Source organism: Ailuropoda melanoleuca, chromosome 9, assembly GCF_002007445.2.
Source record: "Ailuropoda melanoleuca isolate Jingjing chromosome 9, ASM200744v2, whole genome shotgun sequence".
NCBI classification, from domain to species: domain Eukaryota; kingdom Metazoa; phylum Chordata; class Mammalia; order Carnivora; family Ursidae; genus Ailuropoda; species Ailuropoda melanoleuca.
In genome coordinates, this window is record NC_048226.1 from 66,290,787 (window position 1) to 66,362,875 (window position 72,089).

Below are 72,089 nucleotides of genomic sequence, written 5' to 3' on the forward strand. Positions count from 1 at the left end.
TCCTGCTAAAGAATTCCTACTATCATTTTTGCTCACATCTTCTCTTATTACCTCAGGACAGATGTTATTTCAAGGAATGTCATTACCGAGTCAAAGAGTTTGTTCGGTTTTAAGGCTTTTTATTCAAGTTGACCTCCAGAAAAATCATATCTGTATACTCTCCTTTCAGCAATATGTGAGATTGCTTTTTCCCTCAACCCTTACTAGTACCAGGAATTATAATTTCTTTAAAAAGTTGCAGTTAGATACATGAAAAATTTGCATTTCTTTGATTATTGGTAAATTTGAACGTGCTTTCATGGCATTCTTAGTCCTTTGCATTTCTTCATCGTGACTTACCTGTCTATATGTGTTGTTCATTTTCCCGTTGGATATCCTTCATCTTTTTCTTGTAAGTTTCTAAAAGCACACAATAATCTTCTATCATATAAGTTCGATAGACAGGAAAGTACTGGTGGGAAACTCTGGGGATAAGAACCAGCATGTATTGATTACCTCCTGTGTGCCAGGCCTGTGCAGGGCATTTTGTGTACTGTCCCTGATTTAACCCTTACGACAATTTTTGAGGCAGGTATTTGCGAGAGTGGATTTTATATGTCAACTTGACTTGGCCATGAGATGCCCATGTATTTGGTTAAATATTATTTCTGGGTGTGTTTGTGAGGCTGCTTCTGGGGAAGAATAACACTTAAATCAGTAGACGGAGTGAAGCAGATCACCTTCCCCAGTGTGGATGGGCCTTATAGCATGCGTTGGAGGCCTCAATAAAATAAAAGGCTGAGCAGCAAAGAATTCTCTCTCTGCTAAATTGTCTTTGAGATGGGACCTCTCCTGCCTTCAGGCTTGGGCTCAGACTGACACTTAACACCATTGTCTTTCCTAGTTCTCAGGCCTTTGGATTTCTTTTTTTTTTTTTAAAGATTTATTTATTTATTAGAGAGAGAGTGTGTGTGCAAACATGAGTGAGCGAGGGGGAGAAGGGGCAGAAGGAGAGAGAGAATCCTGAAGCAGACTCCCCACTTAACTGGGAACCCAACATGGGGCTGATCCCAGGACCCTGAGATCATGACCTGAGCCGAAATCAAGAGTCGGCTACTCAACTGACTGAGCCGCCCAGGCGCCCCCTCAGACCTGTAAATTTTGATGGGACCTCTATACCATTGGCTCGCCTAGGTCTGGACTTCTCAGCCTCCATAATCACATAAGCCAATTCCTTATAATAAATCTCTTTACTTATATGCACATATATGTATATTTATATTGTGAAAATTTATATATATATAAAATTTATATATATGAAATATACACATAAATTATATTTACATAAATTTATATACATAATTATATACATAAATTACATATACATAAACTTACATAAATTATATTATGTATACATGTATAGATGTATATTTACATAAGTGAAATCTTTATATATAAAACATATATATAATTATATAACATGTATAATACACACCACCCCCAGCACACACACATATCCCGTGATTTCTGTTTTCTCTGGAGAACACTGACCCCCATTTTAAAGACGAGGATATGGAGTGTCCGTCACTTACCCTGAAGTCGCCCAGCTGGTAAACAGCAGAATGGAATCCTTGTCTGTTGGCAGCCATAGCCCACGCTTCCAGTGTTCCACATGGGTTCTGGGGACGATGTACTTCAGCAGGGCTGGGACCAGGAGAAGCGAACGAGGTGGGTCATGCAAGCGCAGAGTCAGATCTTGCCTCTACTTAGAGATTTGATTTTTTTTGCATTAATTTTTACTTAAAAATATATTGCATTAAAATATCATTAATCTTCAGTGTTACATTTTTTGCTCCTCCCCCTTCAAATTTGTGCCCAAGTGGGTACCTCACTGACCTCACCCTCAAGGGGAAGAGGGGGGGGATGGGGGGGATGGTGGTGAACTGAGGGCAGAATGGCGTCAGGAGGCCCGGGTTCGAACCCAGTTCCCACAGGGACTCTCTGTGTGGCTCTGAGCAGCGTGTTGGCCTCTCTGTGCCTCCTACCCTGTCAGTAGCAGATCTGCTTCTCCCTGCCTCAGAAATGGAGCTGGAAAATGAACAAGGTGCTCAGTACGCCCGTTGTACGTAAGAAAGATGTTCCGTATAAATGCACATGATTTCGACATTTGGTGATGAGCAGCATTCTAAATTATCACAGTCTACATGTTATTTGGGTTTAAAAGGCACACTTTCTTCCCAGCCCAGGCCCCCAGAAGGCAGGGGAGGTCAGGCAAAAACTTCCCAAGCGTGGATGGTGTGAGAAAAAGCCTCAGGGTTCAGGCTGCCTCTTCCAGCCTAGAAACAAGCCTTCCCAGGAAGGTCTGTGTTTCTGAGATGAGTGAGAGGGGAGTCTGGGTCGGACAACTGAGGGGAGGCTACTTTTCAGCTCTCTGACCTGAGAGACCTGCCCATGTGGCTCACTGAGATGGGGTCTGCCCAGATCCCCCAGTTCCCACATTCCCCATCCACATTCTAACCATTCTCCAATCCGAGACACATTCCCTCTCCCCCTGCCTGGAAGGCAGCCTGAGAGCTAATCACATTCCCTCCCACTTTGTCCACTCCAGCAGCCACATGACTGAGGGGAAATGGCAAGAAACAACTCCTGAAACTGGGCCCAACTGATAGGGCCCAGTTCCTGGAATCACAGCAGAGAGGCGGCCTGCTGGGGTGGGGGCCAGCCTTCCCAGGGCTTGGGCTCTGTCCTTTGTGGCGGGGTTTCAAAGTCCAGGCAGGCCCCAGCTGGGCGGCCTGCCTCCCACGGAAGACAAGGAAAGCCAGGCCCCAAAGCCTCCTCCTCACCCAGGAAGCCTTCCCCCTCCCACAGCCTGAGGGGCTCTGCCTGCTCCCAGCCTTCCATGCACTGACCCCTCCCCTCCTTAAGGTCACATTCTGCCTTTGATCACGGGGGCAGAATCCCGTCAGCAGGGAATTTGTCTCAGCCGTTTTTAATAGAGGTAGCTGCCACTTGCTAAGCAATTTCTGCATATGCACTATCTTACCTGCTCAAACCCTGGGAGGTCGGCATTATTATCATTACCACTCTGCGGAAGGGGACACTGAGACTTCAGGAAATAAAGTAACTTGCCCAAGGTCACTGGTCGGTGGCTGAGTCGAGAGTAGAGCCTATGTCTGTTTGTTACCGAAGCTAGTGGGTTGAAGCAACAAGCTGGGAGTTTCAGACAACAAGGATCATGGGAGTTAGACCAGAAGTCTCAATGAGAGATGAAGAACAGGTGGCCCTGCTGTGAGATGGGAGGGCCCTGCCTGTCTGAAGAGCAGGCACTCCACCCCTCTGGATGCTTCTGCCATGTGGAAAAGCAGGCCCACAGCAGTCAAATAGATCTTTCAAGAAAAGCTTGAGATTCACATTTTTAGGTAAAATATCTTGATTTTTATATTTTGGCAACTAGTTAAAAAATAAAAGCAAAACAAACAACAGCATTATGCAGGCTCAACGATAGAAGCCTCTGGGTCACATAGAGCTTGTGAGCTAGCAGTTTGCAACTTCTGTTCCGTGCAATTGCACTATATCGTGCTCTGTGCATGTGAGCTGCACAGCAAATGTTTGTTACATTAAATAGAAAGTAAACCAGCCCTACTTCTGGGGACAATTGTATCTGCAGGGGAAAAAAGGCACAATTTCATATATTCCTTAGGAGGCATAACTGTAAATGACACGGCTCTGGTGCTGCCTGCTGGGGCAGTGGAGGGACAGTCAGATGCACAAACAGACCGGACTGGTATGTTTATGAGACATTCTGAAATGAATCCTCCTCACAGGTGTCCAGGATGAGACCATGTCCTGGGACGAAAGGCATGTTTACATGATGCTTGGTCCTGCAAAGACTTCACCTCTCTGTGCTGCCCTCTTAGTGTGTCCCCCCCACCCCCCCCACCATTACTTGTGGAAGCAGCCCAAGACTCAGCCCTGGGACCTCAGCAACGTGCTCTCTCTCTCTCTCTCTCTCTCTCCCTCTGTCTCTTCCTCTAGAAAGCAGGGATCTCAACCCCTCTCCTGGATTTGACTATCACCTCTACATCTCACCCAAGCCTGGAGCCAAGTTCACTATCTTTCTCCCAGAATCAGTGTGCCCACCCTCCAGGTGGCCTCATTTCAGTCCCTGCACTATCACTCTTCGGCAGGGGCAGCTCCAAATCCCGCCTCATTCTTGAATCTTTCTCCTTCCCTCCTTCATCAATCAGCCCCAAAACTTCAGCCAATATCTCATTCCACCTCTCACCACGTCATACCTGGCCATTGCTATACGCTCTTAACTGATATCACTGGGATAATATTTGGAGATATTAACTCCCCCCTGCACTCCCCCCATTCCTTTTTTTCCCGTGTCCTTCTCCCATTCAAACTTGACTGTGAGGCATCCACCCATTGCTTCAAGAAAACATTGTCAGAGCTTAAAACTCAACAGTCAAAAGCCAGGGATCAGTCTTGAGGACCAGGGGCTCAGTCAGAGGCAGTTCCCTATGTGCCCTCTTCCCCAGGAGATAAATACTCCTCTGCTGGGCCTTGGGGAAGGTGTGGAAGGGGAGAAACTGCAGGGTTTCTGAGAAGAAACTCTGTGCCTTTATTCCACACCCAAGCTGAGCCCTGGATAGATTTCTGAGGAGACAAAATGGGGTCAGGAGGCTCAAGTTCAAACCCAGTTCCCACAGTGGCTCTCTGTGTGGCTGAGGACTAGAGGTGCTGAGGACTAGAAATGGCTACATGGGGTCTCTGGAAGACCTCAGTTGTCCTCCCAGTCTCCTTGAACCCTAAGATATGTGGGAGAACAGTCAGATTTCCTTAGGTTCCCAAAAGAGGAATGAAAGAGTTAAGTCACAATCAAAAGCCCTCTAGATGAAAGTGAAGGTCAGATACAAGCTGCAACCTCTTTGGCTCCGTGACTGGGGAGCTGCCTGGAGTGGGGGTGGTGGGGGGGACATCTCTGCAGGCGGTCAGTTGGGTAAATGATGACCAAGAATCTGACTCCCTTTCCCCCCAACACCCCTCCACCCCCGCCCCATTCCCAACTGTAACGCTGACCCAAGACCCTGGAATTCAGACATAATCTCAGTGGTTGAGGAATAGAAAAATCTGAATTGACAGAAATTATTAAATCAATGCTCCCACCCTTAAGAAGAGGGAATAAAATATGGGAATTGTAGAAAAATAAAGTTGTATTTCTTATGACTTGATCTTGTGTCCTGAAATTCATGAGTGCCCCTTGTCTCTGTTCTCTCCTTATTCTTAACTACTCTGTATTCTGCAGCTAGATTAATTTTCCTAAAATGCGACTTTATACTTTTATGGATTCAAAGAATAATTATTGAACAGCTGTAATGAGCCAGGAGCTGTGTTAGGGAATTAAAAACCTTAAATGGAGTGTAATAAAGAAAATGTAAAATACAATTAAGCCAAGATGCCATTTTTCATCAAAAATCCAAAAGTTTGACAATATACTGTTCGGGGGGCCGTGAAGAAGCAACCACTCAAACATTGCCATTAGAAATGCAAAATGGTACAACCCTATGGAAGGGAATTTGGCAGTTTCTAAGCAAAATTGCATATGCATTTGCCCTTTGAACAACCTAGCCCACTTGTAAGAATCTATACCAAAGAAACATTGGCAAAAGTAGGAAAGGATGTCTGCACAAGACTATTAATTGCAACACTATTTATATTAACAAAGAACTGGAAGCAACCCAAATGCCTATCAATAGGGGACTTCTTAAGTGAATTATGGAGTTTATCATTATTAAAAAACACAATAGATGACCAAGCAGCTATAAAAAAGAATGAGAGATATTTCAACATTCTATTGTGGCATGATCTCCAAAGTATATTATTAAATATTCTATTTTATTTGAGAAAGTGGAGATTATTTGATTATATATACTTATTCATTACATATTTTTAAAATACAAGATAACAAAAATTAATAATGATTTCTTATAGATGAGAGAGGAAATAAAATGGAGAAGACAGGACTAAAGCAAGGTTTCTCTGAATGTACCTTATTTTATAATTTTTTACCTTGGAACAATGGAAATGCTTTACTTAATCATAAAGCAAAATTAATCAAATAGAAAAATGCAATCCTTAAGAATTGAAAGTAAATAAAACAGTGAAGCCTGTCTATTAGTTTGGTGGCTTAACCACATAGGGAAGAATTTTTTCAAATGACTTTAATTTTATTTATTTATTTATTTATTTATTTATTTATTTATTTATTTACTTATTTTTGAGAGAGAGAGAGAGTGCATGTGAGCAGGGTGGGGAGGGGCAGAGGGAAGGGAGAGAGAATCTTAAACGGACTCCATCCTCAGCATGGATCCCAATGCAGGGCTCAGTCTCAGGATCCCGAGATCATGACATGAGCCAAAATCAAAAGTTGGACGTTCAACCAACTAAGCCACCCAGATGCCTCTCAAATGACTTTAAAACACAGTAATTAGATTAATAACTCTAGGGAGATATCGCCTACGGATTAAAAAACATCAAACTTTAAGTAGAAAGATTAAACTCTTTTTCAGTAATTATATTGTTAATAATATTCTGTTATTCTGAAATATACACAAAATAGGATAAAGAAAATAAACAATTTCACTTTAGGGTTCAAGATTTCCAAAATAAGAGAAAATAGATATAAATATAAAATTAAAATTAAGTAAAAAAAATGTGGTTTTAAATTTGAACTATAAATCTCACCATAAGTCCAGGATAAGTTTTCTCTTTAAAAACAAAAAACAAGAAAAACCTACTTCTTTCCGTTCTCGTCTGCTGAAAAGTCCTAGATACAATGACCTACCTAGGAATAATGAACACCCTAGGGCACAGATTGTTGTCTCTAAATACCATTTCCGACAAAAAGGGATTAGAGCTTTTTATGAAATGGCTGATTTCAGGTCTGGACCAGAAAATGTGTGAAAAGGACCCAGGAGCCAAATTGAAGGGGCTTCCACTGACAAAAGATGGGAATTTCTGAGCATCAAAATGAATAGTAATTACAATGGATTTAACACGTCAAAAATATTAAAATCCCTGAGTTCATAATAATAATAATAAACTAAGCAGTCACCTTTGGAGTATGCTAGGGAACTAACTCATTATTCTGTAAACTTATAAAATAAACATTTATTCAACCTTTTCAGGTTGTCAAATAGTTGATGTAGAAAAGGTCTTTATAGAAGAATTCTAGCCTATAACTGAAGAAGGAATTATAGCATCAGAATATCACCATTTTGCAGTCACCGATGTTACAATGGGACTAGGTAGTATCAATGGCTGCTATACAATATACCAGCTCTATCAATGGTTGCTAAAACCAGTAGGTGAAAAACTGTGGGGGACTTCATAATGAATGACTCAGGCTGACAATTCTTGTACCCAATGATCAATCTTAAGATGACAAAAAGAGAAATGACCAAACATTGCATGCCACCTGATGTGATGCATTTAGAAGCACACACTACCACTGATGGAATATTCCCCCCCAAAACAAACTGGATTCTAATCAAACCTCAAGGTCTAACCACAGTCCACAGTTTCCATATATAAAAGGGACAAAGGAACATATGAATTGAGATCAGTAGGATGAAGTTTGCCAAATCTAGAATGTTGCAAATAAGTTGCAAGGAAAAAAGTGGGAAGGGAAACTTTAAGTTTTTAAAAGAGACCTACAAGACCTATTCACTAAATTCAATTTGTGAACCTTGTTTGGATCTTAATTCAAACACATCAACAGATTTTGAAAAGACAATTGAGAAAATTTATTATTTAACAATATAGGAAATTGTTAAATATTAGCTGATGTCTTTTGCCATTATGAAAAAAATAACTCTGACCTGGTATTTAGTGCCTTACACTTGAATTAAAAGATTCGGTTTAAGTTCTAAATGTGCCACTTACTAGGCTATATATCCTTAAGGATGTCATTGGATGGCTCAGAACCACCTTACTAGATTCTTGTGAAAATATGAGATAATGAATGTGAGAGCACCTTATAAACCATATAAACCATCTTCCATAACTAACCCACGTGACTCCTTCAAGCATACCTGAGCCGTTGCCTTTGTTCATGTAATTTCCTCCTACCCAAAGTATTTTCCTCTATCTTGTGTGCTTATGGGTGTTTCACCTTTCCTTCTACCCCCAGCCCAAGTTCCACCAAGTTCCCATAAAACCTTTTCTAACCACTTCAGTCCATAATGGTTTTCCCCTTCTCATGGCCCATATATATTGTCTGTAATGCTCACTTGGCACTTTGAAATGGCATTTTGGGGTATAACTGTCTTCCCATCTAGACTGAAGGATTCTTGGCAATATGGACTCTGTCTCATTTATCCATTCTTCCCTCTACCACAGATCCTAGCACAATATTTACATAAAATGTATTTGTGATGATGACAGTTGCAGCTTCAAATAAACTTGTATTATTCAGAAATCATTTTGCAGTGACAGAAACCCAATTCAATATAGTTTGAGCAAAAACAAATTAACTGGCTTGTATAGTCAAATTACAGGGAGGTCATGGGAGGTGTGAGCCTGAAGGATGACTGTTACCACCGGCTGGATGTGCAGAACTCACTCTATCTCATTCTCTAATACCACACACAGTCTTTTCCATGTGACAGAGACACAGCTTCCTACCACACATCGCCCTGCCTAATTCTGATTCAAGAGTCCTGGGAAAGTACTCTGATGGGTCTGGCTTGGTCTATACCCACCCCCACAGCCAGGGAGTGAGATGGAATTCCTATTGGACCATTTGCTGGAGATGGGAAGAGGAACAGTTGCCCCGAAAATGGGCCAACTGCCACCAGAAGGAAGGAGAGGAGCTGAACATATAAACCACCAAGTGTACACTATATGAGTTAATAATAATATGTTCACTCTTGAAATAATGGTTATGCCATTTTGCTAAGAGATATTTAACTACCTACTCCTATGGATTGTAAACTTTTTTTTTTTAAAAGATTTTATTTATTTATTAGACAGAGATAGAGACAGCCAGCGAGAGAGGGAACACAAGCAGGGGGAGTGGGAGAGGAAGAAGCAGGCTCATAGCGGAGGAGCCTGATGTGGGGGCTCGATCCCATAACGTCGGGATCACGCCCTGAGCCGAAGGCAGACGCTTAACCGCTGTGCCACCCAGGCGCCCCGGATTGTAAACTTTTATTAAGTGAAAGAGAGCTGACATTCACCCTACCTACCATGTGCCAGGCACTGTGTAGTAAACAAAAAGACAAAAACCCCTGTCTTCATGAGCTGGGACATGAGAGACAATAAATAAACAAATAAGAAATTAGATAGTATGATAATATTGATAAGTGCTATAGAGAAAGACAAAATAAGAAATAAGGAAAGAGAGTGGCAGGGTAGATAGAGGAGTTTTTAGTTTTGAATAGAATAGTCAGGGAAATTCTCAATGAGAAGGTAACATTTGATCAAGCAAAGACCTAAAGGAGATGGGAAAGTCAGCCCCTTCCAGACATCTGAGGAAAAAGATCCAGACACAAGAGGCAACAAGTGCAAAGGCCCTGAGGTGGAAAAAGAGACAGTTTGTCTGCAGAGAAGCATGAGAAGGGTTAATAGTAGGAGAAGACATCAAAGAGGTAATAAGGGGCCGGGTCACATAGGGCCTGTGTGTTAGAGTCAGGACTGGCACTTATTTTGAGTGAGATGGGACACCACTGAACTGAGGAGTGACATGATTTGACATGATCTTATATTCTGCATGGCTCCCACTTTCCTCCACAACATCTATTTTTTAGAACTGCAGTTTAACACATGCCCTTGGAGTACCCTCAGCACTGATGTCAGAAATAGCCAAAAGCTCTGCATTTTCAATAAAACTGTTTCCAGCTATTTACCATTTCTGTTGCTCTCTCTTCACTCTTGATGTTCTGAGTTTCCATCTGGTATCATTTTTCATTTGTCTGGAGAACTTCCTTAGCAATTCTTTTTGAGCAAGTCCACTGGCAACAAATTCTTTTAGTTTTGCTTACTCTGAGAATGTCTTTATTTCACTTTCATTCCTGAAACATATTTTCACTAGAATTATGGGATAACACTTCTTGTCTTTCAGCACTTTGAAAATGTCATGCCACCTTCTGGCCTACAATATTTCTGATAAGAAGTCCCCAGTCGTTTGAATTGTAGTTCCACTGTAAGCATTGTGTTGTCTTTCTCTGAATTTAAGACTTTCTCTTATTTTTAGTTTTTAGTAGTTTGATTATGAAGTGGCTGAGCATAGATTTCTTTGGATTTATCTTAATTAGGAGTCACTCAGCTTCTTGAATCTATAAGTTTATATCTCTCACCAAATCTTGGAAGTTTTCAAACATATATTTTTTTTGAGTATTGTTTTCAGCACTGCACAATTTCTCCTCACCTTCTGGGACTCTGATGACATAAATGTTATACTTTTTGGTATTGTCTGACAGGTCCCTAATGTCTGTTCACTTTCCCAACATTTTTAAATTTCTGTCTTTCAGATTAAATAATTTCTATTAATCTATCTTTAAGTTCATTCACTTTTTCCTTTGACACCTTCATTCTGCTGTTGAGCCCAACAAGTGAGTTTTTATTTCAGTTAATATTATAATTTTCAGTTTTCAAATTTCCATTTGGTTCTCCTTCATATCTTCTATTTACTTGCTGAGACTTTCCAGTTTTCCATTCCTGTCAAGAGAACTTGCCCCTCTACTCTAAAAGCTTAACATAATGCCAGGTGACAAAAGAAAAAAATATTTATAGCCCATATCCATTACCAGAGAGCAGGAAAAAAGAGTGAATCTGGAGCAGAGAGGCAAGAAATTGATAATCAACAAAAGCTGATGCTTCTTTAGCAGATGCATCTTCTGCTTTCCTGTAGTCAGTGAACCACCACAGCCCCCATGTCAACAATGGTTTTGTGTAAATTATATTTTCACCATCAACTTTCTTGAGAAATGGGAAGTCAGTACTTGATTATTCATTAAACATGCACCTTCATTTTTTTTAGGCTAATGCTAGTAGTTTTATATTTAAAATTATGACTAAAATAATAAAGAAATAAAATTATGACTAAATATAAAATAACTAAAATATTAATATTGTAGCAAGACCAGAAGAGAAAGGGAGACAAAGGAGAGGGAGCAGGAGAGAGAGACAGAGACAGAGAGAGGGAGAGAGAATTTGTTCTTAATTTTGGATCACTTATATAATAGGTGCTCTAAAGTCTTTGTTAGATAATTCCAATATCTGTGTCATCTAAGCACTGGCATCTAGCATTTATCTTTCTCCATACAAATTGACGTTTGTCTGGTTCTTTATGTGTCAAGTAACTTTGAATCATATCCTGGACATTTTGATAATTATGTTATGAGACTTTGGGTCTTGTTTAAATCCTGTGAGGAATGTGATTTTTGTCACAGGAGGCAATGAACCTGGTTAAGTTCAAGTCTCAAGTTCCAACTTGTCTTATGTGGACTGAGATTCAAATGTCAGCTCAACTTTCAAATTCTTTGTCGTGCTATTTAGATCTGTCCATACATATGTATCCTCCACTAGCTAGTCTAGGACATAGGCAGTAGTCTATCTGTTAATTGTTTGGTCTGTTGTTTGGGATCAGATCCACACATATGCAGTTTAGCATGAGCCCTCCCGCTCACAAACACCTTTATGTGGTCACTTTCTCTGGTACTTTCCAACTCTCTGGGCTTCTCCTTTTCAGTTCCCTAGTCAGAATCTGGGGCTTTGCTTATCCCATACTGTTGTGTGCCCCCCACATCTGCACTCACCTTTAAGTCGAAGCTGCGAGGGGATCAGAAAGGAAAAGTGGTAAAGTCATTGCCAGTTCAATGGTACATCAGATTCTGGTTTTCTTTCCCAATTTGCCTACTACTATTTGCTTTTGAGTCCTCAAATAGTGTCCCATGAATTCTCTCCAGGTTTTATAACTACACTTCCCTGGGAGAGATAAGGTGGAGTGTGTTTACTCCATCTTACATGGAACCTGAACACAATACACTAATTTAGAAGATATTCTTCAATATGTTCCTTGAAGTGCTTTATATAAAGACTCATCTCAGAACTCAAGCTCAGAAAAAAGCTAGTGATAAATTTATATAGATTTTTTCCCCTCCATTCCTAATTCCTTTCTTTTACCCTGGTTACTGAAAAGCTCAGAAAAAAATAATTTGGCTCATGTAATTGAACTGCAGTGTCTGGCACACAGGAAGGGCTTAGCAAACATCAGTGATCTCTATATTTATCTGTCTATCCTGTTAGCCCTCAAGAGCTAAATTTTATGCTCATTTGAAGAAACATTTCTTGGTTTGGTTTTTGGATATAATTCTCCTCATTCTCATTCCTTTTATTACTTGGATTTTCTTGTGGTTCTGTGATAGTAGTTTGGGGACTTATTTTCACCACATTAATCTTGTGAGCTGCCTCAATTCTGTTTGAAAGTAGTCAAGTCCTAAATGAACAAATAAATGAAAAAAATATTGTATTTATGGAATGCTTCATAGTGTCAAAGCTGCTTTCACACCTGTTCCGTATTTCATCCTAAAACAAATCCCAGAGAGTGAAGGAGAAAAGGTAGCATGAGCCTCTTTACAGAAGAGGAAGCTGGTGCCCAGCCAAAACAGACTGACTTGAAGATTCTTTGAGTACCCCTCCTACTCAACAGTGATGAACTGTTTTGCATTTTTGTGTTCTGTTGAATGTTGCACCAAGGCTAAAAGCAGTTTGGAAACCACTCTAGAGAGTTCCGGGTATCCTCTGGGACCCCACACTCCAGGAACGCCAAGCCTAGCACTTTCCCCACCAAGCCCTCTTTTCTCAGACTGCTTCATGATTGGTTTCATTATTCCCTTGGGAACCAGGGACCCCTAGAGATGCTGAAGGTTTGGTGTCACTTGAGGGAGCATAATTAAAGTTTCTACCTCTTCCAATCTGACTTAGAATGGGGACTCAACCTTGAACAAGGTAGACCTGTCTACTCTGTGGGTTCTCCACTTCTATTCCTGTTCATGAACCCCTCCTGGGTTGGTACTGAGAGGTGGGACAAAGAAATTGACCTCTTGGCATATGTGAAGGATGATTGTCACAACTCATTCTTATTATTCATCTACATCCCAGGGCTTCCCTTTTTAGTTGAAAAGGAGGGGCAGAATATGGCCTTGATCATGGAAAGGCCAGCCTGAACCCAGCACCTGGATTAGCCTCTCGTCTTCCTTCTCTCCCTCCCTTCATCACACTCAGAGGGCACATATTGCAGACACCTTCTTTGAGAAGGTGTCTGCCCAAGAGTGACTTACTGCCTTTGGGGGTCCTAGGGAAGTGACACCAACCAGCAGGAGGCTAAAAAGAGAGAGCTACTCAAGGAACTTCTTGAACAGTCCCTTCCCCCAGCTTGGTGAGCTTTAGCAGCCATAGCCAGGTCACCCTCACATCACTTGGGTTGAGCTGAAACTTAGGTTGTGCCTACTGCCATGGTACTGGCATGTGTGAACATGGTCAAAGTCAAAAGACCACTAGTGGGAGCAAGGGTGATTCAGAATGAGTCTGGACCTATCATTCAGATATCCTCTAATCCAATCCCCTTGGACTTTCACCTCAATTCTAAGGGGAGGCTGTTAAGTGTTACCAATATGGCAATAGCTCTTTACTCTTCCCTGTATCCATACCCTCTGCAGTGTAACTTTGTGGCTCTTGCATCAAGAGGTGGAGTCTAGTTCCCATTTTCTCTATTCTGGGCTGATCCTATAACTTTCTTTGGCCAATAGAATCTAATATAAGAGACATTTTCCAGTTCCGAGCCTAGGCTTTAAGAGGTCTTACACACTTCTTCCCTTTCTCTTGGGACTCCTCCCCATCCATGTGAGCTAGCCCACTAGAGGATCAGAGGCCCTGTGAACCAGAGTTAGCCCAGTTATCCCAACTGAGGCCCCAGACATGTCCAGTCAAGATCAGCAAAGATGACCCACAGACACAAGAGGAAACCCATCTAAGACCGGAAGAGTTGCCCATTTAATTCCAGCCTAAAGTGTCAAGCTATAGAATCATAAGCCAAAGAAATGACTGTGCTTTTATAGGTCAGTGTGTTTGGGGGTAGTCTATTGCATAGCACTAGCTAACCAACACAGAGGCTGAGCCCTAAAAGAAGCTATTCCTTTACCATTTTTATGGTATTGGGAGGACAGTGGTACCAGTCAGCCAATAGACCAAGACAGGAAAGGATGGGTATAGTGGGTGATAGCAGCACAGATTGTGTCTTTGGGGATGTTGCTGTGGTTTCAGCAGTGATTGGAGTAGACAGAGCAGGAAGAAAACAGAATAAACAGGAGTCCACAGTATCAGCAGGAGAGGCACTCTTAAAACTATATCCAGGGACTCCCAGAAATAATTAGGAGAAATATGAAGGGGCTGGAGGACTTACAGAGTGGATGGAGTTAGAGCCAAGGAGACCACATAATTTGAATATTACATATGAGGATACACTTGTTGAACTTTTTCTTAACCTCAAATAAGAATTTTAACTTCCCAAAAGCCATTAGAAATAGGAAGTTTTCATAAGCTTATTATGCATGAATTCTGAAGTTACTATTCATGGTTATTTTATTCTTCCTCAAATGATTCTGTATTTTTCTCTATATTGTCAATTCTTTGGGGATAATTAAAAACAAAAAATGAGAAATGGGTGCAAAGCCTGGCAGCATGTATCACATATTCTTTGTAAAAATGAATACAATAAAGGGTACAAGAACAAATATTAGGATATTGTGGCACAGAAGTCTGATGCTCACTCCTATTTGGTTCTCTTCCCCTTCCAGGCAAGTGTGAGGATTTCACATCTCTGCTCCCCTGGCAGTCAGGAGAGGCCTCATGACCAGGCCTGGCCAATGTATAGTGAACAGCCTTGATCCTGTTCATTTCTGAACTGAAGCATTTGTTTGTTGGTCTCAGATCCTCCCCCAACCTCGCCTGACACACTGACTACAGAGGCCGCGTGTCCCAGGACACGCAGTAAAGCTGCAGGATGATGGCATCTCTGTCTGTCTGGATCACTGAGTCACCCTGTAGGAAGACACTTGCACTAGAAGGCCGCCCGGTCCTGCCGTGGGTATTGCACGAATGTGAAATCAACCTTGGTCTGTCAAGCTATGAAGTCTTGGCATTGCCTGTTCCCAAAGCCTTCCCTGACCTAGTCTGACTAAGAGTACTGAAAAGCTGAAATATTAAAAATCTGATTAAAAGAAAAAATTATCAATGCTACAAATAAATTACAAAAATGAGGAAAAAATGTTTGCGCTGTTGTCAAATGCAGATTATACATGGTTTAACTTTTGGCAAGCAAGGTCTAGTGTGCAGACGAGCATCCAAGAAACGTTATGAGCATGAACATGATAATGGGAATTTTATCCATTTGGCAGAAGTCAGAGCAAAATTTGATAATATTATGGCAGAGCATTTATGCATAATATAAATATTTACACCAAATAATACTGCACCTATTTAGGGGATGAAATATTAAACTAAATAATTCAGATTGTAGCAGATGCAATGAGTAAAATCAGTCTGAATAAGGTTAGAGGTGCTAAATATTACTCATTATTTTGGCTACAAACTTTGATGTTGTATTTGAGACACAACCCCTGATGAATGTAGGTAATATAGATAACAAATTTGGTTAGACCGTGGATTCCCAAAATGCAAATATTTCTATATGTAAACATGTTTGGGAATTTTTTCCAGTAGATGACACAACTGGAAAAGGATTATAAGCAGTGTTAGTAGAATAACTACAAAAACAATCAAGAATAAAATAATTTGAGGGGCCATGGCTATCACGATGCTGCAAATATTCATGGAAAACACGACAGATTGAAACAGATGATTCAAGAAATGCTTCTATGGCATTTTCTGTTCCTTGACTATGGATATTTTAATCTTGGCAGTGAATGGTGCGCAAAAATCTCTCTGACACCACTGAATTTTGTTTATGCCATCCACTATCTACACTCAATACACGCTGTTTCACTGAAGCCGAAAAGCAGTTGTATAGATTTGTGTATTAAAAACACATTTACCAAACATAAATTTGAAACATTGTCAAATGCAGGATGGGAAGGTTAAGTTTATGCCATTATGGCACTAAAAACTCGATTAGATACTCTGAGCAATTCTTTTTTAGAAAATAGTGTAATAATAAAGACAAAGATTGTGCAATTCAAGCCAAAGGTAGGCTTTCAAAAACATTCACTATTACATTTATTTGCTCAGGGCTAATTTGGCAAGATATTTTAGGTAAAATTAGTACAATATCAAAAATAATAGAGGAGCTGAAATTCGACACTTTCCCTAAGAAGCATCCAGAGAGGGATGTGTGTCTGCAGATGCGCATGGCATGGACTGGAAGCTGGGCTGAAAGCACGAGGGTTTCCTCCTGCTGGAGCCTGGAGCAAGGTGTTCAGGTCCGGAAGCTGCAGGAGAAGGCAGGTCACAGCCATCGACTGAGAGGAGCCAAGCCTGCCTGGCAGCGTGGGAGGCAGGAGATCGACCAGGAGAGATCACTCTGGAAGGGCCTTTGCCATCGACACCTCAGAATTTTCACGTCTGCTGGCTAGTGGTCAATGATCTTCTCTGCACGGACCTTCAGTACGATTTTGTCAAACTCCACAGCCTCAATTTAGGTCCACATTCCAATCAGGAAGTGCAGCGTGTCCACAGCAGCCCGGGAGGTGGTGGTGACCAGGCTGCAAGAGAGAGTGGGGGATGTGGTGAGAAGAGCTGGCAGAGGTGGTACGCCGCCATGGTTCCTAGTGCAGAACTTCCACAGGTGTGCGATTCTGATGACCACCGAGACAGCTTTGCACACTACCATACACAGTGATTGAATATGTTCGACTCAGCTGTCTCATTCCAGGTCCATAGATAATATTTTTTGAGTAATTACTGTGTTAGGCCCTATTCTAAATTCTTTGTATGTATTAATTAATTCCTCACAGCCACTGTATCAGTGTGCCCATTTTATAGATTAGAAAACTGAGGTCCAGAGAGGTTGTATTACTTACCCAAGGTCAAATTAAATGGCAGCCAGGACCTTAACCTCAGCAGTGTGGCTTGAGTCCACGCTGTTAATCAGGGTGCTGTAGAATTTGGGTGTTACCCTCACAACCAAAGCGTTCACCATAATGTTCAGAGTTTTTAGCCCTAAAAAGAAAAAAAAACCAAAAACACATATTCTTCCTCCAAGAGATAAATCCAAAACCTACTGCCAGGTTGAAGCTGCTTGAGACCAGCTGGGTTTTAGGCATGGGGACCTCCAACCTCAGAACCTGCGTCCGCAGCAGGGTCACCCCGTCTTCCCAATGACAGCGCTTCTGCTCATCTGCGTCCCCACACAGACTGTAGAGTTTTCTACCTTTTAGGGTAGACTTAGAAACTGTTGGTGCCCCACAACCAGCAGGAAAACCTGCCGCCATCTCTCAGCAGAGGGAAAAGGGCATTGAATACCTGGAAACTAGGCAGGACTCAGCTTTACGCTCTCATTCTTACAGCAGTGGGGGCAATGGGAAATCTGTCTTTCCAGAGCCCGAAGCCCTGCAGCAGCTGCTTCAGAAGGAAAGTTACCCTCCCATCCCAATCAAAGGTCTGTCTTGATCTTAAGACCTGACTTCTAAAGACAAAAGACATCAAAGTTAGGGTGATCAACTTGACCTGGTTTGTCCAGAACTTTCCTGGCTTCAGTACTGAAAATCCCACATCCTGGAAACCCCCTCAGTCCCCATCAAACCCAACTGTTGGGACCCTGATCAAAGGAGAAATCAAGGAAACTCTCGTCATTGTAGCCTCAAGCCTAGAATGTCCAAACCCCACATCCCTCCTGATCCATGGAAGCCAGGAGCTCCCCAAATTGTCACAATCAGGCTATAGACCGGTCTTCACTGCTCTCCATATGGGGGAACATGGCATCCCCTTGAAGCATGGAGAAAAAGGCATTAAGGACACGGGCCCCAAATTCCATCCACATATTCCCATCTCCCCAGAGGCTTAAAAAAATTGGACACTGGGAGATGGAGATGCTTGGTGGCTGGACTCACTCCTGGCCTTGGGCAAATTTTCCAGGCTTTTACATCTTTGGAAGAGATGTCAATATTCCCCCTTCACTCCAGATCCACATGGCTTGGGGTCAGAGACATGGGGAGCTGCCAAAATGCCTTTCTCTATGATAAAGAGACCACAGAGTTAAAAATCCTGTGAGTTAATGCACAGGTGACAAAACATTTGGCATGATGTGGCCAGGACTGACAAGAAGCCATGACCACTTCCAAGGCGTTCTCCGTCCCTAGTGGATTCTCCAGAGAGGTCTTGGTCCTCAGCATGGCTACAGATATTCACTGTATATAATCCAGACCCCATCTAATGATATAAGTAAATAAACTCTGGACATTCAGAGAAAACAAATCACCAGTCCATCAAAATCCTTGGGGTAAATTAGTTCAGCAGACTGGACTAGAGACATACTCCGTGACTCACGCTCACCCAGAGTAAATAAGGGAAGATTAAGCACAACTTGATTGAATCATGCTGAAGCTTGGCATAGCTCAACAAACAGATCAGCCTGAAATCTCACATTAGGAACACATAATCTCATAAAATTTATGACTGTTATTGCTCACCACATATGTTTCTGGGTTACTGTGTGCTGGGCCCAGCAAGTTGCATTGCTGGGGTCTTGAGGGGCCTGCCTGCTGATCCACGATGTATTTCAAGAAAGAAGACACGTTCCTGGTTGACACTCCTTGGCATGGTCTTCAGCGTTGCCTGGCCACTGCAAGGAAGGGCCTGGATGGGGATATTGGCAGTGGGGAAGGACGCTTGCACCATGCCCCAAGGGGGCCCCTTTGCAACCTCTGCTTGAGATGCTAGTGGGTAGACAGGCAGGAAAATCTTATTTTCCCTTCTTTCCCCTCTCTAGACCTCAGTCTCCTCACTTGTAAAAGAAGGGCAGAGAATTAGATGATCTCCAAGGCTTACCAAGGTCTATGCAGAAGATCAAAGGGACAACTTGTTTAAAGAGGAACCAGAACCAAAATGTCATCAACTGAGGTCAGCAGAAAATAGGGTACAGGAAGTGTGGGTATGGCCTAGGAAGGCAGGGATGGGTACAGGAGGTTATGGACTGCTAGCCCTGAAAATCTGGGAGGAGAGTTTAGACAGCCAACTGCTTTGAGAGCTATGTTGCTGCCCAATGCTAAAATAGTCAGGAGCTGTTTTCAGAACACCTTTCACTGCCAATTGAGGTACGCCCTCTTTCCCTTTGAGGGCAAAGGCAACCTCAGAGTCCTTCTCAACACCAAAGCCAATGGTCATCCATCAGATCTGAAGGTGAGAGAGAGCTGCTTTCCAAGACAAATGACCCTGGGGCTCCTACTGTGTCAGGATCAGATATTCCAGGTCTGATGATGGGGACTCAGAATGCAGAGTCAATGAGAAGCAGAGCGGGAGACTGGAAGTGATTTCCCTGCCGTGAAGGGCCTCCACTTGCAGGAGATGCTCACTGAGGTGGGAACCTGGGGACTACAACAATGAACAGAGGCCAAGCCCTATACACCCTTGACTCCCCTGCAGGAGATTCTGGGCCCCCGTGGTCTTGCCCCACCCAGGCAACCCCACCGAGGGGACCCATGTGCCTACTGTGCTCATTTTGGTGTCCCTCAACTCCCTCCTCCACGTACCCATCCCGGATCCATCCCGAACATTTCAACTCAGCAATCTCTCACGCTCAGCCATGAAATCCCTGTCAACAGCCAAGGTCTGACCCTTCCGACCCTCGGGCCCTCTTTCAGGATTTTCCTGTTCCATTTCCAGCACTGCTAGTTCCATCCAGAAAGAGTTTTGAACAAGAGAGTAACATTTTTCTTTCTGGCTCGTTCATTTTCATTATGATTTTCACAGCCAATTTCAGTAAATCTGCTACACTAAAAGTCCTTATTCATCATCCATGTTCTAAATAATCTTCGATTTGAGTTGAAGTCTACTCTGTTAATATTTTGCCTTTAAACAAAAGAAAAAAAGAAAGTAGTTTTGTTTTTTCCTGATTGTAACTCAGATATCAGCTGGGGACTGCCACGCTTCTCAAAATCTATCAAATGTCTTGTGGCAGATCGTATTTTCCCAAAATGGCCATGACAGTGTTTTCAATCCCACATGCCCATCCCAAAACCTTGTGATTCCTCCATCAAGAAATGGAGCCCAAGTCATCACCCCTGGAGTCTGGGTGGGCCTTTTGAATATTCTAGTAGAATATAGTAGAGACTCCCAAAGCTGGGTCAGAAAGGCAAAACAGCCTCCACCTTCTTCTCTCTCTCTCAGCACATATGCCTTCAGAGCCATGATGGGCTGTATCAGAAGTCCCAGCCCCCTGAAGATGCCCAGCTGGAGACGCCATGTGGAGAGACCACGTGGAGATGAGAGAAATCCTTGAGGAGCCCCAGCTGCGTGAGCGTCTCTAGCCCAGGCGCCATTCGCACGAGTGGGGAAGGCTTTGGCATGACTCCCTCGGCAGCGCCATCTGAACGCAACCACAGGAGGGACTCCAAACAAGAACCACCCTGCTGAGCCCACTCAACCCCGTGAACTATGAGAGCAGATAATAAATGATTGTTGTGGCTTTATACTACCAAGTGCGTGATGCTTTGTCACGCAGCAATAGCGAACCAGGACGACTGGCTGGAGCCTGAGCAACTCTGTGCCCCAGGGACCTTGAGAGTCTTCCCAAAAGTTCTCCTGATTCTGAAGGAACTGAATGGGTTGCTTACTGTGAGTCATGTGTCCCCAGATGCTGCCTCTGTCCTACCCCACATTAAATCTTTTATTGAAAAGATTTACCTTTTTATTTGAGAGAGAGAGAGAAAGCATGCAATTTGGGGGAAGGGCAGAGGGAGAGAATCTTCAAGCAGACTCCCCACTGAGCACGGAGACTTCATAGAAAATTTAGATACGTGCTGTGGACCACATGGGCTTCTGTTAACGAGCTGCCTCTTCCCCCTGCCCCCCAGCCTCTTCCCCTCTCGCCTGATCCTCAGGTTGCTCAGGGACCCCAAATCCTGCTCCTGCTATGAAGAGTACTTCAGCTTGCCCCACAACCCTAATCCAAAACTTTCATATTCAAGTACATCAAGAATCCAACCTTTACTGGAACCCATTGAGGTTATAGATGGGCAATCTTTTATGTGAACATGCATTGTAAAAATATTCAAGGAACACAGAGATAAATAAAGGAAAGTAAAAATTGCCCCTCAATCCCATTACCCAGAAACAATTATTATTAATCTTTCGATAAACCTATCAGTACAACACAACTTAACACAAACGGAATCACACTTTCCTTCTTGTTCTGCCTTCCCCAGACATCATTAGCATTAACAATAGCTTTACCATATATTCAGCACCTGGTATGTACTTCGCAGCTGCACGAATGTGGTGTTGTCCGATCTGTACCACAACCCCGACGTGCAGGCTCATTACCTTGGTGAGAGGCAGAGCTGAGGTGGGAGCCCAGGCCCACCTAACCCTGAAGCCTGTGCTCTTTCCACTGAATCAGAGGCTCCTGAATCCTATTTCCAAACCTGCCTACCCCTGGGGAGGGACTATGCCAGCTCTGCATAACTCAAGCCAGACCTAGCGCCCTGACCAACTCCTGTCCCCTCTTTCAGAAAGCCGAAGTATTCAGAACTCCCTGGGGTCTGGCACATCTGCCTAATGGGGCTGGGTCTCTGAGAAGAGGAAAAGGTCCACGCCGGGTGGGAGGGGCAGGGCAGAGCCAGATGGGAGCCCCCTCTGCCTCTCTGTCTGCTGGATCAAGAGGGCCCCGCTCTCCTGAGTCTGGGGGCGGCCTCCACTGAGCTCAGCATGTGTCCTCTCCGCACGGCCCCCCAACTCCAGCGCTGTGCGTCCTGAGTCGTGAAGGCTGCATCTGTGTACGGCCGCTGGGTGAAGAGGACATGCCCCGCGGGGAGTTTGTGCCTCCTCCTTCAGCCCTAGAAGAGATGCTGCCAGGTGGGATTTGCTCTTCCCAGGGAAGGAACACGCAGCATGTTCTCCATAAACCTTCCCTGATGAGCACATTTCCCAAGCAGAGCCCCAGGAGCCCAGCATCTGCTCTCTCCCATCCAGAGGGACCCTGGGTGGGAGGCTGCAGGAGGAGACCTCACGTGTGGCTGCGCGCACACTGCAGCCCCAGAAGAGGAGGAGAGCCTCCAGGGAGGTCGTGACCTTTCTTTGACAGTTTTCATGGCCTTGGGCTAATTGTGAAGGAGAACTCAAAACTGAGCTATCAGCCTGTCCCCCAGCTGTTCCCACAGCTGCTGACACTTGAGGGAAGCAGACCGCAGCCAAAGGCTTCCCCCTACACACACACAGTCCCCTACTTGAAGGTGGGCCCTGTCTTGCTGCAGTTCCCCCTTTGACGCCAGGGGCTGTCCGACACTCACGGTTCAAGGGAGGAGTTAAGAAGTCAGGCTTTAAATTCCTCAGCTCCAGATTTGAACCTGGGCGCCTACATATTAACTGGCAACACTGCACAATTTGCTTAACCTGATTGTGGGGTTCCCCATCACCATGGTTTGCTTTCCCCACCAAAACAGACCAGAAGAGAGTGACTAGTGCAAGTAGTTTAATTGGGAGGCAGCACCGGAAGGCATCAGCAGGCCAGAGCAGGGAAGGAAAGGGGCCAAAGAGAGATGCGATATTAAGCAAGTGGGCCAGATGGAAGCTTAATTCCACTGAGCGCGCTGGACATGGTACAGAACAGACGTCTTGGAATTACCCCCCACCACGCACTCACAGGGGCGAAGGAGCCGGGGTATTGATTTACCAGTTCCTTTCAGTTATTAATTGGTTGACAGCTGCCCCTGGGGAGAGGGTCAGGGCTGGTCAGGCATCCCTCTGGCCTGCTGCGAGCATAGGCGAGCGGGCTCCTGCCAGCTAAGCAGCCCTCCGTTGGACCCACAGCATAGGCCAGTGAGATGAAGGCGAAGTTTGTTAGCTTGTTAGCCGAGTCACATTCTCTTTCCTTCTTCCTCCCGGTGGATATGCAGACACAGGCAGGGAAGGGCAGCATTCCTCTTGAGACCCTCAGGTAACAGCCTGAGGAAAAGACCGAGACAATGGCTCAGAATAATGAATCATGAAACACTACATCAAAAACTAAGGCTGTACTGTATGGTGACTAACATAACATAATTAAAAATTATTATTAAAAAAAAAAAGCCAGCCCCAGTGAGCAGTGAACGAGGGCCTCCAGACAGCTGCCTGAAGGTTATTTGTGAAAAAAGCACCAGCTGGGTCTTCTGTTATTGCACCTGAATGCAATTCCTCCCTACAACAGAGGTGGGGGACCTCTGACTCCTGAGGAGGTCAATAAGACATGGTGTATATAGTTGTCCTGCCGTAAATGAACGAAAACACCTCTCTTGGTTAGCTTAAGTCCAGAATTCAGTGTGGAACTCCCTGTCTGAAAAAGAAGGGGGTTGGACCCATGATGGCAAAGGTCGGTTCCAGCCCTGGAGTCCAGCTTGGAAGAGGAGGCCATACCTGTGCATGTGTATGTGTGTGTGCACATGTGTGTGTGGTGTGACTGCTGGCCCCTTAGCCTCCAGGCTGGTTGTGAGGACAATTTTATGGCCTCCCATCTCAGCTCTGGTGCATGCAGGGCCTCCAAATGGTATCTGCAATCCCTTGGAGATTGAAGGAGAAAGGAGACAATGAAGCACTCACCTTATGTCAGGCGCTGTGCTGGCACCTGTGCGTACAACACCCACAGGGAGCCTGCAAGGCAAGGGTGATCAAAGCCCCCTGACGTACTTCGAGGACAGGGCCTGATGAGACCAGAACTCAGGACTGACTGAGCCACTCCCTCTGGGTGCTAGTCCTGCTTCCACAGTTTATAGCCTTGTGGCTGTGGGCAAGTCACCTAACCTTTAAGGACTTCAATTTACCATCTGGAAAAGAGGAGCAGTTTGGAGTTGGAGGTACATTTGAGAATTCCTACTGTGTTTAGTCCTCCGTGTTATAGTGAGGATGGAATTAAATAGTATTTGTGAATATTTTTTTAAATTGTCAAGTGCCATGACAATTAAAGGATTATAATTATTTTCCACCACAATAATAATAAGCTAAATTTGATTCTGGCATAAAAATGCAAATAGCTGAAATTCAATGATGTAGAACAGATCAATTTAGGGAAAATTATACTCCATCTGCATTTCACAAAGTTGGTGGAAATGCACAATGCCATAGCCATGGAAAGGACCAGAAGAGGAGAAAGGTCCATTAATTCAGTAAGTCTGCCTAATTCCTGTTAACTCAAAGGCACAACAATTTATTCATGAATAACTCTGCTGGGCTTAGGGGAAGATTCAATGATTAAAATATATTCTTAAAGACTTTAAGAGAGTTTAAGCAATCATTTGTATTCTAAATAGGTCTCACCGACACAGCCTCTTTCAAACGTTAGGACACACACACACACACACACACACACACACACACAAATCCCAAGCCAGGGGCTGGTAGGCAATGCTCCTTCTGATTTTATAGAGTTGACTGTGGGTCTCCTTTCTGCTGAGATACATACTCTGGATACATAAGTGCATGTAACCAGAGTGTAGGGAGGTAATCAAATGAAACTTCCAATCATGTTAATCTGATACTTCTTTGGCAGTTTTTCCAGACCAGTCCCAAATTTTGATCCTTTATTCTATTATCCAAATATGTCTCCTACTATCTGACCCAATTTTGAGTTTGGAAGAAAATGTCCCCTGTTCCATGGTCTACTTTTTTCTATAATGTGGCTAGCCTTCCGCAAGCTTCACAAACATCGACGACCTAGAATTCCTCTACCTGCCTTATTTTCTCGCTCAGGACCTCTCATTCCTAAATTGTCTACTAAGCCCCATGTGCTCATTCGCACAGCTGAAGCTTTCCGGGAATCCCCTGCTAATGGCGCCCGGGGGAGAATGCTATTTTGGGTGAGAGGGAGGCACCATCTCTTGGGGCACCTAGAGTTACCCTCCCACGAGATGCAAGAGCAGTGCTGGGCTCCACACTAGTGAGAAAAACAGTATCTCTCATGTTTTGTGGGTGAGCCCCAAAGCAGTTTGGCTTGCACTCAGACTGTCCTCAACTTCCTCATGAAAACAACCCTGTTGGTTTTCTTTTTAAGCCCCCTCTCTGCCTGGGGGTGGGGCATGACAACCAGGGGCCCATGACTGCCATTCGCTGCATCCTTCAGTCTCTCTCTCTTCCTTCCCAAGGCAACTGCCCCCCTTCCTGCCATGCTCTCCAGCCCACAGAGGCCCTGTGCATGTCACTTCATTTAAATACGTGCTCGGAGTTTGACATATGGACCATCAGGTCAACCAACAGCAAACATCCTAATCTTGCTTCGGACTCTGCTGTGTCACCCTACAATGTGAATTTTCTAATTCCAGATTTTCTGTCCTATTGTAACTCACGTGTCAAACCATGTGTTTCAATTTTAAGGCTTAAAAAATATGGTTAGCATGGCTCTGGGGCCTTGTACTGGCCTGAAGTCCCTTCTGACTCATCCGCAGCTGTCTTCAAGCTCAGGACAATGCCCCACACCTTCTCTGCCAAATGCCTTCTAGGCCGGGCTGGGTGATGGAGGGCAAGCCTGTGTCTCTCAAACTCCCTCATTGGTCCCTTTCTTGGCCAGAGAGAGCTTCACATCCAGAAGGAAAGAACTGACCCAAGTCAGAGGCCCAGCAATCAGATTTTGTTGGGATAGAAGGCCATCTCATTTTCTCTGCACTTGTGTTTCCTAAGTTTTTCCACATTATTTCTAATCTGGGCTGTTAGAAGAGGGGATAAATTAAAAACCACTGATCTAGAGAATAATGGAATATCTTGGTGGTTATTGCATTAAAAACCAGCTGGCTAAAATGGCTTTGGAAGATCTTAGAAGGCTCTCTCTGACTCAAACTCTGTACAAGTCAGAGCTGGGAGGGTGCACAGGCCAAGGAGTGGCTGAAACGCTGAGGATCTGCCTCCCTCTCTCGTGAAAACACATGTGGAGACACGTGAGCCTTGTCCTCTCATCTCCACGTTGCTCTACAAATAATGGGACGGAGAGATAGAGATTGCTTTTTGGATCAGGGATCCCCCAGGTGTCCCTAACATGTGGACCTCATTTACAATGTGGTCTTATTGCCCTTTACTCCTTTACTGGTCTATATTGCTCAGGAGCCTTACTTAGCAAGGGTTTGTCAAATAAATGAAGGAAAGACATCTGAGATAGGACACATTTTGGCTATTTCAAATGCTCTTCTTTTCTTTTCTTTCTTTTTTTTTTTTTGAGAATTAGATGTGCAGGTATGAATGAGTGGATATATAAATAAATAAACAATCGAATTGTTGCTCATTCAATGATATGGTTGATAGAAGCACCTGCACCATTTATATTAACCTCTCTCTCTGCTGACAATGCATAATTGAATTAATAATATTAAATGTGTCTATGATATGACCCTACTGTGTTCTTTTCTACCATTCCTCTTACATCTTACCTTACCTCCAAATAAGTTCCTTCTCTATGTATACGCCTATATTTACATGTTTACCAGGGCAAAGCCACACATAAATGGAATAGGCACGGGAGGAAGAAAAAGGGTGGAGAACAGATTCTAAATGGCTCTTCTCATGTTGTCGTTGACCCTCAGATCAATAAGAGTTTCGGTACATCTGAAGGTCCTACGATGGGTAGCAAACTTTCCAGCAATATAGTCTTTACGATGGCATTTCATTATTGCAATGAATTACATACTAACAAAGTATCCACCATCACCTTCCCAAAAAGTTTAGCCAATTGGTTTTACTACTTAGATGAAGCTTATTTTCATTCAGCCTCATCCAGGTTTACATGTAACCCACATAAATTTGAGTACCCGCATGGCCCTTTCTGGTCTTTCACAGTCAAAAGAAATAAAGATTCAACTCTTAAATCTTTGAGGAATAATGGAGACCTGGGGATGGATTTTCTAAACGAGGCAGCACAATGATTTTGTATTATTCTAGCTGCAATACTTATGAGAAGCCACCAGCTAATGCTCCACTCCCTCTGAAGGCAATGCAATAAAATCCTTCAGCTTTTCCAGAGACAACAAATCAACCACATAACTTCCTTTCAGAAGTATACAGTCACAGTCAAAATGTCATATGAACTCGTGACCAATATGTCCTCTCTCCACATTCAACTTATCTCCTCATTCAACCTACTTTCCCTGTTCTTCTCTTTCCCGACAGTTTGGAGACACAGGGATTTAAGGTGGTGGGCATGCCCCCTCTGCAGTATGGCCCTCTCACCACTTATTGCATCACTAACATCTGAGCCCACCCACCCAGCCTCTTCCACCAGACTCACCACTCCTTGGCAGTCCCCACAGACCATATTTCCTCAGAGATACAATCTTAGATGTTGTTTCTTGCCACAAATAAAACACACATATGTCCCTTATTCCAATGTTCAGGGTAGCCTAAGTGTGACACTGTCTCACTCATACTAGAGCCTGAGAAATGGCTTCTATGTGACCAACATACCCCTCTGGGAGCAAATTCAGGGGTATTCTCTTCAACCTAAGTCCTGGGCTGGATCTGGGTGTCTCTTGAACGGGATGAGGGAAGCTGCTCTCCCATCCATCCTTGCTTCTCAGGTTGAGGCACACTCGTCCCCCAAATTATCCTGACTGCCCTGGTTTGAATTCCATTATGCCATCTTGCTCCCAGAAGGTGCCATATTGCCTTTCTTTGTTACTCGGGCTCAATGAGGCATATCAACAGAGGGAATTCAGGAAGTCTCTCCAAGTTTAAGATCAGATCTCAAATTGCTCAGCCACTTTTTGCTAAAAGTTGCTGATCTTTCTCCCACAAGGATTGATCCAAGTGCTTCTCATTATCCAAGCCAGCTTCTATGGCTCCCTTGGGGATGACTTGCTATAGCAGTTCCTCCTACTGCAGCATAGGAAAACACTTGTGCTGGTGGTAGAGTCCTAATTATGAACTCAATACATCAATCCTAGCTTCCCTCCACTCTACCCTTTACCTGCATGTGGGCAGTGAAGTGGCTGGCCACTAAATCAGGTTCCCTGGGGGCTTGAGAGCTGCAAACGACCTCTGCTCTTTGGTACTTCATCTAACAAGGTCTTTTCTCTGCCTCCAGGGCTCACCATCCTTGAAACCTTCCAAGAACAGCTAACACAACTCAAAGTCCTCTTCTCGGGTTCCTTGCATAGAACTTTTTGTGTGCTTATGTTTCTAGTAGCAGTCAGTTTGCATAAACAGTTCAAAGCCAACCTGATTGCAAGCCTCACAGTAGCGGTCATGCTACAGGGGAGCTGGCTCCAGCTAGAGCAGGGCAACAACTTTGAACTAGTCTGTGTTTAGCATTAACTTCCTCACTCCTTGCATAAGAGTCTCTTATGTCTTACATCAGTTGGGTGTCTATGAGGATTGGATTCAATGCTACTGTCCAGTTTGCGATCTCAAGAGAGAGTTCTTGGAGGCATCCTCCATTTGACCAATTCACGGGGCCCTGCATTTATTTAATTCTCTGTGTGGTACAAACGCTTCTCTAAAATTGTGATTTTAATGTCCAAGTAGGTTCCACTGTTTCAGGCTTTCCCGTGCTATTAGTGCTTGTACTTGATTCACCTACACTTGTTTGCATTGTAATTCCAAAAATTTGGTAATCCCCAAAGGTATATATCTGGCTCAGGTCTATGATTATTATTTTAATCTAAAGAGCAGAAAATTGTGATTTAGGACCTGCTCAGGACCCCCAAATATAACCTGCACAAAGTTTGGTCCACTTGTGGCTCTTTCTACATGGGGTTACATTCTAAAAGCATATTCAAATCCAACTTTAAAAGAATGACGTCTTTTCGTGACATAAACTGGTCAGGTCTTTACAAGCCTGATTCCCCTGCTTCCTCACGGTACAGCCAGAAAACATTTCCCAGCCTCCCTTGCAATTAGAAGTGGTCATGTGACTGGGTTCTGACCAATGAAGTACCAGTGCACCTCTTGGTCTAGGCTTTAGAAACATCCCAGATCCGTCTTCATCCTCCTTCGCCTTCTCCTGGCTGAATGTGGATGAGCCCTGCAACGTTGGAAGGTTGTGCTGACTATGGGAAGGAGGCCAATTCCCTGAATCACCACTTGGAGGAGAACTGCCCACCAGTTAGAACGAATATTTTAGACGTTATGTGAATAAGAAGTAAATGTCTATCATTTTTGAAAAATAATACATGTATTTATTATACTGGTTGGGATTACCTTACCTAATATATCTTAACAGGGATCTTCTTGTTGGGGCAGCACATCACACAGAAAATCTTAAAATTCTTCTCCAGACATCTTCTCACCTCAGTATTTCCCAACTACTCACTTCCTGTCCCCTTCTATAAATCAATGTTTTCACTTGTGAACCTGCCCACACCCATTATTCCCTGAGAAATGAGTTTACCTCTCATTCTGACTACGTTTGTTTTGAGGGGCTGTTTTTAGCCTTACCCTGAAATCTCGGGAAATTTAAAAGCCCCCTGTTGACACATAAGTTTTGTTTAAATAAGTTAAATATGTTCTCCAGCCATCTTACTCTGATACGACAAAAGTAAACTTCATCCTGCTCCAGACTAAACAAGCCCGAGGATTTTTGAAGTTTCAAAATAATCTAATATAAAATAATTAAAATAATGTGGTGCTGTTGTACAACGATTATTAGAAAAGCATTATTTGCTGTATTAATCAAGATAGAGGAGACTCTTTTGTGGGAAACAACCAACTCTCCTCCAAGCTCAGTGACAGAGCCAACTAAATGTATCTCACAAACACACAAAATTGGCTTCAGGTCCAGGAGCATCCAGGGCAGCCGTGCTCCGCAGGGTAGCTCAAGGATCCAGGCCACTTTGATCTTGTGGCACCATCACTGCAATATGTACTCTCACAGCAGGGGAAGAAATCACTGCAGACTCTCGCTCTGGCCATCAAACGCTCTGCCCCACATATGACACATTACCTCCAGACACAGCTCATTGGCTAAAACAAATCACATGGCTCCCTCAAACTTGGAGAGGATGGGGAAATGTCATCCTTCCATATGCCCGAGGGAGAGGAGAACTGGATGTGGGGGAGGAGTATGTACTAGAAGACTCTACCTTTGAAACTTTTGATTTGTTTTCTTAATATTTATGCTCGGAACTTGTGAAAAGTCCAAATTTTTTCTCAAAAATAATTCTGTAATTTAAACTTTTTTTTTTGTTAAGTCACTTGGATTTTTCAACTCCAGTTAGTTAGAAAGAGTGCAGTGTAAAGAAGCTAGTTTCCATGAATAAAAACAAGAGCAAAGGAAACAAGAATCCCAACAGGACTGCAACTTTTTCAGGAGATGTGCTTAATGGGGCAGGCTGGGGAGGTCAGTCTGGGGTGGGAAATGGCCAAGGAAGGAGGCATTCCTAGCATTGTGTTCCCCACCTATTCCCAATCACATTGCTTCCTACCATGATAAAAATATCCAGACCCTCTGTCATCTTAGCAAGATTTAATTAAAACTGCCCTAAATTAAGAAAATCTAGTCATTGTTTGCATTCTTAGATGTCTATGTTTAGTTGAGTTGCACGTAATCAGAGAAGTGAAAAATTAGCTTAATTTTTTGGCTGCAGGAAAGAGTGTGAATTGGTTTTTTGTCACTCGTGGGGAACATCTTGTGTCTTCCCTCAGCTGCGTTTCTCGGATGGGATTGCTTCTTCCCACCCTCCTGAAGGCCTCTGAGGACAAGCTGCAGCTTGGCTCTGACCTGAGGAAACCTCTAGAGCCCACAGACAGACCAGCTCAGGGCGGGAAGGGTCAGAGAGCTCCTTCTGAGAACAGCTGTGGCCCACCCAGGCTTCTGAGCAACTGAAAGCAAGTCAAGTGGGTCAAGAGTGGAAAGGGGCGTTCTCACATATGGGCATTTGTCATCCCCAGTGCAGAGCTGAGTGCTGGGGAGGTGTTCAGAAACCTATTTCCTATCTTGCAAAAATGAATCAGGGAAGTTTCCAGAATCCCAGAGTGGGAAGGAGTGGCTGTAGAGAGGTCATGCATACAGTGTGTAAGAACAAATCTCTACGGTCAGACTGTCTTGCTGTGAATCCCAGCTCTGTTGTTGGTTAGCTCTGTAACCTTGAACCTGTTACTCAATATTTCTGTGTCTGTTTCCTCTCAGATAATCGTGAAATGTATCCCACAGGGTTGTTTAAAGGATTAACTTAGTTCATGGACATGAAATCCTTAGAACAGTGCCTGGCTTATAGTGAGTGCCCAGTAAATGTTAGCTATTATTATTATTATTATTCCACTTGGTTTCCTGTGGCAGCCTCCCAGACATTGTACTTCCAGAACACCTCTCTGTTCAAATACTAGAAAGCTTTTATTTTAAATCCAGGAAGCTGATCACCTTGATGGACCGATGTGCAAGCAACGTGAGATCCGCAGGCAGGGAGACCTGTAAGAAGGGTGGGACCCCACAAGCCATTCAGGGTTTGAGTCCAGCGGTAAGGCTGTTTTGGGAACAGCCGAGGATGGAGACTCTTTCAGCAAACCCAAAGCAAACTCAGGCCCTTGGTAACCATAGAAACAGGAGCGACAGAGGCGTCCAGGGTGTGGGATGGGGAAGTGGGTGGACGGACGGATCAATCGATGGGCGATAGATGGGTAGTTGGTGAGTGTCACTTTCCCAGAAAAGGGAGGGCCTGGTAGCAGCAACTGTGAGCACCTCTGAGCTGAAGGAAGTTTGGGGAGCAGGGAATGTGTCCCAGGGTAGAGAGTTGGACATGAAAAAGGGTAAGCAGGCCAGGGCAGAAAGGGAATCTTTCCCTGAGAAATTTCTCCCAAGTTCCCCACCTAGGGAAGGAGTGGAGATCAAAGGAGGAGGAAAGGAGTGGGCTTTTAGCCTCTGCAGCTTCCAAGTCTGGTTTCTCACCTGGCAAGTGCGTGACCTACCTAATACCTTTTATTACACACTTCTTCTGCCAAGCTATCTGCTGCTTCTAACCAAGAACCAGGACTGACACCTTTCTTCAAATGTGCGGTATGGAAAAGTTCTGAAAAAAAGGGAAACAAAGTCTTCTCTGAGGCAAAACCATTCCTCAGGGCCAGCTCAGGACTCGTTGAGAGACAGGGAGCCCCGGCCCTGCGTCCTGAAACAAAGCCCTTCCCCTGGGACCCCCTCAGCCACCTCACGGTACGCAGCGACGGGGCCTTTTCCCTTGCTCTCTCTTCCTGTCTTGGGAGAAATGGACACAGGATGTCTGCTGGCTTCTAAACACTCATTGGCAACAGTGAATGCTGGTCCCCCCAATTTATCTTCTTCCTGCAACCTCCTCTTCCTTTTCAGTTTCACGGGGCCATGTGATTAAGTTCTACCACAGGAATGTGGGCAGAAGTAAAGTCTGCCACTTCCAGATGTGGCCCTGACAACATCTCGCGCTGTCCTCCACGTTCTCTTGCCTCATTGGCCATCTTGACGCAGAGGATCCCAAGGAAGGGTTCCAAAGCCCTGGAAGCTGGCAGAGCTCTGGGTGGAAGGAGGCTGGGTCCTGCAATCGCGATGTGGAAAGCTGCTCCCAGACACCCAGTTGGACTACGATAGGAGTGAGAAATGATCCTTTTATCAAGTTAAGATCTAGGGGTTATTTGTAATAGCAATTAGCCTACCTTAATTCATTCTGCACCTACTTGAGATGGTTAAGAGGACAGATTTCGGGGCCAGAGAGCCATGTTTGAGTCTACACACCCCACTTGTTGGGCATTAGTAAAATGAGGTTAATAATGGTACCTGAATGAGGGCAGGAGGCAAGCAGAGAGCCTGGCACAGGGCAGAGCTCATCACAAGCCCTCAGTCATTGGTACTAGTCATGGTTAACATTTGAAGCTCTTGCTATGTGCCAGGCCTTGCTACCATTCTTTAATATGTCTTTTATTCTCACAATAACCTTGTGAGTTAGGGACGCTCACAGCCATGCACTCAATGGGCTTCCGCCTGCCGCCCACACTGTCAGGCTCAGCCTCATTTTCTCCACCATCTTCATCTTCATCAGGCACCTGCTGGGCTGAGATGCAGCCACTCCCTGAACACAAGCGAGGGCCTTAGGGTGAGCTGTCCTGATCCAGCGTGTCCATAAACCCAGAGATTAGGGCCAGGGTGAGAACTCGGGGCTTTAGTTCAGCTGACAGGCACCCAGAGAAGGATCAGGAGAGGAGGGACAACAGAAATGACATATCTGAGGCAGAGGGAGAGGATCTCCAGGGTCTCTGGGGCTCAGACTGCACCCATGGGCTCTCAGGAAGGCCTGGAGGAGAGACAGCCAGAGCCCGAAAGGCAGGTGAAGGTGAAACCGGGAGGACCCCTAGCTGGATGTCATGTTGTCCTCTGAGTAATTTCCCTTGTGGTGACCTTAAGTCTAAATTTAATCCAATTTATCTTAGTTATTCCACCCTCTTCGCAGGACATTCTGGGAAATCAGGGAAGAGCCCCATGATGCTGTTCCCAGCAGGGCTCATAGGAAAGCCGCCCAAGAAGAAGGCACTTGGAGCCGAAGTGCAGAAGGCAGGACCTCCAGGCCCCACCTCCTGGGCCTGCCAGCTGTGGGACATCTGGGCATCTCTTTTTACTAAGGGACTCGGAGAAGAGCCCTTCCGAAAAAACCTTCCCTCCCTGTTGACCTCCAGGGGTGCTTAGAGACAAGAGGCTACAGGAGGAGAGGAGGGTGACTTCTGGCAATGGAGCCAAAGGGCCTAGGCAAAGACTCTCATATAATCTATTCAGTCCCGCAACAAGAAACGATGCAAAAGTGATATAAATATTTACCATTGCCTCTTGAGAATCACTTAATGAGGAATTGAATTCGGAATGCAGCAAAACTTAAAACGCTTTGTTCCTCAATTTTTCTATCTCCCACATCAGCCTCCATCTTCCTCTCCTCCATGCCCTCCTTCCCAAGCCTCAGGCCCAAGGCCCAGCTCAGGACACGCCCCCCTCCTGCCTCCCTCTGCTCTTCCTTCTGCCTCCTCCCCTAGCAGCTTCTCTGTGCCTTTTCCACTGTAAATCCACCCAGACAGGCCTGCTGGGTCCTGTGTTCTCAGTCCCCATTACCACTGTGAGCATCATAAGGGCTCAGGAACGGATCCCCTTCCAAGGTGAAGAGGAAATCCTGACTATTCCTAATCACAAATGATCTTTAAGTGATTCTGAGAGGCACACGTATACCAGCATTTACAGGGCCCCCTCTGGGCAGGCACTGACTTTAGAGTTGGGGTGGGTGTGGGTGTTTCCAAAGCTGAGTAAGACACAGCCCCCAGCCCTTGGTGCTGACCGGGGAGCTGCACTGAGGCATGCGGTTCTGTGTGCAAGCCCCCAAAGACACGCTGCTCCAGCTCTCAACCCGGGTTCCACCTGGCCGTCATTTCAGGGGCTTTAAGAAAACACTGATTCCCTGGCCCTACACCAGGGATTTTGATTTAACTGGTCTGGGGTGAGCCCCAAGGCATCTGGGGGCCATTGGCTGTTTTAAAACTCCTGAGTGATTCTGATGTGCAGCTAGGGGTGAGACCCAGTTGTCTCACCAATTACTTGGGAGAGCACCCCAGAGTCTGGGCTCCCCAAGCCATAGTCCCAGGCAGAGCAGCTCCTCCTTTTCCAGCAGCCTTCTTGATCCATCAAAAGAAGAGGAGGTGGGGCCAAGACTCAGACTAGCGCAGAACAACATTAACATAGGAGCTGGAGCCTCGTTCATTCATCATTCAATCACATATTCCATAACAATTTAACATAAGTTCTGTGTAAGAAATGATAGAAACTGACTGCAGGATCCTGTTTCAATTGGGCAATTGGGCCTCTTTGAGGAGGTGACATTTAATGCAAGACCTGAGCGACAGGAAACCTGTGTCAAGCTGCCTGTGACAAGCAGAGAGAATAGTAGGTGCAAAGGCCCTGTGGATGGACCAAAGGGACATGTGACTACACCATAGAGGAGAGACCAAGGGGACGAAGTCTGTGAGCTGGGCAGGGGTGCACCGTGGGGGGTCTTGTGACTGTGATAAGGAAGTGGCTTTTGTTCTCAGTTTGATAGGGAGCCCCTGAAAGGTTTTTAGGAAGGAAAGACATGACCTGGTTTGTGTCTTTAAGAGACACTGGCTGTGACAGGAAGGGTGGCTGGTAGGGAGCAGGATGGACGTAGTCTGTTCCAGTGGGATGGCAGGCACCCCCAGGAGAGGATGAGTGCTCAGCTCCTCTGCAGTGGGGAATGTAGGTCAGGCAGCCCAGCTTCCTCAGCCAAGCCGCCCGAGCAGCCCCCTCGCCTGTCAGAGAAAAAAGCCGATTCGGAGATGTGTGGGCTCAACAGAGAGATCAGTGCTGGCAGGGGAGGCAGAGATAATAGTCACCCAGGTGCAGGGATCTGGGCCACTGCCTGGGGGTCCCTTTGTCCCCCTTCCCAGGGTGCCTCTCCCACCACCCCTCTGCCCCTTCAGGATCTCCCCGGCAGGCCAGCCCAGAGGCAGGCCTTGATGTGTGCCTGGAGCAGGCGGCTGTATTTTAAGATCAGGGCTCAGACCTCTAAATAAACCATAAACACAGCCAGCTTCTCTGGTACAGAAGGAGGGAGATGGCTCCATTTCTCTTCAGTGCGGTGGCTGGGAAATAAACAAGTGGATCTGCCTGTCACATACACTTAACCCTCGGCAAAGGCATGTGTCAGACAGTCAGAGCTCCTGCCTCAGCCTTTCCAAGAAATAACTGAGATGCCCCAAACTTGGGCTTCTCTTTGCAGCCTCCAAGTTCATTTTCCCTTCAAGGAAAGATGGGCATGGGGCTTGTCCTTAACTGCAGGCAAAGCTAACAAAGGGCAGGTATGAACACAAGGCTGCCGAGTAGCTGAGGGCATGTTGGCACAGGTCTGTGGGCTATGCAAGCAGACAAGAGAGTGGCAGAGAGGGAGGAAGGGAAGGGGAATGGAAAGGAGGAATGGAGAGGAGGGCAGGGGGAGAGCATGGTGCAGAATCAAGATGAGTGAAAGCCCAATGGGCTTGGGCAGAGCACAGTTAGGGTGGTCATGCCTGTGGGAGAAACAAAGAGAAACAGAAGGCAGAGGGGTCCCTCTCTTCATGGGCCCATGGAATGAAATCTTTCATGACCAAAAAGAAAGAAGGAATGAGCAAGAACAAAAACAGGCAGGAACAGAAGGAGGCAGGCAGATAAATAAAGCAGGGGAGGGAGGAGAACCCCAGAGTTTCCAAACCCAAGCATTTCCCCAGGGAGCGGAGGACCTCCTAATCGGGCAAGAGAAAGTGATTTATACCCTGAGCTAAACCAGGGAGAGTCAGTAGCGAGGCCAAGGGAATGGGAGTGGCTGGGAATGGTGGCCATGCAGCGGAAGACACACAGACGTGTGGTGACAAAGCAGATGGGGGGCTGTGATCTTTGGGGTGGCCAGAAGTCAGGCAGCACCCAGTGAGGTTGGGAGTGAAGGGCTAGAGGGAGCCCCAGCGCACACAAAGCCACAGGTGCTGCTGTGGGGGGGGGGGGGGGGGGGGGGGGGAAGAATGAAAGAGGCAGCAACACAGTGATCGCACATGTACTTACAACACACACACACATGCACACACACACACACCCTCAGCAAGGGCTGGCACACTCTCAGCAGCACTCCCATGGAGGTAAAGGAGACCCAGAGGCCTCCAGACTGTAACCCAGTCAAGTGTGGAGGGAGTCACAGACTTCAAAAGATGGATCCAACAGACCTAGATAGGGGATGAGGTGTGCATACTCCAAATGCAGACCTGCACAGGAACAGAAGTGGAGACAAAGACAACAAATACCAGATTCTCTCTCTCTCTCTCTCCCCTTCTCTGTCACACACACACACACACACACACACACACACACCCCTCTCTCTAAAAGCAACAGACACAAGAGAAAGGAAGCTCATGTGGCCCTCACCACCCTTTTCTCCTCTCCCCCGCATGCCTGTCTCCCTGGAATCCCCTGCACTTGCAGATCCTTCAGGGACATGGCTGTGGTGCCCTCTCAGCAGGCAACACACCTGCACACACCCCCACACGTGCAGCCGGAGGCCAGCGAGGAGGCACTGGGAGTATCCTGTAAGTGATGCTGGGCTTGGATTCAGGAACCCCCACATAAAGCCAGATCAAGGGGTTTCCCCAGGCCATGCAGGGAGCCCCAAAGCCCTGGCGCTTCACAGAGCACCTGTCTAGATGGGACAGCACTGCCAGGCCCACATACAGAAAGGATGTGCTTTCCTCTGTGGCTGGGCTGGCTGTCCTGTGGGTCCAGAGCCACACCACAAGGGCTTTCAGCAGTACTTCTGACCAAGACCTGTAGCCCTGCTAAGCTCACAAGGTGCTTCAGCCTTTGCAAATGGGGCCTATGAAAGGGGCTGAAAGACCAAGGGGAGGGGGCTCCCCAGAGACTGTGGGTCCATTTCTCAACTCAGGCCCAACAGGCAGTGGCTTACAGAACAATCTTTGAAGACCAAGAGCTCAGATTTGGGCCACAAGTCTCCTGGGGAATGGGAACACAGATACTGAGCACATCTACATTGGACCCACGACTGCACAGCCCCCATTGTGTCCACAGGCACACAGTACTCGTTTTATCACACACAGACCCTGTGACAGTCCCACCGAATACTACGCTGTATACAGCCCACTGCACACAGTCACCCGTTGTGACACACAACACTGCCATGCCCTAGGTTCTCCGGTTCTGACCTACTGTACATATCTCCTCACCCTTCTGAGGTTCCATTTTTATCAACACTGCACATGTCCTACTGTTGTCACTACACACACACACACAAACACACACACAGCTTGCTACCATCCTCTAGAGCCTGCACACCACACCGGCCTGTACACTACACACAGGGCGCCCCCATACAGAATTCCCCAAAAGAGCTCCTTGACTCCCTCCCAGGAGGTGGGGCCTGAGATCCCGCCCCCGGCAAGCTAAGATGAGCTGACCTCAGGCTTCCCTGCCCCTTTTCTTCCCTCCCGCTGTCTTTCCCCAACGCCCACCCCCAGCTTCAGGAAACTTTTCATCAGGTCCCTAAAAGGGGAAACCCGGGGTTCCTCGAGCTCTGCCCTACCCCCAGACTCACGCAAGCCGCCCCCCCTTCCCCAGCTGGGCTCTCGCCCCGCACCCAGTGGGGAAAGGTCACCGTAGGCAGTCCCCTGCCAGCACCCTGGGAGGAGGGAGCGTGGCAGTAACAGCTGTCACCAAGGGATGGGAAAGGTGCCGGCCCTGTATCGAGCCGGGAGTGCACAGGGGTCGGGGTGACGCGCCGGGGTGAGTCGAGAAGCCGAGGCGGCGGCAGCTGCATCTCCGGAGTCTGGGGCGGCGGCCGCGCCCGGAGCTGTGGCGCGTGGAGCTGTCCGTTCAGCACCACCGCGCTGCACCCCTGCGCAGGGCCAAGCCGAGGCGCCCCGGCTCCGCTCCCGCTCCGGCTCCCGCAGGCGCCTGCGGCGCGGGCTGTTGTCTCTCTCGGGGGCTGAGGGCAAGCGAAGAGAGAGGGGGCTCTGCGAGCGGCGGGGCCACGCAGCCACCTGTGAGCCTCCCGCAACTGCGGGCGGCGGAGGCATCTCCGGCCGGAGACAGGAGGAGACGCTTGGCGGACCCCGCCCGCCGACCCGCCGGGCGCACACACAGGCGCACACACATTCGCACCCGCGCGCACACGCACAGCCAGCCGGCAGCGGCGACCGCAGCGATGCTAACAAGCAGGTCGGGGAAGTTTCCCGCCGGCCTCCGCCGCGGGCCCCCATGCTCGCAGGTAAGCGATTCCAGAACGCGCAGGGCGAGCCCTGGCAGCTCCGCTGGGTAAGGCGCGGCGCACGCCGCTCCGGGGCACCGCGCCAGGCGGGCGGGGAGGCCCGGGGCGAGGGGCTAGGGGACTCCAGTCTTGAGGGCTGGACGCAGGGGACGCCAGGCTGGCCCCCTACCCCGAGCCCGGGTTTACAGACACGAGCGGTGAATTTCCCCGCCCCCCTCCCTAAGCTGCGCGCCCCCCACCTCGGNGCGCCCCCCCCCTCGGCCCAGCCTTGCCCGTGCGCATCCCAGGTACAGTCCCGCCTGTCTGCGGCTAGCGGGCGGGGACGTCTCCTCCGCCCGCCTACCGACAATGTCAGCTTTCAGAGCCCCGGGCTTTCAGAGGCGCGGGGGCGCGACCCCCACAAGCGTAAAGCGATCGACAGGACCCCCGGGGTGGGGGTGGAGGCGCGGCCATGCTACTGAAAATATACCTTCTCCTCCCAAACCTTTCCTTGGGAAGGGGCCAAACCCCATGGAACCTTCCCCCCATCCCAGTGCCCTCAGCCCCCAGAGACCCGCCTGGGGAGGACTGGGCTCGCCAGAGACGGGTGGGGAGAAAAGAGTGGGGTGCCCGGACTCCGAGCGCCCCGCGCTCACAAGACGTGGTTTCCTCTGCCTGCAGGTGTAGCGCCCCCGCGCGGCACGGGCAGCCGGGCCTCTCCAGCATGACCCGCCAGAGCCTGTGGGATGTGTCCGAGGCTAACGTCGAAGATGGAGAGATCCGCATCAACGTAGGAGGCTTCAAGAGGCGGCTGCGCTCGCACACCCTGCTGCGCTTCCCTGAGACGCGCCTGGGCCGCCTGCTCCTCTGCCACTCGCGCGAGGCCATTCTGGAGCTCTGCGATGACTACGACGATGTCCAGCGTGAGTTCTACTTTGACCGCAACCCTGAGCTCTTCCCCTACGTGCTGCATTTCTACCACACTGGCAAGCTTCACGTCATGGCGGAGCTGTGTGTCTTCTCCTTCAGTCAGGAGATCGAGTACTGGGGCATAAACGAGTTCTTCATCGACTCCTGCTGTAGCTACAGCTACCATGGCCGCAAAGTGGAGCCCGAGCAGGAGAAGTGGGACGAGCAGAGCGACCAGGAGAGCACCACGTCCTCCTTCGATGAGATCCTGGCGTTCTACAACGATGCCTCCAAGTTCGATGGGCAGCCTCTAGGCAACTTCCGCCGGCAGCTGTGGCTGGCGCTGGACAACCCTGGCTACTCCGTCTTGAGCAGGGTCTTCAGCATCTTGTCCATCCTCGTGGTGTTGGGGTCCATCATCACCATGTGCCTGAATAGCCTGCCGGACTTCCAGATACCTGACAGCCAGGGCAACCCGGGGGAGGACCCCAGGTTTGAAATTGTGGAGCACTTTGGTATCGCCTGGTTCACATTTGAGCTGGTGGCCAGGTTTGCTGTGGCCCCTGACTTCCTCAAGTTTTTCAAGAATGCCCTAAACCTTATTGACCTCATGTCCATCGTCCCCTTTTACATCACTCTGGTGGTGAATCTGGTGGTGGAGAGCACGCCTACCTTGGCCAACTTGGGCAGGGTGGCCCAGGTCCTGAGGCTGATGCGGATTTTCCGCATCTTAAAGCTGGCTAGACACTCCACTGGCCTCCGCTCCCTGGGGGCCACCCTGAAATACAGCTACAAAGAAGTAGGGCTGCTTTTGCTCTATCTCTCTGTGGGGATTTCCATCTTCTCCGTAGTGGCCTACACCATTGAAAAGGAGGAGAACGAGGGCCTGACCACCATCCCTGCCTGCTGGTGGTGGGCCACCGTCAGCATGACCACGGTGGGCTATGGGGATGTGGTCCCAGGAACGACGGCAGGGAAGCTGACCGCCTCTGCCTGCATCCTGGCTGGTATCCTGGTGGTGGTACTGCCCATCACCTTGATCTTCAATAAGTTCTCCCACTTTTATCGGCGCCAAAAGCAACTGGAGAGTGCCATGCGCAGCTGTGACTTTGGAGATGGAATGAAGGAGGTCCCTTCAGTCAATTTAAGGGACTACTATGCCCATAAAGTTAAATCCCTCATGGCAAGCCTGACAAACATGAGCAGGAGCTCACCAAGTGAACTAAGCTTAAATGATTCCCTACATTAGCTGAGAGGGCTTGTCAGGCTCACACCCACGTTGCTGAGTGGCCTCCTGTGTCTCTGGCTCAGTTCAGGCGCCTTCGGGTTATGGCCTAAGGAGGAGGCCCAGCCCCACAGGGGAGAGATGCATGGGATATGCACCCCAGGTTGCTTTCACAGTATTTAGAATCATTTTTAGAGGGTGTGGCGTCAGGCACCATGCCTTTGCACCCTTCAGTGAAATGACACTCACTGGTCTTTGCTTCGTGGGCATAAAATGTTCACCTTTCTGCCAGATGAGTACCACCCAGAATGCTAATTCTTCTGTTTGTTGTGTGCTCTATTCTAGTGCTTGTGGCCCAGTACTGTCTGTGAGTTGTCTGTGCTCTGGTCTCTGAGGTTGTTGTGTGAGTTCTGTACAAAAAGCCCCCACGAGTCTGTCCGGTGGAAACACATCTGTGGGGTAGGCAAGGCTGCGATGAGATTTTGCTCAGTCATGTGAAAACAAAATCTCAGTTCTTTATCATTTAGTTTTGTGGCCAAAACAACCTGAAGTGGAGCACACATGACCGATGCAAGTCTATGAGTTGTTTTTACAAATACTCTGTAGCTATGTGGCTTGCATGGGTACCCCGGTCACCTTTAGAATGATGTACACTAATGTTCATCTCGTAAATGTCGCCTTTGGAGAATGTTACTCAGTTAAATATGTAGTGATGATTGAATTTTTTTTTTCCCCAAGAAAAGAAGCATTAGGGACAGGGCTTCAGCTACACGTAGGCCGAATTGTGGGATACCTGAAGACCTTTCAGAGTCAGGCCTTCATTTTTCCTAGGGTGGCCGTAGAGACATTTATTTCTGGCTGAGGTTCCTGGTCTAGACCGTTTGACGAAACTTTGCTGTGTCTTAGATAGAAGCATGTTTTTGCAGTATTTATTTTTTAAGATGTTTAGAAATAAGGTCTTGTTGTCTTTCTCAATTAAAAAGAGGTTTACTGTTGTATTATCTCCCTGAGGCAAACATTATTGGGTTGCTAGCAAGGGCAGTAGCTTAGAAACTTTGTTGCCTGCTCTGGAAGCTCATAAAATGAGAGCCTCTTTCTTTCCGAGCAGAATTTACCTGGATCTTTTTGCTTCTAGGATACAGTATGTTATATATGCTGCTCTAATTGCCCTGGAGTTCCTGGTATGACGTGGAAACCCAGCAGTGTGGAAGTGTGTACTCAAAATATAGGCATGCATGAGTGGAGTCTGTATGGCTTACCCAGGACAGAAATACTGTAGTGCTTACTTCCATTTCAACAACCTTTTGTTGGGAAAGGGTGGGTAGAGGCCAGGAGCAAGGAAAGAGCTGTAAAACAAAACATTGTTACTTCATAAATGTCATAAATCTCAAGCTTCTTGAAAAGCTTACTGCTCCTTAAAAGACCTTTAAATTTTTACATTTCTAAACTTGGGTTGAAAGTTGAGAACACTTTCCTTCTCCACAATGCCCTCTCTCGTCTTCTTCAGTCAAACTAGCACACAACATGGTGAAGGGAACCTGGGCCCCTTTGTAATGTAGTTCTCCAGGTAATCAGGTGGTTTGTCAGTTGGCTTCCATTATTGTTTGGTCTTTGGAAAGGCTGCTGAATCCAGGGGTCTAAGTGAGGAGTTAGGCAGGCTTTTTGCCCAAGGTTTGGGCCTTCTCTAAAGAGGTCCATTTTGTGTCTGAGCTGGTTGAAGAAACTACACACTCAGGATCTTGTCAGAAGGCTTTGTGACCTAGAGTTGCCATGGCTTCTACAGAGTGGGCAATTGGTTGGATGAATGTACTAGTCCCTTATACCCTTGAGTCTCCAGTTCAAATTCTTCCATGAGACTGGAGCTTCATGGGGGGCAAGGAGGGGGCCACCTCCCAGTGCCTGGTGGTCTACCATCCACGTCTCTTTGTAGAAGCATCAGGAAAGGTGAGATGACTTGGCAGCAACTGGCCACCAAGTCAGAAGAGCAGGGTTGTTTTTTAGAATTTGCACATGGCGTGCATGGAGCACTAGGTTTGGCTCGTTTCCAGCCCTGGATGGCGAGAATTTATGAAATAATCAACCCCAGCTGCACTGCAAGCAGGTAAAGGTACAAACCTGTGGGGACTGTTGAGTTTTGCGAGGGTCAGGGTTCTTTCGCCGAGCGCAGTATCCATGGTCACTGGCCATAAAGCTTATGAAAAGTTGAAACAAAGGAAGGAGGCAGAATAACTTGGTCACCCTCTTGAGTATTTTTCTCAACAGGCAGGTTTTACCACCAAAAACGAGATAACCCCTAGTGGTTACTCTTCGCTGATGTGGAAGCTGGAAACCTTGACTTTCCATTTTAGTAATGACTTGCATTTATTTGGTGCCTTTCATTGGGGGAATCCCCAAGTGCTTTAGAGACTGTCTTTTTAACATCTCTTGTACATATTTATACACTTGTGTAAAATATCGCTGTGCCCGTCCTGGAACTTTAGTCACTTCTGAGAGTGAGAATGTCCCAGTAGAATCGATGTCTCCAAGTGGTGGTTTCAGATCAGAGGGAGAGAGAATAACCCAGCTGGCTTGAACCCTGGAGTTAATTCCCACAGAGGATGGTGCCTAAATGTGTTCTAGAGAGAAATAACTTTCCTTTCCTTCCAGGTACCACCAAGGTATGGCGTTCCCAAGTGCTCTCCGTTGGGCTCCACGTAGGTAACATCTTACGTGGCAGTGTCTTCTGGTCTCTGAAACTGTAATCGGGGAGGATCAGGTTAATGTTATGCTCTGTTTCTAGAGTTAAGGATACAATTCTGAGGTGACATTTTTGGCCACCAGGCTTTCAGACTGACCCATAAACCTCCTTTAGGGGGACACAATAGGAGCTTTAGATCACTTCTTTCCAGCGGTGGCTTAAGAGCAACGTCACTCCCAGCGTTTGAAGGTTGTTATTTTCAGTGCCACTGGGACACATGTACGGACCAGGCCCTTCTGACACCATGTGTGATGAGCATTTCAGAAGTGCCAGTTGGAAGTGACACTGTGTCCTTATCGCATGGATATTGGTTACAGATGTGTTTTCTGCCAAACGCCCTCATTTCCCGGGTTTGCTCCTGAGGAGGGGCGTGTTGTAATGCCGAGCTGATTTGTAGTTCCTAAGGTAGTTACTGGTATTTAACATTTGGGTTTGTTATTTCTACTTCTCTCAGTACTCAAATAATTGAGCTACCTGCTAATTCTTGCCTCATTTCAAAGAAAATGATTTGTTCTGCACTTCGGGAGAGCAGTGATCTCTATAGGCTGTGTGTTATCTACTTGAAGGCTTAACTGGTATTTCTTGTATATTTTAACAGCATGACGTGTTACAGAGTTGTAATTTTCAAAATTGAGAACGCTGTATTTGCGATGTCGGCTTTAACACTCATTAACACATTACCGTGCGACCGTTGACACGGGCCCTGCTGCACCGTTATGTCTGCTGGCTGCCCTTGAGTCTCCGTGGCTCGACTCGGGAAGGAGGAGGAACGCTGACACACTCAGGACTCCAGCCTTGAAGCTTAAATAGAAAAAGATGATTTACGCTTCCTTAAGGCACCTCAGTTACGTACGGAGTGGCAAAGACAGCAAGGGTGTTCGGCCCTGGGGACCGGCGTTCTTGGGAAAGGCTGGGCTTTTTGAGCATTTGGTGGGAAGGAAAAGCTGTTATTTATTCTTTGCAGGCATATAGAGGTGGCCCCCTTTTCACCAGGATCTAGAGCCTCCAGCCTGCTTTGTAGAAAGGATGGTCATTTATTCTTGGAACCCTCATGAAGCAGACAGCCCTTGTAGGATTTTCCCCTTCCACACTGTTAGGCTCAGCACCGCTGGTGGGCCTGCCCGTGCCACCCCCACCCCACCCCCACCAGGTGCCATTGTTCCCACTACTCGGGTACCTCCAGGACAGTAACTTGGGTCCGGGGTCCAATGAGTGCCCTGGCTATTTTGGTGTGAATATTGCTGGGGGATACATGGAACCAGCCCTCAGCACCTACTCAACCTGGTAGCACCTTAGACCATGAGCTATTCCAGAAGGTCACGGTGTATCTGTAGGAAGGGCAATGAGCTCTACTCTCAGTTCTGTGATCTTTCGCATGTCATTTGGCCTTTCTGAGCCTCATGCCCTACTGCTGCAAAGCGAGAGGGCTGGATTAGATCATCCTTAAAGCCCTGGCCAGTTCTCCATCTCAATACAAAAACAGAATTTCCGCAGGCCCCGCAACGTCCACAGGATAGCAGTGAGCAGGTCCTGATCTTTAGGCAGAGGGGAGGGACTGCTCACAAACCGATCTGCTTTCCTTCCTCTCTTCAGTAGCTGACCACGATAGACAACACTTTCAGGTTCAATGGACCGGTGTCTGTGCCAGGTGACTAGAGTTTTAACACAACTGACAAGAGTCTTCTTTGGGCTTGAAACTATTTATACTAATTATACTAATCCAAATTCCTGCTATTAAAAAATCACAGGACACAGAGGAAAATCACATCGATCCTTGGCTTCAGGACTCTCTGCCACTTAGCATGTTCCTTCTATGAAGCAGAGTAGACCCCTCAGCCTGTTCCCGAGAGGTCCCAGGGCCCCTAAGGGGAGCAAGGGCAGAGGGGTCACCCCCATCCCACATTTAATTCTCTCGGAGGAACAGTGGCAAAACAGTGAAGCAGGCGGTGTAGACCTGCTTCCGGTCTCCTGGGGGCTGAGGAAGGTGCCGAGGGACCCTCATGCAGCACGGAGAAGGTGCTCGAGGTCGCCAGAGTCCCTGCATCCCCACCACGTGGGGCGGGAGTGCACGGTCCCCTCTGGCAGGGGTAGAAACGGGTGTTCAGGGATGTTCTGGGGCCAGGATGCCTTGCATCTTAAAAGGAAAAACAAACACCTCTTGAGGGAAGAATTAAAATACTGTGCTCACATGGTTATTATGTCCTCTTATTTTTAGGAGGACTCTTAATTAGCATTTCTACCCAAGGCCCTTGTCTGGGTGTTGTACATCCAATTGATACTGTAGGTCTGAAAATCTGGAAGGTTTTCTTCCTTCTGTGACCTCATTTGTCAATCTTATCCTCCTCCTGGCTAAATTATCCAAAGCAAACGATTGTGTCTGCAGGTGACAAGCCGATGCTTTTAGTAGAATGTAGATATGTGGCGTCTAAGATGTGGCCCAGGAGAAAGAGATACAACAGAGGAAAAGGGGGCAGGCATGCCTAGGAGCTGGGGCAAGCTCCTACAGAAGGAAGAAGGGATAGAAAGGAGCCAGAAAAAAAGAGGAAAAACACAAGAAGGAGAGAGTAAAGGGAAAAAATGCAGAGAAGACTGAAGGGAAAGAGCAGACAGAAAATTAGGGAGGATAGGAGAGGCTAAGTTTGATGAAGTCATTGTAGGCCTTCCCTTGAATTCATTTTATTTCAGCTCAACGTAGCCTGTTCTTAGCCCACCAGCGGACTCCTGGGAGAGACCCGGGCTGGAGTCCAGCCCCAGCCCTGTCCACCTGGCCCCTCGGCCCCTCCACCACCACCCTCTACCAAAGGGGTGCACAGTCCGGTGGAACAGAGACGTGGACGCTACGAAAAGGCTTTTGGATGAAAAGGGGAGTGAGGACACAAAGGAAGGAGCAGTAAATGTTTCCTTCTGAAGATGGGACTTCTGTGGTGCGGACGGAAAGAGTGCCAGGCGCTGGCCACACAGAGGTGGCCGATGGAGTCTGAGACAGAGAGGTGGGGGAAGGGAAGGAAGAAAGCTCCAGGAAAGGGGACCTACACAAGCACAGACAAGGAGGCCCACCCCCCACCAGCACAGTGGTGAACTTGGAAGCCAGAGGGGCTGAATAGAAGCCTAGTGCAAACCAGCCCCCAGCAAAGCCACTGAAGGACCTTGAGCTTCATCCTTTGGTCCCTGGGGTGGGACATCTCACTAAATCAGTGCTGTCGGAACACGACTCTGTCAGCGGCTGGGAGGCCCGGAGGGGGCCGGGAGACCTCTTTGATGTCAGATGTGGAGGGAGCGGGCTGGATGGGAAGGGGCAGAGCAGGTCGCCAGGGAGGACACTCTCAAGGACTGCATGTAAAGATGAGGGAGAGGGAGAGGGAGGGCGGGACGGCTGGGTGTCTGGCTTGGCTGGTGACGGGGTCGACAGTGGTGCCACCAGGAGAGACAGGAATCCTTAGCTCTGTCCCTGAGGTCTAGTGGTGTTGCCTGAGTACCTGGGGCCACACAGACGAGATGCAGTTGTTTGGCGGGGGGCGGGAGGGGGGATTGCCGAGGGGAGCCTGGGACAGGACTGAGAGGTGGAGGTTGCGGCCATGAGTGAGACAGCCCAGGAAGGGCAGGGCGAAGAACAGAAGAAAGGAAGGTCCCGACACCAGACCGGCCACAGGGACGAGTGAGGCGCCCGGCCTTGCTTTTCCTCCGCCGGCCTCTTCTCACTGCCCTCCCAGTTCTCTCTTTCCCCACCGAGACACTCCCGGTGGGTGATCTCAGCTACCAGCCTCAGCTGTCCTCTCCATCCATTTCCTTGTTTTATCTCTGCGATCGGCGTCTGTTCCTCCCACTCTCTCCAAACTGCTCTTTTGAAGATCACCAGTGCTTTCCCAATAGTTAAATTTAGTGGCCTTTCCTCAGTTCTTAGGCTCCTCCGTCCAGATTCTACCCCCATAGGCCAACCTCTAAGTTCTTTGCGCTCCCTCTTCTGTTACCTTTTAGACACAGCACGTAGCTGGTTCTCCCGAGGGCTCTGCTTCCCCTCTCCCATTCCCACCGGGGCTTTGTCCTCCTTCTGGTCCTCTTCAGCCTGCATTTCCCCCAAAGTCCTGTCCTGAGCAGCCTGCAGCGCCCTTATGCCAAGCAGCGGCCTCAGCTCGCATGCACACGCCTTGTACGCCTCTGTGCCCGACCCCACATCACTTCTGAGGCCCGGGCACATTGCCTCCGCACTCAGGTATCAGCCTATCTAAACCTGGACTTCTCACCGTCACGCAAGCTTGCTGTTGCTCCCGCCTGCTCCCTCACTTCTGGCCACGGAGATGGGGTGCTCTCAGCCACCCAGGTCAGAATTTTAGTCATCCTTGAGTCCTCGCCACTTACTTATGCACTTTCTCATCATAGCAATCGTTTCTCGACACCTCTAACTGCCCAGCACCACGTTAGATGGAAGGGAAGGAAATGTAAAGGGTATTGGCTCAGAGCCTTTACACAGCAGAGACTTAAAGCCACTTTATTGTGCATTGAAAGCATCTGGGGAGCTTTCAACAAAGTAGATTTCTGGGCATCACTCCATCTGCAAAATCAGACTCTTGGGGGTGGGTCCCCAGGAATTCGTAATCTTACAATGCTTCCGGGTGATTTTGATGCAAGTGGTGTTCGGACCCCTCCCTGAGAAACAGTGGCTCAGGGATACCCCTGACAATACCCTCCCTCCCCCTCATGCCCCTGCCTAGTGGGCACCAGGTTTGTCACTCCTTTCTTCACTGCATCTTGTACTTTGGTCCCTTTGTATTCACTCTAAACCCTCCTACCCCACATCATTGCTCCTTAACTCATGCTTTACTCATTTCCAACAGACTCAAGTCCAGACTCTTCCCCCCCCCCACCACCCCGCCCCCAATCCATTCTTCCCCGCAAGACTCCACCAGGCTCCTCTTTTCCTTTCTGTATCTTAGACTTATTGGTGACTTCTCTGGCTACGGCTCTTGCTTATATGGAAGACATAAGCTCCACTGACATGAAGAATCACAGCTGAGGAAGTGAAAAATCTGCATGGGCCCAGTTAGGCTCGAGGACAGAGAAAAGTACTCCTTTAGGAAGGAGTGACTTTCCATGGGGGCAATGAGGGGCAGGTGATGGGGACATAGAGATTTGTAACAAGGGACACAAGAGTTGGCAGCACAGAGGACTTGAATGTTGGATGACCAGGCTCACTACCTGTCCAGGATGGCCAATCCTGAGTCCTAGACTCACGGCCTCCCAAAGAGCCTGTGGGTCTGTGCCACACCAAGGCGTCCCTGCACACCCGGGAACTTGGTGTGAGGCAGGCAGACTGGGGGAACATGGTAGAAACAGAACTGGGGTTCTCCAGGAGATTTTTTCCACTCAAAACTCTTCAGCGCCTACATCTCCAGACATTTAAAGAGTTCTGAGCTATTTTCAGACCTACTATGAAAAGCACTGAGGTGTTATCAGTCAGACACCAATCTAACCATTTCCTAAGAGGCAAGCTGGCATGACTCACTTTTGATCTGTCAGCTCTGTATTGATTTTCCTGGCAAACTTTGTGGGTCTGCCAGGGCTGACTTTACCAGGAGCTACTGCATCGTAACCCACCGTGTTCAGGGTCAGTTCTTACAAAGGCTACCATCACAGGGTTGTAGCCTGCATTTCTTTTTGTGGAATATGTGGGAGGAGTGGAGGGAAACAGCAATGCACAAAACCAAGGATGTCCCTGGGCTTTCCCACCGCTTGCTAAAAGAGAAGCCAGACAACTTTCTTTATGCCTTTTCCATATTTGAGAATTGAGTACTGTCTTTGGATGAAGTGCTGGGGGGAACCGAGGAGGCCCCCAGAAGTAATTCTGGGTTCTCTCTCATGGCAGGTGAAGTCACCCGCTGCCACTCTGCCCTTCCCTCTGCCGTGGAACCAGGGAGCCAATGATTGGAGGCGTTTAAATATATTACTATATAATCTGCCAATTTTAAAACATGAGATCACTGGTTATTCAGTAGTCTCCCTTTTTAAAAAAGCCCTCTCGTGTTAAATAGATAAATAAAAATTGCAGTCAAATCAGAATGTCCTACTGACCTTCACATTCCCCTGAACTCCCCTCCCCTCACCATGGGAATATGCAAACGAGTGTCAAAGCTTCAGAACAAACAGATGCTCGAGTCCTGATGCTAAAGGGCTCATTTGAGCTGGTATATCAGGGATGAGCTGATGCCTGGAAACTAGAATGTGCAGATGTCACATACTCAGAGACTGGAGTGCTGGCCTCAGCAAACGATGCCAGGAGAGGAACTGAGAGGCCAAGTTAAATCAACCAAGAGCCGTCATGTAGCTGGTTGCAAAGCCCTTTGCCCAGCACTGTGCTGAGGGCCATGGGAACATCTTTGTCTCATGCCCTCAGTCCCTAATACTTTCATACGTGAGCCATTGGGTGGACAGTCACCTCAGATGGCCTTTCAGGAGCAGCACTGAAATGTCACTGAGGGGTGTGCGCATGCGTCTGCGTCTGTATCTTGTGTGCGTGTGTGTCTGTGGGTCTCTGTGTGACTCTGGGTGTCCATGTGCCCGTGGGTATGTACGTGGGTGTGTTTGTGCCTCTGCGTGTCTGTGATCGTGGGGTGAAGGCAGGTGGCAGAGGCTGCTCTCCCGGACTCCCATAGACACTGTCTTCACAGACAGCCTTTCCCTGCATTCCGCCCCATGTCAATTACATTTTCCTGCAGCCGCTGCCTCTGTGGTGCGTCTTACAGCACCCAGTACTTTTTCGTCTTGGCTCTTATTGCAATTTGTCATTTTTGTTTATTGGGGGATGCCTGTCACCTGACTACTTGAAAGCCCCAGCAGTGCAGGGATATTTCTCTCCAGTGCTCAACACCGTGCCTGGCACAGAGTAAAGGCTGACAAATAATACAGAAGCCAAGGGCGGAGGGGTGGGCATCAGGTACGGAGTCCAGGTCCTCTTATTGGGAGTGATGCTAGAAAAATGGCAGGCTGCTGGGACAGAGATCTGACCTGCCACATACCTAAAGCAGGGCTGGGAGGCCTCATCAAAGGGTTTTCACTAAATGAACATCTTTGGCAAAGCCTCGCAGGCAGGAGACCTGTGCCGTATTGGTGAAGCAGTGCCACCAGTAAGATGAGAAGGGACAGACTCCCGACGATGCACATTTCTTTTTTTTTTTTAAAGATTTTATTTATTTTTTTGACAGAGATAGACACAGCCAGCGAGAGAGGGAACACAAGCAGGGGGAGTGGGAGAGGAAGAAGCAGGCTCATAGCGGAGGAGCCTGATGTGGGGCTTGATCGCATAACGCCGGGATCACGCCCTGAGCTGAAGGCAGACGCTTAACCCCTGTGCCACCCAGGCGCCCCGACGATGCACATTTCTGAAAGAGCTCCAGGCCTGAGGAAGGGCTGCCAAGATATCCCCACTGGGTAATGACTAATGCATGAGCCCGTGTGCAGGTGAACAATGTCGAAGCGGATCAACGCATAAGCACCCCATTCCTCCGGGGCAGGCCCCACCAGAGATCGTCCACGTGGTCAGGCTTTGGAGCAGAGGACACTGGATGTATCTGCTGTTGGGATGGCGGGTATCCCTTTGTGTTGGTCAGAGAGGCAGTCTTGACATTAATGTTTCATTGCAGATCCTCCAGCAAAAACCAAACCCCAAAAGCTCTATCCGAGCCCTTTACTTAGATATGTCTTCTTCGTGGCTAGCTAAGCAAAATGCAGTCTGCATACTGAGTCGGCTCAGCGGTTCACTGGCTGGACCACGAATGAAGCTGGTGGGGCATACGCCACTGTGAACTTGTCGCCGTGCACTGGCTGCGGTACTGGGCATGATGCGGCACCTCTGTGGCCCTCAGAAGACGGGTGGCATCTGAGCTGGGCCTGACCATGGGAAGGGTGTCAGAGAGAAGAGCAAGTGCCCAGAGTCCTGGAGGCAGGACCTGGGACATATAGTCTTGGCTAGCATACGACCTGCTCCACTGGACCGGGACCGAACCAAGAGGGCTGAGCGAGAGACAGGAAGCTGCTCTGGGGTCTATGCAGAGATGAATGCTTGGTGGGGGATTGGGAGGAATTCAGATCAGGTGTGGGGAGGGCCATGCCCAGAGGCTCTGAGAGCTCCAGGCCAATGAAGGGCCTTTGGCTGCGGCCCCAGCTGCTAGGCTGGCAGTTTAAAGGCAAATTTATTCCATATTTAGCTTTATTTTTTGTTTGCTGTCTATTTGCTTTTTAAATTGCAGCCAAAATACAAGTAACAAACTGTACCATTTGAAGTGTGCAGTTCAGTGGCATTAAGTACATTCACATCGTGCTGCCGCCTTCCCCACCATCCTTCTCCAGAGCTATTTTCATCTTGCAAAACGAAAACTCCGTACCCCTTAAACAACAACTCCCCGTTCCTCTCCTCTCCCCAGGCCCCTGGTCCCTATGGAGTTCTGTGTTTGGTTTTCTTGTACGCGCACGTAGAGTGGGGGAGGGACTTCCCACACGGTACAGCGGGAGAACACTTCCACAGGTCTGTGTTAACATTCTAGGTCAGACATCTCCTAGCTGTGGGGACTTGGGTAAGTAACCCCATCTTCTGAGCTAAAATATAAGGCTGCTGCTGCTGATGTTAACAGCCGACACTCGCAAAGCGCTACTTGGAGAGCTTGATCTGTATTCATGCGTTAATTGTCCCAACATCCTATAAAACAGCTTCTATTATTCTCATTCCGTAGATAAGGTTACTAAAGCAGAGAAGGGTTAAATCACCAAGCAGCCAAGACCACACAAAGCGTCTACCTTATAGACTATGTCAGGGACAGAAAGTGCAAGGCTCAGAGTCAGTGCTCAGAAATAGCTTTTCCTCTTGCCTTTCCCAGGAGTCCTCACCAGGTACGGTGTCTGTAATCTGTGTAACGAGAGCTTCTTTGTGCCAGGAAATGAGTTTTATAGTCATTGTCTCATTTAAGCCTTCACTACAACACCGGTAGGTAGATAACTTTTAAATGTATTTTTAAAGTGAATTAATTTGGGTGCCTGGGTGGGGCTCAGTCTGTTAAGCATCTGCCTTTGACTCAGGTCATGGTCCCGGGGTCCTGGGATCGAGTCCTACATCAGGCTCCCTGCTCTTCGGGGAGTCTGCTTCTCCCTCTCCCCCTCTCCCATTGCTTGTGCTCTCTCTTATACTCTCTCTCTCAAAGAAGCGAAGTTTTTTTAAAAAAATAAAGTGAATTAATTTGTAATTATACAAGTAATTGTCGAATACATTTGTCATAAAAAAAGATTAAATCTTATAGGGACGCCTGGGTGGCTCAGTTGGTTAAGCATCCGACTCAATCTCAGCTCAAGTCTTGATCTCAGGGTCCTGAGTTTGAGCCCCGTGTTGGGCTCCATGCAGGATGCAGAGCCTACTTAAATAAAACAAAATAAACCTTACAGGAAGCACTCAAACCCACATGACCCTCCAACCACGGTCCCCTCCCTAGCGTCACTGCTATTATTGCATTGGTATATATCCTCCCAGAACTTCCTATTGATTTATAGACAGATCTGTATACCTGGAGTATTGAAGGTGGTTTTGTAAATTGCTCATTCTGAAAATGCCTCAATATCACAAAAAAAATTTTTTTTAAAGATTTTATTTATTTATTTGACAGAGAGACAGCCAGCGAGAGAGGGAACACAAGCAGGGGGAGTGGGAGAGGAGGAAGCAGGCTCCCAGCGGAAGAGCCTGATGTGGGGCTCAATCCCAGGTCGTGGGGATCACGCCCTGAGCGGAAGGCAGACGCTTAATGACTGCGCTACCCAGGCGCCCCAATATCACAGAATTTTTTCCATGTCAGTTCCTAAAAATCAACTTCATTCTTTTTAGCTTCTCCTAGCATTTCACTATGCAGTTATACCAGGTTTTTAGACATTTCCCTCTGATAATCAATTAATGAGCTAAGTAATACTATCTTCATTTGGGGGCTGCGTACCCTGTCCAAGGCCACCCAACTGGAAAGTGGCAGAACTGGGCTCTAGCCCATTTCCTATTTGGCTCCAAAGCCGACAGTCATAACCACTAGAGTGTAAATGAACACAAACATAATGGTTTGCTTTAAAGCCAAATGCAAACTCGGTAGTTACTGACCATATTTATTTGTCCAATACACATTTATGGAACATCTACTATGTTTCATAAAAAGTAGTGGTGAATCTCCTCCTTGAAGTTTTTTGTCTCTTGACTTCCAGCTCCCCATAGATCTCCTCGCCTATTATAAAATCTGTTGGCCCTTCCTCTTGTTCTTGTTCTGCTTATCCCCCAGGGTTTTACCCTTGGTCATCCCCCCTTTTCCCTCACTTGGCACCATCTCTAATGATGCCTTTTGTCTACTCCACTACCTGACAACAGAAGTCTTCATTTCCAGCTCTAGATTCGTCTTGCTCTAGTTTTAAGCCTCCAGTTGCCTCTAGGATGCCTGCGGGGGGTATCTCATAAGCATGTAAAATTCAACATGTCCAAATTTGAGCTCATTCTCCTACTCCTCAAATCCACTCCTGTTCTAATTAACCGTATCACTATTTTGGGGTGGCCCAAGCTGGGGTCCTCAGTGCTATCTTTGACCCCTCACTCTTCCTTACCCCAAATCCATTTAACCAACCAACCCCACTGGTTCAATCTCCCAAGTAGTTCTTGGACTTGCCCTCTCTTCCCTGTCACCAGTCCTGTCATAATTCAAGCCCTCATCCTTTTTCCCAGGACTGGCAGAAAAACTTCCCCCTCCCCATTTCTCCAAGCTCCCAAAAGCACACAACTGGGTTCTTCTGTTAGCTCTCAACTCAGCTCTGAGAATACAGGTATATTTCTAGTTGAGGCATGGACCATGTTCTGATCATCTGAATATCTCTGGTACGTAAGTGTCTAGAAGTCATTTAGTTTCCTTGATGTTTGCTGGTGAATCGTCAGCACTAATGACATGACCAGCAATGCTAGATCGAACCACCAACGTGCTTCACTCAAGGCCTTCCACATTTACATCATGGTTTGGGAGAAGTGGTAAGAATGAGGACAAAGCAGAATTTCTAGCTCCTCTGCCTGAATGTGTCATTAACCTGACTGAGAATTTCTACCAGGTGACTACAGGTCTGTCATCAACTCTTAGAATTTGCATATTAATCACACATATGGCAAATTTATAAAATAAGAAATAGAACTGGTAGCAAAATATAGAGTACTGCTCTAACTTCACTGCATACAAGTACGTTTTTATTTTCTTACCACATCAACTGAATGTTTCATTTTATAAAACACTTTTTAGTACTGTGGTTGGTTCCTTGATGTGGTTGGTTCCTTCCATGATGCAGGAAGCCCTGAGACTATTATTCTTCATACAGATTTCTGTATCATTGACAATGGAATTATAGTAACAAAAATTACACCGTCTCAGAGCTAAATAAAAAAAATATTCTGTTCATTTTTTTTCATATTTTTGTGACACATAGATGATATATCAGTCTGTTTTGGAGGAATCAAAGGGTCTAGAACTCCTGTGATGTGACCATTTTCACTACACAGTGACAATAAAGCAGTTCATGTCTCCCCCTTTAGACACTGGGGAAAATTCATTCAGGCCTTATAATATAGTTGGGTACAGGGAATATGGCAGTATTTGTCACATGAATTTTCACATTCAATAGAATAATTATTTGCTCAGGGGCAAAAGAAATGCTTCCCTGGGCTCCAAAGTATTAGATACTGAGTAATCTTGGCTTGGGAGATGACACAGATACAGCTTTGTGAATGTCAGGCCTTTCTCATGAAAGCTGTTTGTTTTCAGTTCATTTCTCTGCCTTTATCTTTGTCCAGTCATTCATTTATCTTCGTATCCACCCATCCAGCAAATACCGAATGACACTGGAGACACAGGGATGAGCAAAATAGGCACGATCCATGTGCTCGTGGAGACAGATAAAGGTATTTAGTACCTAAAAGTTGGGTCTCTAAGATTTCTTAGCCATTTGCCTAGATCCAGAATTTAATTGCACTTCTTCTTTTATCTGTGGCTCATTCATTATTCCACAAGCATTTATTAAGCATTGCTATGTTGGGGCTTCGGCTGGTGCTACAGAGATTAGGAAAACATGGGCACAGTGCTGGCTTTCTGGTGGGCTGGAGGGGTAAGGAGATAATATAATAATACAATATGGAAGGTGCAGCGATGGGGAGCTATGTCTGAGTGTACAGAGGAGGCATCCCTGAGCTGAGCTGACAGGATGAGTAGGAGTTTGGCCGCTTCAGTTTCAGGAGAGGTCAGCAGCAGCTGACATGGGTCATTTGAAGGAGTATTCAGAGCCGAGAAGAGAGGAGGGCAGGGCCCTGGTCTTTGAGGGCCCTATATGCTTTAATGAACTTTATCCTGTAGGTGATAGGAATCCATTGCATTCTGGATTGATGGTGCCAGCAAATGGGGTGGCGGGGGGGGGTGATCTGAGGGGACTAAACCTGGAACAGACACCTGTTAAGGCGATGCTGCAATCATCCACGCAGGAGATAATGAATGCTGAGGGGCAGTGGAGGGAGGACGGAGATGAGGATACAGATTCGAGAATTGTTTGGAAGCCTGAATTGGCAGAGGGATGGTGTGGGTTGGAAGACAATGAAAATTCAAGGAATCCCAGGTTTCTAGCATTGCGACTGGACAATAGATGGTAGCACCAACTGGATAGAAAATACAGGAGACTAGTGTTTGGTCACGTTGAACTTGAGGTACGTGTGTGACATTGAGAATGCCGGGCTATGGAGTTTGAAGGGGAAGACTTAGGCTGAAGGGAGGAATTTGGGAGCCATTAGCATGCAGGCGTTTACTGAACAGAGTGTGAGGCCACTGAGAAATATTGAAAACACCATATAAGACAGGCCTGCAAAAGTCATCCCTGTGTATACTCTGAGAACACTGATAATGAATATTGATGTTTAATTGAATCTGGATGGTATGATTTCCAATGGGTGCTGTTAGAGGGATACTTCTTACCTAGGTACTAAGAATAGTTGGGTTTCTTCTGAGCAACTGACTATGCTTTTATCCCCACCCCCCACCCCAGGGAAGTTAAAAAACTTTTATTTTATTATTATAACATAGCTAAATATAATGTATTCATTTTTTAAAGTTTAAGATCAGTAGCGTGTAATATATTCACAGAGTTAAGCAACTATTACCATAATCAATTTTAGAACATTGCTATCACCCCCAAAAGAGGCTCTATATCTATTATTTCATTCCTTTCTTACTGTTGAACCACCTGGCCTGGCATGGATATACCACTCTTTATCCATTCATCAGTCAATGAATGCTTTTATCTTAAAGACCAGCACTGTCCAATAGATCTAAAATGAGAACCACAAATGTAAGCCACATCCAATGTAATTTTAAATTTTCTAGCAGCTGCATTTTCAAAAAAGTACAGAGGAACAGGTAAAATTAATTTTAACAAGATACATTAACCCAATATATCTAAAATAGCAGAATTTCAATATGTGATAAACATTAAAATTATGAGTGAGATATTCTACATTTTATTTTATACTAAGTCTTTGAAACACAATGTGTATTTTATACTCAGGACTCATCTCAGTTTGGACTAGCTTCATTTCAAGCACTACTGGCTACCATATTGAATAGCGTAGGTAGAGGTGTGTAAACTGTCTGGTTTCCTTCATTCTGGCTTCTAGGAAGCTTTGAACCAAATTCATGGTAAACATTTTTCCTGTTAATAGGATTCATGGCTCCAGACTGCTGCTCTACTTTTGTTTTCCCTTTCTTTTATCTTTCTAAATTTGTTTCTACTTTATGCTACTTGGTTACACTTTATGCCCCCCTCCTTTGTAAATTGCTTTAATTGAGAAGAGAACCACTGACAAAAAGAAGATAAATATTTCAGTCAAGGCAAACAGCTAGTCAGCTGATCTGAGGAACTGAGCGCAAGCCTATTCCTTTAGATGCGGCTGCTAACCCCTCTACCCACCTTTCTCTGGCCCCTTTGCTCCAACTGTCAACCTCAGCAAGGCGCTGCAGATAAAATTTTTTTTAGATACTATCAAATAATGGAAATAAGTGTAGCTGAGTGTGACCGGTCCATGTAGGCACTAAGAAACAAGCCAGATAATACTTGCAATTAATTTCTCTGGAAAACATTCAGTGACTTAATAAAACAACAATAAAACAGGCCACATGATTCCAGACCTCCTAAATTGCAGGATAGAAAGAGCAAGCAAGACAGACGATCCTTGATGCATCTCCACTCCATGCTTTCATTGTGTAATGACCTTTCTTAGGCACTGAAAGGTAGCCCATGTATTCTTTCTCATCTGTCTTCCTACATGTTCTGCCCTCCCCACAGTGCCCTTCCCCCTCACTTGCCTTCCCAAACTTCAAGGCCCAGTTCAAATATCCCTGCAGCCAAGACTTTCGCAATTCCTGCTGTCACAGGCTTTGCTGGCATCCTTCTTATTATACTCACCACACTCGGTGTGTATGCTCTGCTCCAGGCAATATGCACCAGCTCTGGCCTGGGAACCACGTCGTCCTCATTTCTTGTGTTTCCACATTCAGCTCGTGTTGGTGTGGTGCTCGATGGATGTTTGTTGCTGAGTAAAGAAAGTGAGAGTCACTAGAGCCCTGTGCGTGCTGGGCATTGTGCTTTACGTGTCCATCTCATCCACTTTTCACACTTCTAAAGTTGTTGTTCTCTGATGAAGAAGTTGGGACTTGGGGGCGCCGGCGTGGCTCAGTCCGTTAAGCATCTGCCTTTGGCTCAGGTCATGATCCCAGGGTCCTGGGATCGAGCCTGCATCAGGCTCCCTGCTCCATGGGGAGCCTGCTTCTCCCTCTGCTTCTCACTGCAGCTCCCTCTGTTTGTGGGTGCTCTTTCTCTCTCTGCCAAATAAATAAATAAAATATTTTTTTTAAAAAAAGAAGGTGGGACTTAGGGAAGGTCAAATAACTCACCCAAGGTCATGTAACAAGTCAATGGCAGAGTTTCAAAGACACCTACCTTTGAGGAGAACCAATCTGTAAAAGAGATAAGCTTTTTGTCTTTTTATAATGGCCTCAAGAACTAAAGCACTGAATTTACCTCAAACTGGACAGAGTACGGACGGCCTTTTCTACCAGAAGGAGCTATTGCTTCCTTTCAGCCAAGTTAGAAGAGGTTACTATAGATAAATATTGTATATATTTGTATACATGATATATATTTGCTGTCATAGCTTTGGATACATGTCAGGGGACTGGGCAAGACCATGGGAATCCTTGAACTAAAAAAACTAGCATTCCATTAGAGTTGTGTGAAATTGAAATAATTCTGCATTAAGAACTTTAAAAACATTGTGTTTGGACTTCTGTCATTGTCTGCCATCCTTAAGATTCTGAATCATACCCCAAATTGCTACTTGCTTACTAAAGCAATTAATTTACTCTCAAAATTGAAAATCCTTGCTGCAACTTGTTAAGGCCCAGATTCATTTGTCTATTAATATCAGGTATAATTTCCAAAGTCCACATTCTAAGCATGTAAACTGATTTATGGTCATCAGCTGGTGTGCTTTAAAAAAACAAAACAAAACCAGACTTCTATATATTTCTTGAAAGGTCAACAGAAAATGAATTCATGAATTTGCCCATTGATTCATTAATAATGGAATGGTTCTACATTTTCAGATTTCTCAGTGCATCTTGTTTTTTAACATCAAAGACTTTAGTTCCAAGTGCTATTATGTCTTCTCATTTGAATATTTTTGCTAAGAATATTTTCTTTTTAAATAGGAAAGAGAGCTGTCCTGGAGTAAATGAAGAGGCTGAATGCACAGCTGCGGGCCTGCCTCTGTACCCCGCTCTCTATACACACTGAACGTTAGAAAGAAAATACTGGAAGCTGAGAGCTTTAGTATCAGGTGTTCTTTAACTGCCATTCAGCTAATTACAGTTCACCTTGGAAAAGTCTATAAAAATGTAAAAGACAACTGGTTGCTTGGTTTACACAGGGACAGGCACTGAATATTCTTATAGAAAAATTTTAGAACGTGTTAGCTTTGAGTGCATTCTCATAACATGGAATAGACTTGTTTTTCTATTGAGGAAATGTGGGGTATGACACTTTGTAATTTTCAGTTAAATTGTCATTTTTTATTGCGTGAAATCTATTTCCCTTTGCTCTCTTCTAATTTTCTTTTTTGTTCATATCCTTCTCTTTTCTTTGTGAATATGAAGTGGATTATGAATAGAAGAATAAAAATGGAAAAATACGGAGAGGTAGTTAAGTTTCTTTGGCAAATCTGATCTGTTGGCGGACCCAGGGCTGGAAGGTATGGTGCTTGTCTTGTCATCCTGAATCAGTTTTTGTGTGTATGTGACTTGAACAGGTTGCTGGGGGCAGGAGGTATAGGGGCCAAGGGCATTATGGTGTCCTCTAGCTTGTCTCCTTCCCAAAGAGGAAGGATGGGGGTTATCGCAGTCTCCAGGAGTCTCATCTGCTAGATGTGGAAGACTCCAGCAGAGTTCTAGGTATAGGACCTCAACAACAAACCCCCTTGATGCCCAGTACCATATCTGACACCCATGAGAACTCTAGGAGAAGATATAAAAAAATACTTCTGGTGATGGGTAGTAAGGAGGGCACGTATTGCATGGTGCACTGGGTGTTATACGCAACTAATGAATCATCAAACTTTACATCAAAAACCAGGGATGTACTGTATGGTGACTAACATAATATAATAAAAAAAACATTAAAAAAAAATAGGACAGGCCTATCAGAAAAAAAAAATAAAAAGTACTTCTAAGTATGGTGCAAGAACCAAAACCTCCACAGATATTTTTTCTTCTTAAAAATCTTTTCAGTTCTTATAAATATAGGATCATGGAAATGGAAGTATGCAAATCATAGAATCCCATAAGGCTATTAACTGTCAGTGTGATTTTGAGCTTCCTGGGACCAAAGCATGTTGGGAACCATCATATTTTTAAGGACCAAGAATGTTAAAACTTTAGTGAAACAAAACTTTTAAGGGCATAAATTTGAAATTTCCAGATGGGTCTTCATAAATGTGGCCATAGATGATGGCCTTAACAATATCCTTAAAATAGGAAAGTCTTAAACAGAGGATGTTGGGGGGGGTGGAGAATGTTTAGCTTATGACTTATTTTGTTTTAGGTAGAAAGGAAATACTTGTAAAAATCGAGTATGATTTTCCTCAGTGCAAATCACTACAGAAGGCCAGGCCCTTACAGGAACACACATCTGGGTTCTAGGAGACTCTAATGCACTTTAGAAGTTACCATAAATTTGCTCATCAATGAAAACAGAGCTCTTTTCTTCATTCTTGTAAAAACAATGTACTAAACTGGAAAGGATTAAAAGTTTATTTTTTAAGCTCATGTCTATGTGCCATATGCCAAGAACTTTGTTAAATATTTTATGTGTACTAGAACATTTGATCTTCACAACTGCTGCATTATTACAGATGAAGAAATTGAAACACAGATCAGCTGCATGGTTACTCTTGCCCAAGGCAACAAAAGTATAAAGGAAGAGCTGGGGTTTGAACCCAGGTAATTTAGTTTCTGAGGCCATGTACCTTCTACCATGCTGATTAGTGTTTCTCTAAAGTACTCATTATCCAAGACAGACTTTTGTAAGGGAAAGAACAGAACACATTTCAATTAAAAAACAAAACAAAACAAAACAAAACAGATTTTCAAGGCACAAGAACTCCAAATATACCCTAATAATGAAGGGAAAAAAATCTTTGTACAACTCATCTTGGAAACTTAATGCACTCTGCTTTTTTTCCCCCTACAGGTAAAAAGGATGCTATTTCAGAAAAATGTAGGTCCCATGAAATGGAGAAAAGGATCACATCAGCTAACAATGGTCCTCTTCTACGTTTTAAGTAAAAAGTTTCTAAGATCAGCAAGCAGGCTTAGCAACTCCGTCCAACATTCTAAAGCCAGACCTTCTGTGTTTATTAGGCAATGTGGTCTAGTGGAAAAAGCGAAGATTTTGGAGACAGACGCTGGCATTGACTAGCTTTGTGACCTCATTTAATCTCTCCTGTCCTTTCCTTTCTGAGAAAAAGACTGCATCTTGTTATGAAGGTTTGAGATAATGTATCAAAAGTGCATGGCTTAGTAGATGCCCCCAAACTGGTTGATACGAGTATTATTGTTGTTACCATGATTACGTGGATGTAAGGAGAGAGATTATCCTTTATGGTTAATGATGACAATTTTTTTTTGTTTGAGCTAATAGATTCAATGAAACTTTATTTACTACCAATTTCATCTAACATCCCGGAAAGCATTGTGGGGAAACAAGATGGATAAACACCAAGTCTCTGCTCCTGGGAACCTTATAATCCAATAATAAATCACATAACTATAACAGAGTTTGAAAGCAGTTTGGTTTGGTGAAAGAAAGCGCTCAAATAAGACAATAACATAAGATGAGGTCATGTCAGTTGAGGCATGATGCAGGTCCTGAATGCCAGGAGGCAGAGTTCATTCCTAACTTGGTAGCAACATTCTGCGGGCAGAAGAGTGACCCCAAAAATCAGAATTTTAATTTAAAGAGCTTAATCAAGTGAAAAAAAATGGCGGCAGGGAGTCTGGCTTCTGATAAGATCCAGTGTGAGAAGAGCATGGCCTTGAAGTTGGTTTTCCTGGATTGGTGGAAGAATTGAGCTGGTCGTTTACTTTCAGTCTTGGGGTCTTTTCATGACTCAGGAAGTGGTTGGCTGAGGTTCCAGTATTCTGTGTGCACATCGAACAGGGAGAAGCTGGCTGACTCCCTGGAGGATAGGCCACCATTCAGTGGCACCAGACTACCCAACGCCCTTGAGTTGAGATCTCGTCAGATTGCTCAAAAAGCAAAGAAGAGTGGTTCTCTTTAGTCCCCCAGTTCTTGGGCTTTGGGACCATAAAAGGAGCTCATACTCCAAAATAGCACTTTGATGAAATACCTAATTAAAGGCCTATGCCTGATACTAATTTAGTAATGCAATGTAACTCCATTATTTTTTTAAAAATGATGCTCTATTTAAAGTGTTCTATCATTAGTTTTTTCAGGATTTATTTAATCATTAATCTTTTACAGGATAGGAAACCAAAATAGCATTCCTATTGAATGCTTCTGTGTCAGTAATTTGAAGAGATTTCCTGTAACTAAGTTAAAAACATCTTATTAATGTATTATATAATTTCCATTAGAGAAGTTACATATCCTTCAGTGAGTTGAGAGTGATTTTAAACCTTGGGGATGTGATTCAGTAAATAAGCAGAGGAAAGAAATACAAAAGCACATAAGTAATGTATGTATGTAAATGTATGTAAAGTAATGGTTGGGTTTATTTATTTTTATTTTTTAAAGATTTTATTTATTCGTCAGACAGAGAGAGAGCATAAGCAGGGGAAGCCACAGACAGAGGGAGAGCAGACTCCCCGCCAAGCAAGGAGCCCGATGCGGGGCTCCATCCCAGGACCCTGGGATCATGACCCAAGCCGAAAGCAGATGCTTAATGACTGAGCCACCCAGGCGTCCCATAATATATGTTAGGTGGTTTAGCATGGTGTCCGACAAATAGTAAGTGTCCCAAATAATAAGACGTTATTATTTTGAAATCCATTTAAATAAAAACATTTTCTTCTCCAATTTATATTGGCCAAATTAGCTCACATTCTGAACATAAAACTAATCCTGCTAAAATAAGCTAAGTGTACTGTAAGTCTGTAGAAATGAGTCATCTAAATCAAAGAAAAAACTTTCTCATTTACAGAACAACATATACAATGATGCTGGCTTTTCAGCAAGACAAAATCCTCACACATTAGCTACAATTACATTTACAATTCTGCATTTATGAAAGGACGGGGGTGTGCAGAAAGTACACTTACCTATTTTTGGAATGTTCTCAGAAGCCAAGGTTAAGATAATAAGAGGCTTCTTCTTAAACTCATTAAAATAACTAGAAAACTCTTTCCTCAGCATCATGACTAATCAAGGCTTACCTAGACTCGAAGCCTTCTTTCATGACTTTTGGCTCTTCAAAACTCACCATAAGTTCCTTCTCTTGATGGGTGGCGGGGCAGGGACTGAGAAGATTGGAAGAATTTTGAAACAGATTATCCTAAAATATTCTGGAGCTTCCTGAGGCTCTAAAATAAAAATGTGCTCACTGTTCTTAATTCTTTTAAATATGTGTGTGTGTGCGTGTGTGTGTGTGTGTGTATAAAGAATAAAAATAACAAGAGGGTATAAAATCTATTTACATACAAATTACAATGTGATTGGAACATTCAATGTTTACTATTAAGAGGAGGATTCTTGTTGAGACTGAATTAGTAAGAGTGGTTAACAGCCCTCATTGAATTAATCTGCATAAATTTTCTAATTTAGCAAACTGGAGAGAAATCATCTTCATAGATTTCTTGACATTTCATGTAGGTGGTTTTACTTGGATGATAGCAAGTCAGTCATTTGATTCCATCAAATTAGGCAAGGTGTTAGACAGGTTACCGAAAGAACACCACTTAAGAAAAGGGGAAGAAAAGGGTAGGGTGCTTGAGTCGATTGACTCAGTCTGCTGCCCCAAGTAGACCCCATAAGGATGCAGCTGAAGCACATATTGTTAATTCAGTCTTCATGGTTAATAACCTTTAGAAACTTTACAAGACTCACCACTGCTTTAACAATCTTGTAATTCACATCCAACTACACAATTTACTCTTCGGAAGGACTCAACAGAGCAGAGATAAATAGGACTCCAAGGCACGGCCTGGGGCGCAGCTGCCATTTGAAAATGGAACTGAAGCTTTCCAGAGACAGTCTATCTTCTATGACAGTCCTTAGTGAACCCACCTCGGTTCCCTTCTCTCCCCTCCAGGGCGAGGCAAAGTTGCATTTCCTCGTTCCCTTGAAATTCGCAGTGGCCATGTGACTGGTTCTGAATACTGGTTGTGGCTCCCCTGACCTGCATCACAGTGGGGTGGGCGGGAGCCTGTGTGAGACTGTCGGCATTCTTTCCCTCGCTGCGGCTGTGTTGCAGGGGGCGGAGGTCCTGGGTGTGAGCGGCGGAAGCAGGGTGTCTTGCCACTGTGCAATGGGCGCGGAGCACCAGTGAGAACTCACCCGAGTTATGCTGAGCCACCGAGCTTTGGGGTTGGTGTCACTACACCATCCGGCCTGTCCTCGCTAATATACCTGCTGTGCCAGGAAAAGACAGAATCCAGGCCGTGAGTTTTTTTAAAAAAAAGACACAGAGATGAGATGTGCTGGGTGTCTTTATGATTTACACATAGTAATTAAACACACAAAAGAACAAACACTGTCAAGATGGCCACATGCAGCTTAGGAACTGACTGGTCCCAGTTCAATCACGCAAACGTTCATTCAGCTTAGAAATGAGCTGCTTTTTAATAGTTTTAATCTTTTTTTTTCCAGTCCCCAAGGCTTACACAGTTCAGTACAAATGTTTTTGCTATTTTGTTATCGTCAGGCACATGATCTTTACCAAATCCCAGGAAATAAATGAAATCAACAAAAAAGTCCTGTGACAATTGAGCACATTTTCACAGAAATAAATTTGATGAGCTTATTACAGTTTGATACAGTTCAGCTATCAGACCTATACATGAAACATGAAACAATATCAACAAATCACACTTGTCTTAAGGATTTATTTCTTTTAAAATATTTACCGCACTTTTTTTTGTGCAAAGCTTCCATTGATTTCTTTGGTTTTAAACATTATAGCTCCATGTGACCTAAATATATATAGTTCTATTTGTACCAAACATCAAGAATAAAAATATTAAACAAAATTTCAGAAGGTAAAAATGGAATTATTGCTTCAGTATAAAAAAAACGTCTGGCCCATTCAGGTGCTATTGCTATTGTGGCTTTGCTTCTATTGGAAAACTATCCTGGAAATCAAGGAGTGTACCCCATAGCTCCCTGCTGAAAGTATAATTTGGTTGTACATTATCATCTATTAATATGCCCCTCCCTTCACCAAAGCTATCCTGATCTTGTTCTTAAAAACAAAACAAAGTGAAAAAGCATAAATAAATAAGCTTACCTGGGGATACAATAAATAAGCTACTAGAAATAAGAATAAAGAATATTGTAACATAAAGCCCTTCAGTGCTGTACAATTAAACAATAGCTTCAGATTTTCAAGGTCTCTAAACACAGCGTTCGTTGTGTAACACACTGAGCGCTGGTACCCAGCTGACAGATCTAGAGAAGACTACATTTCTGTTGTTTTCATTCTTTAAAAATGAAAACACAGTGGCCACAGTTGTAAATTCTGCTTTTTGGGAATTGACTAGGTATGTACCATCATCAGCTCTGGACTGTTGCCTACTTGTAGAGCACAAATCTTAGGGATTAAAAAAAAAAACTAATAATATTCCTTCAATTCTTAGTGGTTTCTTGGTCTCCAGAATAGTTAAAGAAACAAACAGAGATGAAATGAGACTTAAAAGTTTTGCTGCCTTCTCTTCTTCGCATCCATTGCATCCAGAATGGGTTGTCTCTTCGCAGTGTATCTTTGACGAAGCTCTTCTATTTCTCGTTCCATCATGGGGTCCAGCGCTTTTAACCGCATCTGTAGTTCTTCTAAACTTAGATTTTTTAACTAGAAACAGGAAAAAATGAAGATATTAAATATTAAAATTATCTACAATAGGTTAAAATCTAATGGGCTTTAGTATGACTATTTCAACAAACTCTTTACATCGTCTTTGAAATATGGTTCAACAATTAAAACAGGAATTCCTCCCCTGAAGAACCAAGAAGCCACACCTTATAAGAACCTTAAGTCATCTTGCAACAAAAGCAGTAAAAAACTCTGCTTTTAGGAAACAGCAAAGGAGAAAAATAAGCTGATGAAAAGTATTTGTTTTTTAAAGAAAGACAGAAAGACAAATCCACCGTTGCCAACACACAGACGTTCAGGACATGTTCCGGATACATTCACTCTAATCTCTCTCATCCTTGCCAGCTCTGGAGCACGACCATAATTGTGAACACTTGCAGAGATCACCCAAGAATGTGACAAGATTGAATACAGGTTAAATTAACCATTCTATCCTGCATTTTACCAAATGCTTACATTTTAAGTATTTGGGTTAGTCAGAACATTAAATTATCTAGAACACTTTTGTCCCAAACATTTTGATACATTAAGGTTTTAAATTTATGATTCAAAATATCCCAAGCCTGATGTAAACAGTGCTTTGTAAATTCGGACCTGGGCTTGGCCAATCTGAAGACAAACTGCCTATCAGATTTCTACCATATGCATTATAGTTTGACAATAATGATAAGATTTGACTGAACAATATAGGTTGACCATAATGATTAAGTTTGATTATGCTGCCTTCTGGAGACAACACTAGCAGATCCTTTACCGGTTTCCTGTGAGAGAAGCCCTATATATCCGGGGGATGAGATCCATTCCACATCATGGGATCGGTGGCCTCCTGGGCTTTACTGTCATTATTTACATTCACAACAGCAAGATATGGTTGATCTCCTGAGAAACATAATGTTGGATGCCCTGAAATATAGGACCCAATACTTGGGCTTTTATCTTATTAACATTAAAAAAAATCTAAAACTCAGTCTTCTTCAGAAACTATTAAAGCAATGGTGGCAGGTGGGTGCTTTAGAAAAATCTGTTAATGGGGCGCCTGGGTGGCACAGCGGTTAAGCGTCTGCCTTCAGCTCAGGGCGTGATCCCGGCGTTGTGGGATCGGGCCCCACATCAGGCTCCTCTGCTGTGAGCCTGCTTCTTCCTCTCCCACTCCCCCTGCTTGTGTTCCCTCTCTCGCTGGCTGTCTCTATCCCTGTCAAATAAATAAATAAAATCTTTTTAAAAAAATTTGTTAAGCCACAGGGATTTACAGAATGCTATTACGTACTCAGCATCTTGGTAGGTACTGTAAGAAGAGCAAAGAAGCGCTAACCTATTTCCTTGCTCTAAGAAGCTCACAAAGTAGCAAGAAGGGAAAGATCGGGAACTAGAAGCATTGAGGGACTGACACAAGCCCCTACTGCATGCAGCACGGATTACAGCGAGAGGTTCTCAAGTCCACAAATAATCTTCTCACGTGCAAACTTATGCATGTTCACATGTGCACTTTCCTGGGGAGAGCATCCATTTTTTTTTTTTTTGGTGTTTTTTAAAAAACAGATTCCCAACAAAAAAAAAGAAAGGCCTCACTATAAATTCAATGGAGAGCTGATCCCCTTTAGGGAGCAGGGACCCTTTTGGTCTGTGCAGAGAGGGGTATCTCAGAGCCCTCTCTGAGGACAGCTGAGGAGGAAGCCCCACCATTCTGAGGAAGGACTAAGGTCACTGGAGAACCAGTCGCAGGTGGGGTCCCGAGCCAGGCGAAGCAGGGTTTGGACTTCAGGGAGTCACGATCTGCTCCAGAGCCAGAAAATTCTATGAGAGTAATTCAGACTTGGTTTTAAGATGATAAAACTTGCAGCTTATTTTTTGTTTTAATAAGAGAACTGTCTTCAGTTATTTTACGATCCAAATCAGAAAATGCTCCCATTACTTTATAGTCAGCATGTCAAATTTAACCAAAAATAGTATTTTTCAGCTTGATTCTCCATTTTACTCACCTTACCTGGCCCTAAGTTACTCTTGGTTCTAAAAATCAAATCCATTCTCAACTGAAATGATTTGTCACCACTGAGGATACTGAAAAGAATGAGTCACAGACTCTGAAGGAAATTCAAAAGAGGATTTCCAAAAATACAGGCATGACAGTGTTACGGGAAAGAGTATGTGGGCTCCCAGGATGAGGACTCTGAAGGTGAACACCACTTGCCTGGGTGTACGGAAAGTTCTGGTGTAGATGTAATATGCCCTATCATAAACAAAAGCTAGCTTAGTATAGCATACCATTAGATGCATTTTATATATATATAATGCATTGTATTATATTCTTTCTTCATTAATTTTTAATCCAAGTATTAATCATGCATCTGTTATATGGTCAAATACATTCAAGTCACTGGGGGGATAAAGAATAAGCCAACAGGGGCCTCAGAACTTTCTGAACTGTATGAACAGGTGATGGTGAGATGAAGGGCCAAGACAGACCACACACAGCTATGCTTCCCCAAGAAAGACACCTGGGTGCTGTCTACATAAGATTCGATTGCCCTTTGTCTCTTTTTCAGCCCACGCTAACCTTCCCATCTCTGAATTTCTAGATAACATTTATAATTTAAACAACACAATTTAGTATTTGATTGATTCTAGAGTCATTTATTATTTCATAACTGATTTTTATGCATGAGTTTCATGTCTCCTTGCCATTCTAAAAATTATTTAAACTTTACAGACTGTACACACACTTAGAAACTATTAAACAGTATATACTGCTAAATATCATGGCATGAAGGTGGGTAAACAGAAATGCAGAAAACAATGACTCAAAGGAATGGGTTACTTACTCTAAGATTAGGAGAAATGACATCCAACAAAGCAAACACTTTTTGCATTAAGATATTCCTGTAAGTATCTTATGCTACCTCTCTGGGGCAAGTTACCAACAGTTTATAAATATTACATTACAGTAATGGACTGAGTTCAGAGAAAGAAGCCACTTAGAAGACAGGTTTTCCTCCTCGAATAGATTTGCAAATTCTCAATCTGTAAAATTTGTGACAAACAAGTTTGTGATGTTGGAGAACCATTATCCGGCATTGTTAGGGAATTAGGTGTCTACATAAGTAAATTTGTGAAGTATCAAAGCCTTAGTTTTTTAAGTGATAAAAACTTTGTTTCAACCATTTTGAAGAGAAAATCTTTATAAAGTACTTGACAGAATATGCTGCCTTCTAAAGCAGAGGACCCGGGACCTAAAGCAACCTTCCTCTGATGATGAATCACCATTATTAATTTCTATTACTAATTTGTGCCGTGTGTTAATTTGCTCTCTCCTTTTTGGCTTTTTATCTTCATTTGAGGGAAAGCTGTCAGCTCCTTTTCATGGCCCTCATTAGACATCTATCATTCTCCCTTTACTTCAAGCTTGTTTGCCCGTTGGGAACCAGAAAAGCAATTAATCCTATAAGGCATTACACTAAACAAGAATAAATGTATTAATGAAAGCCTGAGACTGTTTCAGGAAAGACAGAATATGGTTTTAGTGCTGAAGCTTATAACTACTGTTTCTAGTGTTTTGCTTTTTTTAAAAAATCTGATTTCAGGGGCGCCTGGGTGGCACAGCGGTTAAGCATCTGCCTTCAGCTCAGGGCGTGATCCCGGCGTTGTGGGATCGAGCCCCACATCAGGCTCTTCTGCTATGAGCCTGCTTCTTCCTCTCCCACTCCCCCTGCTTGTGTTCCCTCTCTCGCTGGCTGTCTCTATCTCTGTCAAATAAATAAATAAAATCTTTAAAAAAAAATCTGATTTCAGATTTGTGGCTCTATAAGTTCGAGGTTACAGGAAATCGGACACCTATATAAGAATATATATAGTTATGTTTTCAGGTGGGCTGTCAGAGAACTCCAGAGTACTCGTTTATTAAAATATTGATATTTTCTACGGACCAAGCACCGTGGGTAAAGAGATGAATAAAACACTCTACCGCCCTCAAGGAATTTGCAATCTAGCGGGTGAGAAGTCCATGCACAGCTAATTCACCGAAGGATGGGGACTCTGAGAAGATGGGTAATAGGATGGGGAGAATGGAAGCAGCACGAGTGGAAAGGTGTAAGGCGCATAAATGCTTGGCATCCTTGGAGACCGCAGCTGGCCGCTGGGATGTGCAGCGGACCCTGGAGGGGACGGGGGTCAGGAGATGAGACAGCAAGGTGAGCGGAGGTCAGATTGCTAAGGGCCTTAAACATGTTACTACAAACTTTCTGTAGCCAAGAAAGAAATGCTAGATAATTTTGAACATTAATAGGTGACATGATCATATATGAGATAGAAAAACATATCCAATAGCAGGTACAGAAAGTAGATTAGCATGGGGAAAATGGAGACAGGAAGGCCTGTGAGCAGGTTACTGCAAGAGTCTAGACAGAAGATGAGGCTTGGACCAGGAAAAAGGAAGTGGAGATTGAGAAGAGAGAAGGAATCTGAGAGACTTGGAAGTAGAACTGATAGGGCTTTCTTTGTTGGTTGACTGATGAGGAAAGATCAGGAAGAAGGGTGGGCTACAGTGATTCTGGCTTCAAGCTGCGGTGATGAGGTAGACATTGTTATCTTTAATAAGGCAGGGGAGTAAATCAAATTGAGTTTTAGTCTTGTTGAGTTCGAGAGATGAACAAAGTATCAAGGTGCAGATAACAGATATGGATTATAATTTGGTTTTGAAGCACAGGAAAGAGAATAAAGCTACAGATTTGAGGAATCATCAGCATTTAGGCTGTAACGGAAGCCCTTGATGAGGGTCAAAGATTATCCAGGACAAGAAGGTTTTCTCCTTGATCTTATGATCTGTCTATGGTATCCAACAGAGAATAATCCCCAAATGTTAGCATTTGTGATCAGAGGCTCTTCTCGTTTTGTTAACAGAAGAGAAATACCAGTAGATTTCTAAATAACTAGATTATGGTGTCATCTAGACAAAAAAAATGTGAGATTAACTGGTAGAACTTTTCACTTTTTACAGTGGGTATGATTTATAGACATGAACTTCTGGCTGGGTTTTGACTTACAATTAAGCCCTAATAACATATACTTAGCACTCTGTATTTCTGTAGCTATCGAGCCTCCCACAGGCATGAAAATGGTTTGGGGAGGAAAATACGGCAAAAGCAGCTTTTCCAATCTCTTAGAGAGCAGTACGGCTCAATGGCTTAGTAGTAAATAGGGTCACAAATGAGATAACATTTTATGGAAACTCATAATGATAAAAATGGCCCTATAATATTAAACAATGCCACTATCACCCTTATAAAATACTAATCCAAATTAAAACAATTTGGGGGGGCTAATGAGGATAGTATTAGAAAGAAAAGTTGAGCTTCCTCAATTATTATCAATATTATTGTGACAAAAGTGTCATTCACTGAAATTAGGTTTTTTGACATCTTCACAGAGGGGAAGGGAAATCATTTCAGAACTGTTATGTTTACGAATTGACATAGCTTGTGGTAGCTTAAATTTATATTTTTTTAAATATTGGGAAGAAATGTTACTTATGAACCATCCTTCTGCAATACAAGGAACACAAAGTAGCTAGAGTACCACAGCCATCTGCCAGACGACTAAGCCCAAAGTAAACACAGAGGAAACCAGAGTTGCAGTACGGAGTCTTGGGCT

The 72,089-nt window shown here is 45.3% G+C and overlaps 2 protein-coding genes across 2 annotated transcripts in view; one reads left to right on the top strand and one right to left on the bottom strand.

Moving 5' to 3' along the window:
- The first annotated feature begins 38,534 nt into the window (after positions 1 to 38,534).
- Positions 38,535 to 41,169, top strand: KCNS2 (potassium voltage-gated channel modifier subfamily S member 2). The gene is made up of 2 exons (XM_002914001.3): positions 38,535 to 38,918; positions 39,579 to 41,169. Exon 2 carries the CDS (start codon positions 39,622 to 39,624, stop codon positions 41,053 to 41,055), a length of 1,434 nt encoding a protein of 477 aa, XP_002914047.1. The 5' UTR covers positions 38,535 to 38,918; positions 39,579 to 39,621; the 3' UTR covers positions 41,056 to 41,169.
- Positions 41,170 to 65,049: 23,880 nt separating this feature from the next.
- STK3 (serine/threonine kinase 3) overlaps positions 65,050 to 72,089 on the bottom strand; it is a 261,084-nt gene continuing 254,044 nt past the window's right edge. The window contains exon 11 of the mRNA XM_034668361.1: positions 65,050 to 66,425. Within this exon, the coding sequence (XP_034524252.1) occupies positions 66,267 to 66,425 (159 nt within the window). The 3' untranslated portion in view covers positions 65,050 to 66,266. The remainder of the gene's footprint in view (positions 66,426 to 72,089) is intronic.

Bases quoted from the DNA above. Each gene is read 5' to 3' on its own strand.
- KCNS2 (XM_002914001.3), top strand. From the start codon at position 39,622: ATGACCCGCCAGAGCCTGTGGGATGTGTCCGAGGCTAACGTCGAAGAT.